Source organism: Rhinolophus sinicus, chromosome 1 (assembly GCF_057876585.1).
Source record: "Rhinolophus sinicus isolate RSI-liver-muscle chromosome 1, RSI-T2T, whole genome shotgun sequence".
Lineage (NCBI taxonomy): Eukaryota > Metazoa > Chordata > Mammalia > Chiroptera > Rhinolophidae > Rhinolophus > Rhinolophus sinicus.
The window spans coordinates 214,786,036-214,837,085 of record NC_142501.1 but is presented as its reverse complement, the minus strand read 5'-3'; the positions used below and the strand labels follow the sequence as shown (position 1 = coordinate 214,837,085).

The following is a 51,050-nucleotide window of genomic DNA, read 5'->3' as shown; positions in this document are numbered from 1 at the left end:
GCAGGTGGTCTCCATGCCTCACTTGGGAGCACCTTCTGGTTCCTTTGCTCCAGCTTCCGGCCCCGCCCTCGCCCTCGCCCTCGGCCCCGCCCCGCCCTGCACGCTGGAGGTTGCGCGCTGCCTGATGGTCCAGCGTTCCTCTGCTCCCCAACCCACCTGGGATCCACGTCCCAAAGAGACCATGCCCTCTGGGCTATCGCCGTGCTCTGCCGGTGCCGTCTGGGTGACACTGAAAACGGACTCGCGCAACGCGGCAACCTAGTCGTGTGAACGCCTTGCCAGACATGACCTGGGGCTGCCGTGAGCTCGCTCAGCACTGGGCTAACCTGGCTGCTCACTGATGGCCCCCACTCACACCGGCCCCTTCTTTTCTTCCTTTCCTGTCAAAGCCACTCCAGCGAGGGCACTCTCTGTGTCACAGGCGGACAGCCACCATAGGCCTCCTTAGTCCCAAGGCTGCCCACAGGGCCTTTCCCACAGTGATGGGTCATTGCCAGTCCTGAGCTGCGGGACATGGAATGGCAGGGTGGCTCCATCGTACCCGTCCCCTACAGTGTTCCACCCGGTGACACAGCACGCGTGTACCCCGTCCCCACACGGTGGCTGTGACTTACTTGTGGCTGCTAGGCGCATCCATCTGTGGGAAGGTGCTGAGGCGAGCAGTCACTGGGTAACATGTTAAACTTGAGTGGACACGGCGGTTGGCCAGGGTGGCGGTGCCTGTGACCCGTCCTCAGGCTGGGCCCTGGAGTCTGTGTGTGGATGCTGTGCGGGGTGGCAGCTCGCTGCGGGTTTTCATAATTGAGGTGAAGAAAGATTGCACATGCGTAAGTACACAGATCTAAAGTAGACATCTGGGTGGTTCTAATCGGTGTGGACACACGTGGAAGCCCAAGCCCGGGGGTACAGCATTCCCAGACCAGGGAGTTACTGTGCGTCTCCCAGACCGGCCTCAGCCCCACACACAGTAGGCCATCACTCTCTCTCTCAGCAGCAGGGGTGAGCTCTGGCCCCTGGGCGTCCATCGCAGACTGTGCCCACTGGTGCCACCAGCTCAGCCAGCAAGTCCTGAGGCCCCCGGTGGCGCATGTGCCTGGGTCCCCTTGCACACTGCTGAGCAGCGACCGGTCCCCAGTGCAGCACACGTTGTTTGTCGGTCTGTTCCCGATGGGCACCAGTGTGCTGCCGGGTTCTAGCGGCTAGACGGTGGTGTGCACGTCTTTGTGGACAGCGTTTCCTCTTTCTCGGGTAGTACCGGAAGTGGAATTATGGGTCATACTGCTGCTGTGTGTTTAACCTCACTAGGGCCATCTTGTCCCGAGTGACACTGGCTCACACCCACATCAGCAGGGCCGAGGGTTCCAGCTGCTCCATGCCTTCCTCCTGTCCCCTAGCAATCCAGGTGGGTGCGTGGGCCCCACAGTGGGGCAGCCTTTTTGTCCCTGGCCATTCGAGTGCCTGCCACGTGCTCACTGTCTCATCATATATCTGCCTACTTTTTAAGGGATTATATGCTTTTTCTTGATTTGTAGGAATTCTTTAAATATTCTGGATACAGATCGTTAGTCAGATGTTTTTACACTTTATTGACAGTTCATTTGATCTGCAGATGCTTTCATTTTCTTAAAACTTTATCAAGTTTTTCTTTTATGGTTAATACCTTTTTTGTTTTAGAAATACTTGCCCATCCCAGGGTCACAATGACATCGCCTTGTATCTTCTAGAAGATTTAGTTTTAGCTTTTACTTTTAGGTCTGTAACACATTGTAGGTTACCTTCAGTGTGTGTGAGAGAGAGAAGTCAACGTCATCTGTTGAAAAGATTTTTCTCCCCATTGAATAATATGGCTTCTTTGTAAAAAAAAAAAAAATCCCCTGACTGTACTACTGGGTCTATTTCTGGATGCTCTGTTCTGTGTAACCTCGTAGGGCTGTCCCCACATCAACACCCCGGCTCTCGGCCATTGTAGCTTTACTATATATATATATATATATATATATATATATATATATATATATGTATGTAATATATGAAACATTTACATATATATAAAACATTGAATCTATACATCAGTGTGGGGATGCCTTCGTCTGTTCAGGCGGCCATAACAATGCCATAGACTGGGGTCCTTGATAACAGAAAACTATTTTCTCAGTTCCAGAGGCCAGAAGTCCAAGATCAAAGTGCCAACAGGGCTAGTTCCTGCTGAGGCCCCTCTTCCCGGGAGGGAGAAAGAGAACACTAGCTCTTCCTCTTCTTAGAAGGACACCAATCCTATGGGATCAGGGCCCCACCCTTACAACCTCATTTAAGCTTAGCTACCTCCAAATGCAATCACATGGGGGGGTCAGGGTTTCAACATAAGTTTGGGGACGGGGGCACAACTGAGTCCCTAACAGGGACTTTAAAATCTCGACAGCATGAGTCCTCCCGTCTGTGAGCATGAGCGTGTCTCCATGCCTAGACCCCCTTCACTGCTATCATCTACACTTTGTATTTTTCAGGGTAGTTTGTTTGCACATATTTTGTTAATTTAACCTTAAGTATGTCATGATTTTTAATGCTATTGTAAATGTAATTTTAAAATTCAACTTTCCAATTGTCCCATATGGTAACATATAGACATATCATTGATTTTGTGTATTGATCTTGTATCCAGTGACCTTACTGAACTCGCTGATTAGTTCTAGTTCTTGGTAAATTTTAAAGCACTTTCTATGGACAGACTGCAGATAGAGTCTTGCTTCTCCTACTCTCTCTGCCATCCATCTCCTTCTCTTCCCTTGTAACAGCAGGAGCCTCCAGCGCTGCTCAGTAGACAGGTGAGGGCCATCCTGGTCAGAACGATCTCAGGTGGACCACCACCCTTCACTGTGAAGGATGAATCGCTGCAGGTTTTCGTAGCTTGTTGGTCATCAGGTTGAGGAAGTTCACTTCTTTCCTGAGTTATTATCCTGAATGGATGCTGCACTTTGTCAAATGTGCTTTCTGTTCTTCAGCTAATGAAACTCCCCTATGTTTTTACTGCTTTATTCTGTTGATTTGCAGAATTGCGCCGATTGATTTGAATTGTAAACAAAGCTCTCACCCTGAGACGAGCCCACTGGCACAGCTGTGTCACAGGTCGCATGGCACTGGGTGTGCTCGACTTTGCTAGCGGAGTTCTCCTTGCTGCACTCTATTATTTTTAATGTCTGCAGGACACATAGTGATGTCCCTGTCACCCTGACACTGGGCATCTGCTTCTTCTTGTGTTATTGATCAGTCCAGTGAGAGGCTTATCAATTTTATCGATCCTTTCAAAGACCACCTTTGGGGTCAGGAAGGCCCTGTGGGGTGTGGAAGGCTCTGTTTTCTCTGGGATGGGAGCCCATGAAGCGGTGAAAGGGTAAAGTAATCTGACTTTAGGCTCCAAGGACCCTTGGCGCCTGCAGGTGAATGAACTCCAGGGGCACAGGGCAGAGCTGGGGACTTGCTGAGGGGATGGCGGCAGTGGGGTGCTGGGACGTGCTCATATTCTGAGCACTTTCTGAAAGCGGGGCTGTCTGCATGGAACGGAGGTTGGGTGAGAGGAAGCTGGGTCCGGGGGACTCCAAGATTATTGGCCCGACTGGAAGGAGGGATATCTGCTCATCAGCTGAGATGCTGGCAGTGGGCAGTTCGTTCAGGCGGTGTGATACAGGAGACAGAGAGCCGCGCATGCGTCCGGGAGCCCAGCAGCTGCAGGTGTGGAGACAGCGCGGCCCGAGCGAATGAACGGGTTTGCTGCAAGAGCGAGCCAAATGCAACAGGCTGGGGAGGGAACTCGGACAAAGAGAAGGGCTCCGTGAGGATGGAACAGCATCAGCGTCTGCGTTGCAGGAGAGGTCGCCTGGAGCTGGGCGCACAGCGCTGGTGCAGGCAGCACTAACCCACCTTCCTCTTTTTTATAACAGCTTTATTGAGACGCAATTCACCATAAAAGCCGCCCTTGTACGAGGACGTCTCGGTGTCTCCGTACAGGGAGGTTATGCTACCACTTACCTGTAACTCCAGGTCTCGTCGTCACTCCCCCCCCCCCCCCCCCAAGAACCCCAGGCCATCAGCAGCCACTCCCACCACACCCTCTGCCCAGGAACCGCGCGTGCGCTTTCCGCGTCTATGGATTTGCCTTTCCTGGACATTTCATAGAAGGGAAACCACCATTATCTGGCCTTTTTCTCGGGCTACTTTCACTTCCTGTAACGTTCTCAAGGTTGCCACGTGCGGCGTGTGTCAGTGCTTGGCTCCTGGAGGCTGAAGGACACATTTTGTTCATCCACCACCTGTTGATGGATATTTGGGCTGCTCCCACTTGGGCTACTACGAACAGTGCTGCAGTGGACGTGGGTGTCCACACTTTCGTGTGGGCCCACGTCCGCAGCGCTTTCATCCCATTCCGCCGCCACCCCAGGTCCTAACCACACGCAGTTTGCCCCCCAGCAGGCCTTCCTCAGGAACAGCAGCACAGAGTCTGAAAGGGGTCTTGCTGAGGCGGGTGACAGTGCAGCCTGGGGGCACTACACTGGCCGGGTGGCACGTGGCACACCCAGGGGCTGTGGGGCCCAGTACATAGTGCGAGGGGAGGTAGGGTGGGGGTTCTAAGTGGGGGTGAGGCCACCCACCTCTGAGATGACCGCTTGGGGATTGGGGGGACCTGAGAGGTGAGCGGTGAGCATCTCCCTAGAGCCTGGCTGTGAGTGCTGTGACAGCGACCCCCAGGTCCCCTCTGGGCTGCTGGCCAGGAGCCCTAGTGAGCAGGTCATGGCCAGGCTGAGGTGCCTGGGTGCACATGTCTGGCTGGACCACAGGTCCGGACCTCGGGCTATCATCTGGGCACCCTAGTTCCCAGGCTGCAGGAGGAGGAGCGCAAACTCCCCAAGTTTACACCCCTCGGCCTCCCAGGACTGGGCGCGTGTGGGGTGCGGCGGGGACGCGCCCTGAGAGGCTGGCGGCTCAGCCGGCGGGACCTGGGCAGGGCGTCCTGGGGAAAGATGACGCTCAGGACGGGCGCAGGCCACTGGACTAGGCCGGCTTTTTGACCTGAGGAAGTTGGGCCCGGCAGAGACACCTGCAGCGTGGGTTCAATCAAACCCTGAAGGAAGCGGTGGGGGCGCCTGCGGGGCGTCCGTGCGGGATTCGGGAGGGTGGGGGCTGGCGGCGCCCGCGGAAACCTGCGTGAGAAAGGCCTCGGGACAGACTGCAGCGCCTCCTCCCCAGGCCGCCTCCCGAGCCGCCCCTTTCACTCCGCTGACGCGCATCCTAGGCCCACGCCTACGCCTCAGGTCCCAAGGGAGGAGCCCCCCCAACCCACCCGGGAGGTCCCCACCCTCTCCTGGTTCCTCGGAGAATCGGTGGGCCGCGCGTATGGGCGGAGGCACTGGCGCCCACCTGGCCTGTCCCGGCTGGCCCGTCGCAGGGGCAAGGCCTGGGGACCGCGAGCCTCCTGGCGGGCGCAGCACGGACACCAAGTTTGGAACCCTCGGACCGGCCCCTTTAAGGACTTGCTGCGCCCTCCCGCCTCTTTTTTCGTGCGCTTATCCTAACCCGGAGGTTCCACCTAGCCCCGCCCCCGCCGGGACTGCGTCTGCAACACCACGCAGATCTTGGCCCCGCCCCCGTCTCCAGGGTCGGGGCGAGAGGAGGCGGGGCCTCCGCCGGAATCAGCGGGGCTGAGGTGAAAGTGACCGCGTCGCGCGGGCGGTGCAGTCGTCGGCGCACTGACCTGCGAGCCAATGACTGTAGCGACCTGGGGCACGTGGCAGGAGGCGGGTCCTTCGCCGGAAGGGGCGGGGCGAGGCGGGCGGCCTGGTCGCGCGGTAGGTGTTCTGACTGCACTGCCGGTCAGGGGGCTCGGTGGCAGCAGCCGAGTGGGGAGCGGCGCTGCGGGGGCGGGGGCCGGGGGGCGGGCCCGGTTCCCGGGATGTCCTCTCCGCGGGACACCGCCCCGCTCCTGTTTTCTCCGGGATGCGGTCCCCTCCTTCCCGGGGCCTCCCGTCGCTGCTCCCCAGGACCCGCCGCCCCGGGACACCGCCCCGCTCCTCTCGTTCCTGGGACAGCCCTCCCCCGCCCCCCGCACACCTGCCCGGCCGGGCCCTCCTTCCACCGAGTAAAGCGGAGCCCGGCAGCCACGCCGGCCGTCCCTCCCTCGGAGAACGGCCAGTGCCTTGCCTTCTGCGCCACTGCCGTGAGCTGCCCGGGCTCCTGGCCACCCGGCCTCCGCTAGTCCCTCACCTGGCCTCCAGGTGGCTCCCCAGGCGCAAGTCGGGGCTCAGGAAAGTCAGCCGCGACTCCCACAGAGGCCCAGCCTGGGGGTTTGGAGCGCAGTGTGGGCGGGGGCGGGGAGGGTGCCCTGGCCCCCTCGGGAAAGCTGACTGAGCCAGACAGTAGGGCTTCCCTCAGCGCAGTCACAGCCAAGCACTGATTGCAGGGTTCCCGAGTTCACGGCGGCTTGTTGCCCTTTTCGCAATTACCACCAAAAAGGCCTTGTTGACCCTGCCAGGACCCGCACCTTGAATTGTTAGATCTTGGCGTCCAGGAGGTCATCTGAGGGGCAGGGCACGGAGACCCCAGCCTCCCCGCACCCCCAGGCCCAGCGCGCAGTGGAGCTTAGTAAATGTGTGTTGACAGGATCGAGAACTGGGAAGCCCTAGCTGGTCCTTAGTGGCTTTGGTTACATGTTTCTAGATATGGATCAAAGACTTTCAGAGTTGGTAGAAGACCTCACAACTTCCGGAGAACCCCAGCTGAATCCTGAGAAAATGAAGGAGCTGAAGAAAATCTGCAAGTATGTCTTAAGGGTCAGCATTTCATGGTGTCCGCCTGGCCCAGCGCGTCCGTGACACCCCTAGGACGTTGTGGGGCCTCCCGTGGGGCCAGGCCTTCCACCACCTGTGTATGTCTCAGCCGGCCCCGGTCGGCCCCCACGACCATCTCTCTGCTGGGAAAGAACCCCCAAAGGAGCACACCCAGGACGTTGCCACGGCCCTGCAGTGCTCGGGCAGGTGGTCGTGTTGTGGGGCCCCAGGGTGGGGGTATGCGGTGCTGGGGGAACACGTGAGGACTGGGTGTGCCCACACCCCTGTGTGTGTGATACAGCACATCCCTTGAGTGCACACGTGACTTAAAGATAGTGGACATCTCTTGTTTTACTGTTGGCATATGCGATGGGAAGAAAGTTAGATGTCACAGGGGGGCGGGTTGCCCCTTGGCGCAGCAGGGCCTGTGTTCCACCCAGCCCTTCTGTCTTGCCGCAGACCGGTCAGCTGGGATCTCCTGACAGGCCTCAGACCCTGGAAATAGAACCCAGGGTTTTCCTGTGTTTACAAAACAAGAAACGCAGGCGTTGCTTACTAAGTGATGAATAACTTACGTTTCAGTTACAAGATTTCAGCTCAGGGCAGGTTTCGCTATATGCCCCAGAAAACCCCAAACAGCAGTGCTTACAGGGTGGGGGTGGTGGCATTTCAGCCTTTGCCACAGCTGCTCAGCTGAGGAAAAGAGCCATGGGGACATGAGTGGCCAGGCGTGGCTGTGTCCCAGTAAAACCGTACAGGCACTGACACCGAAATCTCATAATTTTTGTTTGTCATGAAGTATTTTCTCGTGATTTGTGTCAACTATTTAAATTCATATGTCGTGAAGCATTTTCTCGCGATTTGTGTTAACCATTTAAAAATGTAAAAACTGTCCTTGGCTTGTGGGTTTTAAGAAACAGGCAGAGGCCGATTTGGCCGAGGGCAGTGGTTTGTCCACTCTGCTCAGGACGAAGGAGAATGAGGGTTGGGAGAGGGCACAGGTCCCTGCCACTTGTGAATGCAGTCCCCACACAGAGCGTTTAACTTGCTTGTCCTCTGGCGTCGGGCGCTTGGTAAGGACAGCTGGCATCCCCAGGGCTTCAGAGGAGCAGCTGAGCCACGCCTACCGCCTCCTGATGGCCCAGCTGAGCCGGGAGCATGCCGAGATCCGCCTCTCTGCCTTCCAGATCGTGGACGAGCTCTTCACCCGGTCTCACCAGTTCAGGGTACTGGTTGTTTCTGACCTCCAGGAGTTCCTGGAACTCACGCTGGGCACCGACCACAGGCGGCCCCTGCCGCCCCCCAGGGAGGTGGCCCAGAGGCTGAGGCAGGCCGCCACCCGGGCCGTCCAAGGCTGGCATGAGAGGTTCGGCGCAGCCTACAAGAAACTCGCCTTGGGCCACCACTTCTTGAGACACACCCAACAGGTGCGTGGGCCTTGGCATGCTGTCTTATGGGCAGCCTAGGTTGGCACCTTGGCTGCTGGGCCAGGGTTGTGGGTTACCAGCAGGCGGAGGTCTGAGGGCTTCCGAAATGGGAGGGCAGCTTTGGGAGGAAGAGCGTAAACGCACACCTGGGTGTGGGTGGGGCTGAGCCTGTGGGCCTGGTTTCCACGGTGTATAAATGAGACGGAAGTGATACTCCACTTCTGCAATGCAGCCCTTCTGTGTGGCAGGGGTCCCTCCCACCCTGGAGCTTTGTGCTCGCCTGGGTCCGCATGGATGAAGGCTAGCAGGGCCGGCTGCGGCCACCCTCCCCTACTTGTGGCAGCCCAGGCCCTACCTGGTGCTTGTGGCTTGTGGGCGCCAGCTCTCTCCCCACAGATCTGGGGCCCATGCGCAGGTGGTGGTCTCAGGCTCCTGGATCCGCCAGCAGCCTCCCTCCGGTGCTGAAGGGAGTGGACACGCTGCCCTCCCACCCGCACTGTTTTTCATATTGTGGGGAAATGCTGCTGGCTCTGTTCTTTCCAGGGATTAAACATATAGTTCAGTGTCTCCTTGTGTTTTGAACACTGAGCGGAAGAGATCCACAGATCTGGCCGTGTGCTGGTGCGTCTTCTCTGGGGGCCCTGCCGTTTTTTCTCTTTCTAATTTTTATTGGGGAATGTTGGGGAACAGTGTGTTTTTCCAGGACCCATTGGCTCCAAGTCAAGTCGTTGTTTTTCAGTCTAGTTGTGGAGGGCACAGCTCACTGTTCCAGGTGGGGATTGAACCTGCGACCTGGGTGTTATGAGTATCGTGCTCCAAGCACTGAGCAAACCGGCCGCCCTCTGGGGCCCCTTTTGACTCCTGTTTATCTTGTGTTCTTTTCAGTCGGGTCTCACCTTGAGCTCAATCTTTCAGGTGGATTTTCAAGATGTAAATGTGAGGACTCCGGCGGAAAGAAAGCGAGAAGAGGAGAAGCAGAAGCGCTTGGACAGGATCTACCGGGAAAGGGCCGAGCGGGCTGTACGGGAGCTGGAGGGTGAGTTACCAGGACCCTGATGCCGCCGCACCTTCCAGGCCGTACTCCTGGGCTTTAGGGCTTGCCGCGTGGGGAGGGGGTGCAGCAGGTGGGCAGACAACTGGGCAGACACGTACGTTCCCGCCCCCCACCTCCCACCCCCTGCCAGGAACCTCCTGCATTTGGCAGCTGGGTGGGACCCTGCGCCCCCTGGTGGTCATACTGGCCAACAACCTCCCTGTGTCCAGGGGTTGGTGGGGAAGGAGGGAGAAATGAGGTTCCCGCAGCAGGCGGTGGTCTGACCTTGCTCTTGCCAGCCCCTCCCATGAACCCCAACATTTGCTTTCTGACCGCCAGTGTGTGAGGCACATGGGAGGTAGCCAGGTTTAAGGCACTTCCAGGGAGCCCAGGCCGGGGAGAAGACCACAAAGCCGGCCCTGCACCCTGGTGGGGAGCCGTGGTACAGCTGCACTCAGGCTGGGGGCTGGAGCATGGCTTGTGTCCTCATGGCTCTCACCTTTCCATTCCTTCTGGAAGTTCTGCCTGTGTCACCCAGAACATGGGAGGACAGCTGCAGCACTGAGCTGGACGGTTTCTGCAGCAGTTGGGGCTTCTGCTGACCCTCCCAGCCAGGGTGCTGGTCTCTGCCTGAGGGGAGAGGCTGGTGTGCAGGCTGCCCGCTTGCTGCAGGGACAGGCCTCCCTTGGACAGAGGGCTCTGCCCTGGCGCGGGTGCTGCTGTCCTAGGACGTGACCACCAAGCAGCGTGTTGGTCTTTGCAGAAATGTCCGAAGAAATCCGGGGCTGCCTCGTGGAGGTGGAGAGCTGCTTCCAGCTCCTGGTGCCCTTTGACTTGGGGCCGAGCCTGGGGCCCGGCTCACCCACTGTGGCCTCTGGTGCATCTGAGGAGGGTGCCCCTTACCGAGCTGGTGTCCCCGACCTTGAGGATGAGGAGCAGCCATGCTGCAGCAAGGCCCTGCCTGCCTCTGCATGGCGTCCGGCAGCCATTGATGGGGAGGGGCTGTCCCAGGCCGCCCCAGGGAGCCCCTCCGAAGAGGACGAGGACAGCGACCAGGAAGAGTTTGTGCGCTGCCATGGGCTGGGCTCCCATAAGTACACACTGGACGTGGCGCTCTCCTCAGGTAACGGGGCTGCCGGCCGCTGCTCTGCGCCTGTCCCCCGCTCTTTACACTGGTTGGGGCTCCCCAGGCTGCCCCCCGCACCAGGCCTCCTGGGCCACTTCTGAGGGCTCAGACTTCCTGGGGTTTTGAGTGGGGAGGGACCCCCAAGGTTGGGGTGAGGGGTTACTTGAGGCTGTGGATCCCACGGCCCTCGTGATGTGCAGGCGGGTGGCAAGGGTGGGCTTGGAGGAGCTGCAGGCGTGCTCCCCAGTCCATTGGGGTCAGAAGGTGGCCGTCGGGTCAGCAAGGCCCTCTCCTTCCTGGGAGAAAAGTGAGAGGGAGAAACAGCTGCTCGCGTGTCTGTAACGATGCAGATAGTGAGATGCAGAGCCCCACATGGCCCCGCTTTCTAGCTGTGAGATGTCACCCCATGTGGCCCGGCTCTCAACAGGCGCCCTGACCTCCGTGTTAGGTGTGGGTGGGGTTGGGTATGTTCTTGGTGGGGGGAACAGCAGGCTCTGTAGCTGCAGGAAGACCTGGCCACCCCCAGCCACCGTGAGCCCTGGGAGCCCCAAGGAGCTGCCTGCCATTTGGCGTGGGGCCAGGAGCCCGCGGTGCAGGAGGTGGAGTGCCTGGCATGGTGGGGCAGAGGGAAGACCCGGGGCCTCCGTCTTGGGGGCAGGAGTTCTGGGGCCACTGCGGGCTCGTGGACAGCCGGGGTCTGTGTCGGTGAGACCCGTGGAGGGAGGTTGGGGTCAGGCTGAAGCGGTCTTTGCCAAAATCACGAAGTGGCAAATTTCTGTAGGTTTGGGGTCACGGGTGGCATAGGGCAGCGATGGCTGGAAGGGGAAGGCGACCTGCCCTGGGCCCCTGGTGACCCGTGTGCCTTGTTGCAGACAGCCTGAGGGTGCGGGAGGACGAGGACAACTGTGCCGTCGTCCAGTCAGCCCGGGACGCGCTGAAGCTCATCCAGAACAAGTATCTGCCGGCCGTGTGCGCCTGGGTCCAGGTGAGCAACTGCCCGTCAGGCCCGCAGGTGGGCATGCTGGGCATGGGGGTGCCCGGCCTGCACTGTGACACGCCCCTCGTGGCAGCTGTTCACCCGCGCAGGGCTGCACGGCGGGCACTTAGAAGCCACCATCAACCTGAAGGCAGAGCTGGAAAGCGCCCTGAAGAGATGTGGGGAGCTGGGCATCGAGCCCGAGGGCGCACGCAGGCAGGAGGTGAGTGCGGTGGCCCCAGTCCGAGCTCAGCCCTCTCAGCAGGACCCACTGGGCTCCAGAATGTTCCTGTTCCTTCCTCACTCAGCCCTGGCCATCCCTGCAGATGGAGGGTCTGGGACAGGGTCCAGGAGGGAGGGCGTGGGGGTTCCTGGTTAGACAGGGGGCCCCTGGGTCATGCAGGAGGCGGCAGCCATGGGTCTGGCTGAGGCCCCACTGCACCTGGCACGTCTGAGCATTGCGTGCAGCCTCCCATGAGCTCCGCACCAACTCCAGGCCTCGGGTCTCGTCCCCTCGTCCACATCGTAGCCAAGGATGTGGGAGCCAGTGTGCCTGCAGGGCACAGGGATAGGACGTCTCCCTCAAGGCTTATGCAGAGGGCAGTGCCCCCACCGGGGGAGGTGGGCACCTCAGCCGTCCCGAGCAGGCTGAGGAGCTCCCAGGTGGCTGAGCGGCGTGAATGTGGGGACCGGTGCCACTTGGGGAGGACACTCTAGGCAGCGTCTGCTGGGCATGTGACACCCACAGGCCTTGTAGGTTGTGCTTCTCGAGGGAGGAGCTGGTTCTGAGTGCTAGTCCCTTAGCAGGGCAGGCCTGAGGGGGCACTTGGTGATGGCGTGAGAGTGAAGCCCACCACTCCCAGGGCACCAGGCACCAAGCAGCGACTTCGAGCCTCAGAGATGTGGCCCCCGGCCCCTCCGTCCGGCCTGCATCCTGACCTAGCCCTTAATGCCAAAAGGGCCTGGGAGCTGGGTCCTCCCAGGGGTCCGTTGGCATTACCAACCAGGAGGGGACCTCCGGGGCTGGATGCAGTCCTAGTCCGTTTCTGGTGACACCAGAGTGTGTCCCTCCCCCGGGCCCTGGGCCCCGGGCCGCAGCTTCCCATCCCTGGGGACCCTGCAGAGCAGGGGGCTGTGTGAATTAGGGGGTGGAAAGAACACTTCCTTGCCGAGGAGAGGATCAAGTTCGAAGCCACTGAGACCGAGAAGGAGAGTGGCTGACCCCTCGGTCTTGACGCCCACCAGCAGGTGAGCTGAGCAGTGCCCCGCTGCCTGCTGTGGGCGCCTGTGCACCCCCTGGGGACCGGCAGAGGGCGATCTTGTCCTCGGAAACCTGGCGACGTTTGCTGCTGTGGCCACATTTCCACAGGCTCGTTAAGGCCTGACAGCTGTGCTCCAGGGTGTAACTCAACCACGAAATAAGTCAGCTCTGTGAACTCTGACCAAGATACTGCTTTCTCAGTGGAAAGAGGTCTTTCTGGTCACGGGAGGGTGGTGATTGATCTGGTCAGTGTGTCCTAGCGCATGGGGGGAGTTTATCTCTCATTATCTCTCAGTTTCAGCAGACACGGGGTCATGGGCTAGACGGCTGGGCCTGAGCACGGTGGGTGTGGGCACTCGGGCGTCTTCCCTGCACCGAAGTCCACCTCCCCGTGGCTGTGTCTATGAGCTGGCTGTTGGCTCTGGCTTGAGTGTCACTGCATCACTGGAAGCTGCACCTGGCAGCCAGGAGGCACAAGGCACCCGAAGCCCCGCTGGGTGCGGGTGGGTGACAACCAGGATGTGTCCTCTTTTGAGCGCATGGCTGCCCAGAGACAGAAGGGGCTCAGGCTTTCTGTGGAGGGGGGCCCACCCTGGGTTCCGTGTCTAGGCCTGGTCACCTCGGGGTGGCACCTGTCTGTGCTTTGGCGGCTGCTCCCCCACATAGACCTGGGGCCCCTGTCAGCCTCTTGGCCACCTCCGAGCTCACGTGGGACTGGGACCTTCACTAGTAGAAACGCGCACTCGCCCCCGCCCCAGCATCTGTGGGACGACACACAGGCTTCCTGTACACTGCTGCAGGACGCATGCAGTGTTCAGGGCTGGGCTCTCAGTGGCGGCGGCGGGCTTGGTGGGGGGGGTTCAGGAGATGCACTGTCCATTCTGAAGGCTGGAGGGACTGGCCAGCTTGACTGGCTGACCTGGGGGCCGTATCTGTCCATTGCCATGGGGACGACAGGGTAAACCGAGGCAGGCACCGAGGCGTGCCCTCCCTGCTCTGGGCAGTGGAGGGCCCCTCGCCCCCTCTGGCCACGCTGTCTGATAGGTGCAGGGAGGGCAGGCCGGGAGCTGATGGGTGCCTGATACTGGTGGGCGGAGCCGCTGCAGGGCCGAGGCTTCAGAGGGAAGCGCGTCTCCGCCTCTGTCAGCCGACGGACACTTTGCAGACGCTGCTCCGAAATCCTTGGAGACTCTGCTCGTTCAGCGCTGGGCTGTAGATGAAGCGATTGGGGCTGCCTGGCTGAGTGGCAGTGCCCCGCTCTGGCAAGGCCCGCTTCCCAGAATAGACGCGCTGCCGCCGTATCTGCACATCTGCTCCCGCTCTGCGCAGGGCGGCCGGCCGCCAGCCATTGAGCGGCATGGTGACTGGAAAGTAGGAAGGAGTTGTTGTCCCCACGTCCACATAAATGCTGGGGTGAGTCCTGGCCACGGTGTCCTGAGTGCACGGAGGACAGGTTGAGCCAGACGCTGGCTCTGAGAGCTTCTCACGAACGTGTGCCTGAGACCCACGCAGACCAGGAGCTCCGGGTACCAAGGCAGAGCAAGAGGTGCGGGTGTGGGGTGCGGGAGCTGGCCTCTGAGGCTCCACTAGGCGCCGTGACTTTTATTTCCTGTTTCTGCCCCTGTTGCCAGTGGTGTCTTCGTTTTCCTCTTGACGTAGATGCCTGTCTTTAAAAAATATTTAAGCCGGTTTAAGTAGGTTTAACTGTTTGTTTTATAGAGTGTCTCTGTCTCGGTTCCGTCTGGAAGCCGGCTGGGATAAATCTTAAACAGATCAATACTGAGCGTCATTGGGTAGATTTAGTTCTAGCCTTGCCGTTCTCAGTGACGGGTGATAGTCCCCAGCTGCTACATCCGTTACACTGATAAAAATCCTTTGGAAACTTCCAAATTGCCTGCCATTTAATTAGGTAGCTAAGATCACCAATTATTTTGTGTTGTGTAATTAAGAAAATAATAATTTCCCACCAACCACTAAGTCAGAAAAAAACCACCTTAAGCATCAGCCTGTCTAATCCGTCCGCGTCATGGGGTTGTAGGTGTTGGGGACGTGCTGAAACGTCTGAAGCGCCACAGCTGCCATAGTCCTCTCCCGTCCACGGTCCGGTGCGGCAGTCACGTGGTCTTAACTGTGACCCCTCCCCACTCACCCACCCCACCCTACCTGAGCTTTTCTGAATGTGTGGGGCACCTGCTGCCGCCCCTCCCTTGGGGGCCACCGTGCGAGGAGGCCATGGCTGCTCTGTGCTGGAGTGTGAGTGCTGGCTTCTTGTAGGCGAAAGGGCAGAGCCGGAGACCCAAGGAATGAAATGTTGGATGCGTCAGGCACCCCTGGAGGCAGGGAAACTAAATCAGCAGCATGGGGACCTTGTACTCGGCAGGGCCAGTAAACAACCTTCCCGGGGACGCTGCCCCTCCATCACACTGAAGGCCACACCACTGCTGCATCGTGGGGCCGAGAGCAGGGGAGGGGTCTGCACGCCGATCTCGCGAGGCCTGGCAGAGCATCTCAGCCCCGGCCTCTCTCTGCCCTGCTGTGCAAACACCTGCCTCACCAGGCCTCACCAACAGCCCTGCTCTCTGAACCCCTGCACGTGTCATCCCTCTAATTCCAAAAGCAGCCCCATGAGTGGGTTAGGCTATGACTCCCCATTTTACAGGTGAGGAGACTGAGTCTGGGGGCAGTTGTGTGAGCTCTGGCCTCCTCCCAAGGCCAATTCACCCAAGGAGGGTGCCACCCGCAGCAACATGGCTGGAGTCCTACCTCCCGAGCACCCAGGAGGCTGGGCAGGGCTGGAGAGCATGTGGGCACCATCAGCCTGAGCTTCCTGTCCAGGCTTGGAGCGGCCGCTGCTCCAGCCAAGGAGCACTTGTGCTCCATCGGGGTGTGATAACAGCCTCCGAGGAGTGCAGGGAGCCCAGGTGAGGACGTGGTTACCCCTCAGCACACGCTCCGTGTGGTCACCAGGAGGAGAGGGCCGTCCATCTGGACTGCAGCACAGACTCTGACGCCCGGCCTGCGTCTCTGGCGTCTGCCTTGGGTTGATGGACGTGCCCTTACCTGTCTGCCCGGCTGCCTGCCCAGACCCAGCAGAGCTCCAGACCGCAGCCTCCCCCTGGAAGTGGACCTGCAAGTGTCCCCTTGACCTGTGGTGGCGGCGCCTTCCCCCACCCCCAGCAGACCGACGGGAGCACTGGAGTGGCTCCGATGTGAGGCCTGTTCAGAGCTTCAGTCCTTCGCTAATTCAGTCAGACGAGAGCTGGAGGTGACAGCCTGTCGAGAGCAGGGCGGCTTGTGTGGCCGTAGTCTCAGGTTTTTCGTCAGGAGTTTCAGGAGGGGATGTCATGCTCTAGGGCTCGGCGGCACCCTGGCAGGCGGTGCTTGGCCTACAAGGCTTGCCCTGCCTTGCCCAAGGGGCCGCATGCTGGCTGTGGTCAGCCCACGCCTCACCATCGTCCTCTGCCCTCTGCCGTCCCAGCAGCTAGAGATGCACATGAGATACTGGCAGGCTGGGCAATTTGCAGGGCCTTCAGGGAGGGCATTAGCATATAAATAGCAGCCACGATGACGACCATCACAGCTGAGCACGTTTAATTTTTAGTTTATAAGACAGAATGGGGTTTTAAATGCATAGCCATCAAGCGCTGGGAGACAAATGCAGGTGGGAGCTCACTTGTCTGACGAGGGCCTTACATCATTTTTTTTTAAAAGGGAAACACACATAAACTGAACAAAAGTGATTTCTTGGATGAAAAGTAATTGAGATTGTGCACCAAGTTAATTAGATCGTACAAAATTTATTTAATGGTCCCAGCTGTATCTTGGGCACGTGGTGGCAGGCATGTTGCTCCCGGGCGAGGTCGCTCTGCCTGTCCCTTCTCAAATAATTAGTGCCTCGCTGCCCTACTTCTGTAAACTGATTGCGTTGTATATTTTGGCCGCTTTATTGCTTGTTTAATTATGATCACGGAGGCTCATTTTTCTAAATCCTTTTAACTGTGGGTGAGAATCAGGTTGTATAAAACCAGCAGAAGGCTGAGGCCACCCTCTGTGCCTCCCTGGGCCATGGGCGGTCTGCAGTCCAGAGGCCTGGATGCTCCCAAAGCCTCCATAAAGCAGAGGAGGTGTCCGATTGGCTGCAGGGCGCTGACCACCTGCCCAGGCCGTCACCTGTTCGTGGAGGTGGGCCCATGCCCCAGGAAGGGTGGCCTGGTGCGATCTCGTGTCCCCCAGACGAGGGACCGGGTCTGGTTTCATCGCCATCAGAAAACTCTGAGGCCAGCAAAGTGCTCTTGAGACCAGTTTACGAGTCGGACACATTTTGAAGATGGCCCACCTCCAGCTGGTGCCCCCAGGATGTGACCTCGGGTGTCCCTGCACCCCTGCTCTGCCCCCTCCCTCCCCAGTGCCTCCCCCGCCTGGCTCCTTGCTGACTGCTGACCCCATCTGTGACCTTTGACCTCAAGGGGAAGTCGCCATCACTGGTACCTGGAACCGCAGGACAGGCCCCTGGGCAGCGTAGGAGCCTGTCTCCCAACCACGCTGCATTTCTGATGTTTCGCCTGGCAGGTGGTGGTGCTTTTCTCTGAACTGGCACTGAATGCGAGGCCCATGAGCAGGTCACACAGCTGTCACAGCTCCATGACGCGGAGCTTTCTCTGCCTATGGATGTCCGCTGTCACAGCCCTTCCCTGATGTACAGTCCGCCTGGAGCCGGACGCAGGTCACTGTGCTCTGGGATCTGATGTGGCAGTGGGAGCGCTCGAGCCTGAGTTCAGTGTCGGTGCTGCAGTGAGTGGGTACCCAGGGGCCATGCAGTCCCCGTGCACAGGTCGGGGTGCCCTGGTCTGCGGGAGAGCCCCGGTCCTTGGCAGCAGCTCTGGCTGGATGCCTGTCCGTGGGACCTTAAAGAGGGCGCTCCTACAGGCTCGGGGGGCCCCTCCGCTGGCATTTACAGAGGACGTGTGTGTCCCGGACATGGGCGCTACCCGGCCGGCTTTGCCTGTGCTGATTTAAGAACAAAGGAGCCTAGGGCTCCATGTTTAATCACAGGAGTAAACACAGTTGGGAAGAAAGAAAGCATAATTCCTAATAGTTAGCTAAGCTGCTAAATATTTTTTAGGAAATGAAAATTTAATAAAAGTCCCCTGTGAAATTCAGTGGTGGGAGCAATAAGCATAATACTTTATGAAAATGACCCCCATATTTAAACTCTGGCACTGTGTGTTATGCATTGTAGCCCCAGTCCACATCTACCTTTTAGAAAATTAAAACACATAAATTCTGTTTAGTGTTTGATACGCACTGCACAGGCCGGGAACCATAATGCCCTAAAACCTTGGGCTGCTTTCCACCTTTCATAAATTCCTGGGTAGATTCTATACAAAAATAATTTTCAGGTCCGTGGCTCATTGTTATTCAAACGTGATTGATTGTCGTCATTTGCTCAGCCCGGGAGTTAAGTGCCCCTGTCATTTCCAAAGAGTATAATTGGGACGTTTCACAGGTCAGCGGTGGAGACAGGCTTCCCTTTTGATCAGTGTTAGACTGATAACAAAAATTACAGTTTCCAGTGATTAATGTCCCCTGCGCCTTCGGATGCAAGGCGGTGGGTTGTACCTAAACAGAGCATTAGCATCTGATTGTGCCTCTGGCTGTGGGCTCCTCCCACAGGTACCTCCTGATGCCGTCTTGGTGCCCTGGACGCAGGGGCCGTGGGACTGCTTCCCGGCGATGGGCAGCTCAGGGCTGCCGTTGGCCTGGTGGCCGGGCTGGTGTGGCATGAACATGTGGCCGCCCGCCGTGTGGTCAGCGGGCTGGGCCTCGGGGGCATTGTGTCCCTCTGGGGCATCACTGTCGAGGATGATTTCAGAAGCGAGGGCCTGTGTCAGATGGTTATGTTTTCAGAGTTTACCTGTGTGACAGCGTTAAACCATGCCCCAAGGCCGGTATTTGTGTGACAGGATCTCCCAGACCTTTCCTTCTGTGGCCTGCAATTGGCCGTGGCAGCAATGCGGGCATTGCCATTTTGGGAGCAGCACCCTCTCTTGGCCTGAGGGCTGGAGGCAAGAAACAGCGCCCTGGTTGGGCTGAGCCAGCCCCCTGGGTGTTCCATGGTGGTGTTGGCAGTGGGCAGGGGGCTTTGGGATGCCTTCCCGCCATGACTGTCTCAGGAAGGACAGGTGCCCTGGGTGTGTGGGTGTCACTGAGAACATGGGATGAGGGTGAGGTGAAGGCTGAGCCGACCCTGGAGGGTTTTCTGAGCAGGGCACCCAATGGCCGCAGTGTGTGCGTGGCCGTCGGTCATCCAGTAGGGAAGCCCCCCTCCTGTGGAGCCTTGCCTCTTGAGATGAGTCCTCTGCATGTGGAGGCCCTGCTGCTCCCACTCAGCCGGGTGCTGCCCAGGAGGGGGCGGGGGGCAGAGGGCGGAGGTGCCCCAGCCCTTCTGGTGGCTCTGGACTGACCCCCACCTGCACTGCAGCTTCAGTGACCCCATCACACTCACCTGGACGAGGGAGGTTGCCTCGTCCACAGGAAATTGGTGGCTTTTTAACATCACTGTTAGGGACAGAATATTCCAGAAGTGCTGTGATCACATTGGCACCACTGGAGGCCCGAGTGGGGAGCTGGCCCAAGAGCAGGGATGGTGCTAAAGCTGGATGGGGCCTGCGTCTCAGCCTGGAAGGGAGGGGCTGTCACCTCACCGGTACCCAAGGGCCTTGCCTCTGGAGGGGTGAAATGTACCATGTCATCTGCTCTGGGAGACTTTGAAGTGGTGCCTGTCCCACACATTTTGGAGGCCACTGGGCAGCTGGGCAGGTCCACCCATCCCATGGACGCAGAGGGAGGGCGTTGCAGAGCTGCGTGACGTGGGGGACCAACAGGACAGGTGCGGAGGCCATTCAGTGTGTCCAGCCCCGCTGACGCTTGACTCCCCACCCCCCCGCCTGCACAGAGAGCTCCACAGAGGGGTCAGGGACCCCTGGGCCTCAGCCTAATGTCTCTATCCACATACAGATCTGGGGGGGTGTCTCCACAGACAGCAGCCCTGGGCGACCCGGACGAGGACGATGAGGAGGACGACGAGGGCTTTGTGGAGGTTCCGGAGAAGGAGGGGTATGAGGCCTGCGTCCCCGACCACCTGTGGCCCAAGGACGGTGAGTGGCGGGTGGGGGCGCTCAGGACACTGCCCTCGCCTGTGACCTCACAGCCAGAGTCAGTCGTGTGATGCTCTTCCTGTGCCCTGGGTGCTCTCTGCCAGGCCCCCAAGGCCCGCCCTGCGTGGACTCTCGTCATCCCCGGCTGGGCAGGCCCTGCTTCCCCTTCCTGTGAGCACTACCAGACCGCCCACACACAGCAGGACCTCGGAGGGCCCCCAGCTTGGCACACAGGCCTGCGCTGACCTCCCCACTGTGGCGAGGGGCAGCCTCGCTGGGGAACTAAAGGTCTCAGCCCGCGGGAGTCGTTGTGGGGTGGGACAGATGCTCCCCGAGCAGACAGACGCAGGAGTCCTGCCCTCAGGAGGGACCTAGTGGGCCTGCCGTGTGGGTGGGAGGGAGGCAGCCTCTGCCTTGGTGTGGGGCGGCCGCGCATGTTCTCCAGGCTCCCTTGCTCCCCAGTCCCCATGTCTCGAGCGTGTCATAAGGCAGCGTCCGTCCCTGTGGTTTATGGAGTCACAGACCCGCGTCTGGCCCAGATCACTATTACTTTGACAGGGAGTGACGTCAGCTTCCGGAAGTGCAAACCCACTTGCCTCAGGTCTTTCCTGTCTGGAAGTTTCTTTTTTCAAAAAAATCCTCTAAAAACCACACCACTTGCACCCCAGGATTGTGGCTCTCCAGGGAAAAGGAGTGTGGGCCCACGTTAGGGCTGCCTCTGACTCACCCTGGCCACAAAGGACATCGAACATCCAGAGGAAGCAACAAAAACAAGACCTACGGCTTTTGTGGTGAAACAGACAAGTCGATTTGAATGGGAGTGTGTAGGATGAAATGTAAATTTGTTAAAAGAATTTAGACAGTTAGACAACTAGAGTGTGAAGATGTGACCCTTTAGGGTGTCATGCCAAGTTAACACAACCAGACTTAACGACCCTCCATTTGTATAGTCTGTGTTTACTCTCATGGTTGCCATCTGCCGACGGAGTGACCTGTACCTGGGTGCTTCCTGCCCTGACAAGCCTGTGAAAGGGTACAGTCGGCAGTTGGGGCAGACCCCCCCACACACACACCCACTGGGGCAGGTCCCCCCACATACACACCCACTGGGGCAGGTCCCCCCACATACACACCCACTGGGGCAGGTCCCCCCCCACACACACCCACTGGGGCAGGTCCCCCCACACACACACACACTGGGGCAGGGCCACACCCCTACACCCGCCCTCTGTTCTGTGTTCTTTCGCCCTTGCAGCCAGAGGCCTCGCCCCACACCCACCACGTACCTGGGAGGTACTTAAGCCACATGCTAGGTGCAGTGACTGCTTCCTGTGCCCAGGTCGACAGAGGGCAGAGGACAGCTGCAGGGAGCAGCCTGCTGAGCCCCTGGCTGCTGCTCCAGGTGTCTGCAGCCGGGGGCCCTACCTCAGGGCCACATCTCAGCACTTGGCGGTCTCGTCTGCCCAGACCGCCTCAGGCCTGCGTGCCACCCTCTTTCTCTGCAGGGGCCAGGGGTCTGCAAGTGGGCGCCAACCCTCCACTTGTCATCTGGCCAAGAATTTCTGGCCATTGGCACTTTGCGGTGCCCTCTTATGTCCCCACTTTGAGGGCTTTGTGTCCTTTGAGCAGAAGCCAGGAGGCTCCCCCTGGCCTGTGGCTTGTGATAGGTGCCAGTAATGACCACGATGGCCACCCTCCGTGCAATGCTCAGGCTGCACCACCTCCTCTTGCCACCTAGGAAGAAATGAGTGCAAGATGGTGAAGCCTTTGCCCCCCCAGTGGGCGGTGGCAGGGCTGCCCCACTGCCCCTGGGGAGGTTGTGGACGGCGACATGTCCCATGGCTTCCTGGAGCTGGGTCCTGCCCTGCAGTGGCTTGGCCTGCAGGGCGCCCTCCGCTCCTGCCGCTCAGCTCTCGGCTGTGCCTCGGCCCGTCTCCTTCTGGGGCTGCAGGCCAGCAAGGCCGTGTCTGAAGTGCCCGTGGCAGTCGCCTTACAAGGGAGGTAGAGGCCCTCTTTTGCTGCCCCTTTTCTGGATGGCTCACGACATTCTGTGTGTAACCTTCAAGATGACAATGGTTGGTGCGGGTCCGGGCCAGGTGCTGTTAATTGATGTTCTCTAAACGGTCGCAAACAGCTGGGCGGTGAGGCACACGGGCAGCCAAGGGCCAGGGTTGCCTGGTGAGTTCAGCCACCGTCCAGCCCAGCCACGGAGGGCTGCAAAGGGGGTCCCAGGGCCAGTGGCACGGAGGGCAGGGTGGGAGGCCATGATCCGGGGTCAGACTCCATCCCGTGACCCCTGGCCCTGGGTGTCACTCGCAAGTCCTGGTCTCAGTGAGGGACACCCACCCATCTTGCGTCTGGGAGCACAGCGGCGGGTGGGAACCTTGGAGTCAGTTCCTATCCCGGTCTGTATCCTGCTTCCTACCCTGGGTCTCTACCCGAGGTCTGCATTCCAGGTCTATATCCCGCCAGGAGTTCTGCAGTTATATGCAGTGGGGTCTGCAGTGGGTTGTCGGAATCTACAGCCCAGGGAACTCGCTTTCTCTCATTTCCTCTGAATTTTCACAGAGGGGCTTTTATCTTCCCCTAATCCTGCCGGTTCTGTCAGGACATAATCTCTTTCTCACATTTACATTTTAATTACAAGGCCAGCTGAACGAGGTGGAATCGATACTGTCAGGCGGGAGCCTAAGTTTGCGGGAAGCCCAGCCTCCATTTCCTGCCATCGATCTGTCTCCCGCCCTGTCTGCTTCAGGCAAATAGGTGCCACTGGCCAATTTAAACAGAAAGGGGATTTGGACATTTTCATGATTCTAAGAGCCGTGGGAGTGAGTTTGTGCAAAGACCCTACACTTGAGTCAGACCCCTGGTGGTGCAGTGGGCAGGTGGTGAGGGTCGGGCCCCTCCCACAGTCACAGCTGCACCACCCCTGGACACGTGGCCGAGGAGTGCCGTCTGCTTTTTGGGTTTTCTCTCTGAAAGTACGTCAGCAAGATTGATTTTCTACAGCAATGTGAAGATGGTAGTGTGTTTTAGTGCCCTGAGTATTTACCCCGCTCTAACACGCTTACCCATCTTTTTAATAGTTTAAAACAACAAATCAATGAAAAATATATTTCATTCTTGTAACTCTTAAGAATCCTCATATTGACCCTTTGGCTGTGACTGTATCCATCTAAATGCCACAGTGTCCACGTACCAGCCTCGCCACCCTCCTGTCGTGTGGCACGTGCGAGTGCAGGGTGGTGAGACTTCCCGACGAGGCGTGGCCAGAGCCCCGAGTGGGCGTTTGGGCACTTCTGTGAGCTGGGGCTGCGATGATGTGTTGATGACGGAGCCGGGTTGGCACCCCAGCCACCTGAGTGCGCCCAGGGCTTCAAAGCTCATGCGTTCAGGTAGACCCGGTCACCTCTGGCTCTGTCCTGTGTCCTCCACTCAGCTCAGGACCACAAGAAATGGGGTGGTCCCCGCCCTCATGCGGAAGCACTCAGTGCTGTGTCTGTTCCCTACTGACTTCTGTCTCAGTTGAGTGTTATTGGTGAGTCTGCAGGTAGATGGTGGACAGCGGGACGCAGTCACTGAGACCACAGCCTGTGTGTGCACACAGAGTGTAGGAGAGTGTGTGTGCGAAGCGCGTCGCGTCCGTCAGGTCCCCACGCCTGGGATCTCCACCGGGCGCCCTTCACTCTGCCCTTGACCACCCATGGCCCAAGGACACAGTCTGGGCGATGCTGGGTCTTCGGAAGGCCTTGATCTCAGGGCTCGCCACCTTTTTACCTGGCAGCTTAGTGTGCGCTCGGAAAGGGCTCCTCAGACATGCAGCCCGTGTGCTGTTGGAGTGTTGTTCTGACCTGCCCTGTCTGAGCCCTGCTGACGAGTGGTGCGTGGTAAGCGCACCGTGTGCTCCCGCAGTGCTGAGCGAGGCCTGGGGTCCCAGGCGTGAGCGTCTCCTTCGCCTCTTTCACGACGACCTCCCAAGGCCTCAGCTTCCATTGCTGTTGGAATTTCCGCCCCACCGCGTGCTGGTCGGAAAGTTGGCCTCCTCTCTCAGGAGGCTTTTCAGGTCTTTCTGTCCGTCTTTACTGTTCATTTTCTGCGATGCCAGTGGGTGGCCCTGCTTTCTTTAAGGTTTCTCTCCTGGGCCTGCAGTGAGCATGTGCTCCCAGCATCCCCCCTCCCGCCTCCATCCCAGCAGTGTGGGCCCTGTGCTTCGTTCCCAGAGCAGTGTGGCGCGTGCCACGTCCCCCGGTCCTGTCCCCTGCTTGCCCATCATCTCCCAGACGTCTTCACCACCATGTGCTCCTGCGAATTCCTGTTGGCATGTCTCCTGCACAGACCTGCGTCTCCACTGGCGCTCAGACAGCATGTCCGTCCGAGTGTGTCCTCTCGTTCCCTGGCACCTGCTCACTTTGTGGTCTTCCCTTCATGGTAGCTCTCGGATCTCGCTTTCTCTCCATTCATGTTCTCCCAGCTCTGAGTGCACAGCAGGCTTTGGTGGTGCCAGATGCGGCCCTCATCCTGCCCCAGGAACCTGGGGGCAGACACTGGCCTACAGAGATCTGTGGCGCAGTGGCCTCGTCTCTGGCCATTTTCCTGTGGGTGTCAGTGAAGGGCCAGTATTGGGGCTTTGGCTGGCTGGTGGCAGGCAGGGGTTCTGTCCAGGCTCAGGAGTAGATAAACCTCTGTTTCAGGGCTGCAGGGAGACCCGGCTGCACAGGGTGTGCAGGCGAGGACGAGGAAGGATGAGGAGGCGTGTGACCCCACCTCCACTGCTGCCCAGCTCCAATGGCTCCGGAGCCACTTCCCCCCGTGTCCCAGGTGACTCCCAAACGCCTGCCTCTGCCCAGAGCCCGGCCTGCTCCTCAGCTTCCAAGGCTGCCCCAGCGGTGCGTCGGCCAGGAGAGCACCTGCACCCTCTGCCTACGGCAGGCTGGGGGTCCTCGAGCGCTGCATATTGCCCAGGGCACGGGCCCGAGGCTCTGGGGTTCGAGGGGCAGATGTCAGGGCACCCCTGGCCCAGGGTGAGGACCACAGATCCAAGGGCAGCTCCCTGGGGACAGTGGGGCTGGGCCTCCCCCAGGGCCTTGGCGGCTGTCACTGCTGAAGTGTGCTGACCCCAGCCTGTGCACGGGCAGAGGGAGGGGCGGGGTGCTGCAGCTGGCTGAGACCTGCACGGTCAGTGTGTCCTGCTGTTCTGTGGCCCCTCCAGGGCACCCCTGGAACCAGAGGAGGCTGGGAAGCTGGCAGCAGAGCGGGCCCGGGCTCCCATCGTGCCCTTCGGGGTGGACCTGTGTTACTGGGGCCAGGAGCAGCCGACAGGCGGGCGGGTCCTCAAGTGAGTACAGATCCCCAAGGCGCCACCCAGCATGTGGTGTGGTGTGGGCTGTAGAGCCTTCTGGGCCTTTTCTGACCTCGTTGCTCCCTGGGGATACGTCCCTTGTCCTCCCATTGGTCAGGCATCATAAGGCATGAACTCAGGGCTGCCCTCACGGACCTGGGTCTCCGCAAGGAGTTTCCTGGAAGCCACCCTCCCTGCACTGCCTCCACTGTGTATCTGTGCTGTGGCACCCCGGCGGAGGTGGGGGTGTGCGCTTATTGTCACCGTCCGTCAAGGAGCATGTTCCAGGAGCCCCCGTGAGAGCCTGTGCGTCCTGCCCGGTCCAGGTCCAGGTCCAGGCTGGGCTGCTGGTCCCGGAGGCGGGTGGGGGTGCCTTGTGCTGTCACCACCCGGGCACCTTCCCATCTTACTCTGAGGCCTGTAACAAGGCCCCAAAGTCCTTGGGACCTGTCTCTTAGGCTGCTGGCCCTGCCCCACAGTGGCCCCGATGGCTCCCACACTGTCTGTTCGAGTTGCAGGACTGAGTCTCAGCACCGCTTCTGGAAGCCGAGCGAGGTGGACACGGAGCTGGATGGCGCTCTTGTGTCCCAGGTGCCCCCAAGCCGCCTCATCACCTTTGCGGGGACGTTCGAGCCTGTGCAGCACCAGTGCCGAGCCCCAAGGCCCGATGGCCAGCTCTGCAAGCGCCAGGACCGGCTGAAGGTGAGGTGGCAGCCGGGGCCTGTGGGCCAGGACCTGGTGGCCTGAGGGAAGGCTGAGCTCCAGCCCCCTGTGCCACTGCCGCTACGCTGGGCTTGTCTGTGGCTGTGTGCTGTGCGTGTCCCCTCTCTCCACAGCGTGTCCTCACCTGCTCTGTGCTGGGCCTGCGGAGTGAAGGGAGGCGCTTAGGCCAGTGACTCAGGTGAGACGCGGGACGGCTGAGAGCTGCTCTGTCTTTTGCCGCAGTGCCCATTCCATGGGAAGATCATCCCTAGAGACGATGCTGGGCAGCCGCTCCACCCGGAGGACAGGGCCCGGGAGCAGAGGCAGCAGCTGCAGAAACAGGCGGAGCGCCCAGGTAGCTGGGGCGGGGCGGGCAGGCAGACACTGCGCTGGGGCAGCCCGGTGCTATCTGCCCGTGGTCCCCTGCCACCTCCAGCTTGGTTGTGTGCCCACGGAGGGCTCATAGGGTGCTCAGGCTTCTAGGGGGCCAGGTCTCCATGCAGCTCCTGACGGGAGATGGGGGCACACCCATACCAGAAACTGCCTGTTGTCCCTTGTTAGGGTTCTGGGCGCTCGGTCGTCTGTTAAACAGATGAAGAAACTGAGGCAAGGAGAGGAAACCGGCTCATTTCCGTTCTCTCCAAGCCTCGGGGGGGCCCCCTCCCCTCCGCAGGGGGCCGTCAGGTGGGCTGCTGGGCAGGGCTGGCTGTGGGCGCATGTGCACGTGGGCTACATGTACATGGCGTGTGCATGGTGTGTGCACACATGCATTTGTGCTGCGAGTGTGTTGGATATGTGGTGTATGCATGTCTCGGCAGATGGCAGGTGGATGCTGGGCCTCCACAGAACACGCTTTCGGGGTCCCCATCAAGGCTCCCCATTTTGTGGCCAGTGCCATTTCAGGTCAGACGATCAGTGGGCTTCAGCCACCTAAACGTCCTTCTCGGGACAGTCTAGGGAGCTGTGTCGTCGTGGTGTGTGTCAGCACTGTGTTGGGGCATTGCTGCAGGCGGGCCACTGCCCAGCCCCCAGGGGGCCCCAAACAGCAGGGCCAGGAGGTGACATGCAGAAGTGGCCATGGGCACACTCAGTGGATTGGAGTCTGCAGGCCCTGGCCATCTCGGCCGCCCTCTCTCCCCAGAGTCCCGAGGACGGCCGAAGGTGGCTGTGTCCATGGGGGCAGTGCTGGCACCGTGTGAGGGTCCCAGCTGGGCCATGTTTGTCATCATTAGGATTTTTCCTTTTGTCATAAGAGACAAATACTAGATTTCAGCCTGGCACCCAGGGTGGACACCTGGGCCCCAGGCCCTGGATGGTGGCCGGAGGGAGCGAGGGAGAGAGGGAGGGGCTCCCGACCTGCTCATCCCCCAGGCGGGCGGGCGAGGCCTTCCCTGGGGGCTCACACTGGAGCCAATGAAGGGCCTATTTGTGTGTCCACCCTGCAGAGTATCTGGTTCTCCAGCCTGCGGCGACTTGTTAACAACAGGTATGGCCGCGGCCGCACGGCGAGGGCCAGTCAGATGTGAAATAGCGTCTCTTCACTAACTGCAGTTATTGATCCGCCTCCCTCGCACGCGGGCAATTTTCTTTTCCCGGCGCGAACCTCAGTGACAATGCGCGCGGAGCTCCAGGGCCGTCAGCGCAGGAAGGCCTCGTGCCCCGGCATCTATTGATTTTCCTCAAAGGCTTTTAAATTGCTCCTTCATTTTACTGAGATGCTCATTCCATCTAGAGCGGGCGCCGCGTTTTCCCGTTGTGTTTAAACAATTGCTCCATTCACCGGGTTCCTAAACTGTGACGCCTTCTTATTACTGGGAGATAAACTGTTTAGACAGTTTTCCTTAATCTTGGATTAATCGTCTCTGTATCTGAGCTGTGCAGCCCCGTCCTTCACTTCAAAAAATCAACTTGGGGAGGCCTTGCCATCTGTCTGTCTGAGCTGCGTGGCTTCTTCCCACGCTGCACGTGCCATGCTCACATGCCATCCCTCAAGGTTCCTGTTTGTGTGGGGGCACCATTGTGTGTGCCATGTCCAGCGAGCCAGGACCACCATCTGTGGATCTGGGCGCGTGGGGGACACTGTGCCATCATTCCTGAGCTGCGCGGCCTTCCCAAACTGGCCAGGCGGGGCCGACCCCATGTTTGCTGGGCCCTGAGTGGCCTCACAGGCAGACTGGCCCCCCCGGGGGTGCTGAAGCAGAGGCACAGGCGGGAAGTTGCACCAAAGCGGGGCTCTGGCGGGGCAGGGTTGGACCCTTGGCCTCTGACCCCGATGCCTGCCTCCTGCCTCCGGCCTGGAGGCCCCCACACACACACAGTTAATGTGTTTGGCAGCCTGCACATGAGCATGTTGGCCTGGCCTGGGGCAGCCTGGGGTAGCCAGGGGCTGGGTGCCACGTTTCCCCAAGGGGTACTTCTGCTGCCCCACAGGGTCTGGCTGGGAGGGACACCGGCGGGAGGAGCAGGGCTGTTGGGGTGAACACGCTTGTTCTGACACCTGTGGCCAAGTTCCCTGTGGACCAGTGCACAGAAAGCCCAGCCAGGGCCTGGTGGGGCACAGGCTGCAGATGGCACTGTCCCCCAGCGACTGGCCTCAGCTGCTGCCCTGTCTGAAGGGTCAGAGGATGCACCAGGAGTGGCTTCTGGGGTCCATCCAGCTCCTCTCTGGCCTGTGCGGGCGCAGGGGGTGGGAGGACGTCTGCCCTGCCCTTTCTGTCACGGGCGAACCAAGTGGCCCTGTCAGGGAAGGTTGGGGCTCTGGTTGGTACCATGTGTTTCCTGAGATCTTGGGATGTGCTTGCAGACTGGCAGGACCCCGAGTTTATGAGAGACGTGGAGATGGCCACGGGTGTGGATCTCGGCTCGTCCAGGGCTGGCAGGAGAGGCCGAGGCCAGAGGAGGCGGCACCCCGGCCTCACTGACCTGAAGCACCGGGCAGATACCTCCCGCACACGCCTTGCCAAGAAAGTCTTCGCTAAGTAAGAGCTCCTCGCCAGGCCCCTGGCTTTGGGGGTGCTGGAGGGGAGCCAGCCCAGCTGCAAGATGTTCCCGAGGCCTCCCTGGTGTGCCCTGTCTTCCACAAGTTCTTCCTGTGACCAGCAGGCTCCCAGCCATGCCGTCCGTCAGGAGTGAGGCGTGGGGCTGCTCACCCCGAGGGGACAGACAGCATCCTCCCTTGCCTGGCTGACCTGGAAGGCTGGGTGCGGCCTGGCTAGCCCCTCATGCTCAGTGCCCAGATGCCCACATGGTGACGTCAGGGAGGCCAGTTACCGCCAAGCCTGGCAGGACAGAGGTCACTTCACGAGTTTCAGCCCCAACAGAGCTCTGCCGGGGTCACCAGCATGCTGCTCTCACCTCCAGCTCGGGGGGGTGGGTCAGGGCATGTCTCCAGCCCAGCTGGACCAGCCTGGCTGCTGGGGGCTCTGCAGGACCAGAGTGGACAGGCCACCAGCCCAGTAGCCCCATTGCCCATCCCACGGCCATGGTCAGCCAGAGGCTCCCACCGTGTTTAAGTTGTTGCCAGAAAGCATTTAGGGCGTCTGTTTAGAAAAGCACACGAGGCTTTTCCCCACTTCTCAGATTCATGGCGAGACCTTGCTGGTGCCAGCCCGTTAGGCAGCCCCCTCTCTCGGCCCCGGAAGGTGCAGAGCTCAGCATCCCAGGCAGAGGAGGCCCTTCCTGCCCTCCTGGCCCGAGTGGGGATGGACACGAGGGCAGTTTCCCTGGTGCCCACATAGAGCCCCACGGGCTTCTCACTGCTGGTTCATCCTAGCCTTCAGGGTCCAGAGGAAGGTTTGGCCCCCAGGCTCTGGGCACGAGGCTGGTTTCCCGTGGACTCGCCAGGAGTAAAGGGTACCCTGGGTGCTGACCCAGAGGAATGTCCTGTCTGTGTGCTCTGTGGGACCTAGAGCTGGAGCTGTCCCTACGGGAGGGCCGGGGTGACCGAGACCCTCGCAGGGCATCAGGGCCCCTAGAGCAGCGCCCAGCACTCATGGTTTCCTCCCGGGCACAGGCCCTGCCAAGTCCAGACCCCACCGTCCCAGCAGCCAGGCTCAGCGTCACAGCGGTCCCCTGGGCAGAGGTGCCCTTGATCTCCTCGTCCGCGTCTTCTTCCTGCGCATTCTTAAGTATCCCCCATGACTCTGGACACGGATGGGTTGTCTGAGCCTCGCGTGTCCTAGCTTTACATCCTGCACACTGCTACCCACCCGTGCTGGCCATGGGCCCTCATCCTGGGGCAGGGCCTGGCACCGGTAAGGCCACCTTTGGACTCGGAGCTTCTGAGCTGCGTTGCTCATCAGCTGGGAGTCTGCAAGTGGTCCGAGTGTGGCAGCCACCCCAGGACATGTGCCCGGTCCCAGGCAGGCTGTGGTCAGAGCCCTGGGCCTACCTGGTCATGTCTTGCTTTGCTTCCCCCACAGGGCGGCCATGCAGAGGGTGGTCACAGCCATGAACCAGATGGACCAGAAGAAGCACGAGAAGTTCGCAAACCAGTTTAACTATGCTCTGAATTAGAGGGCGAGGCCAGGTGTGCTGTGGTCCCCTCTGGTCATCAGCTCTTCTTCCTCTGGCAGTGCACTAGGATGGGAGAGCAGACACCGGTCTGGGCAGCAACCACGGCCACCATTACTGTGTGTGTGAAATGTGAGGAGATGACGCATGTCCTGATGAAAATGCCCGAGTGTGGACGTCCCCCTGCTGTGGGGGCTCCTGCAGTTGGGTTGCTGGTCTAGCGGCCTAACAGGCCCTTGGAGCGCGGAGGGTGAACTCGGGTCGCCGCATCCCAGGGGGCGTCCTGCAGAGCCTGTGCCTCTGTGAAGTGGTTCAGAGCGATAGAATGGCCCCTGAGCTCAGCATTCAGGGACCCCGACCCCCGTTTTCCAGCCTGCTCAGAGGAACTCGGGACAACCCCCACTTTTATATAAATGCTGCTTTTAACACAAACAAAGGGAAGTGAGCCATTTGTACTGTCACACCTGTGTTTTCAACTCAGGACAGCTTGGTGATGGTTCTGCAGGATGCGGAGAACTACCTCACTGTCTTTTTAAAAACCGTTACTGAACTACTACTCACACCGTAACATGCATCCTTGTAAAGCGTACGACTCAGTGGCATTGAGTACGTCACAGAGTTGTGCAGCCCCCACCCGGCCTAGTTCCAGAATTTCTCATCACCCTAAAAGGAAGCCCCATCCCTGCGAGCGGTCCCGCTCCCCCAGCTCCTGGCACCCTCTGATCCACTGTTTGTGGATTTCCCTGTTCCGAGCACTTGGTGGGATTCGAGGCATAACAGGCGGCCTTTTGTGTCCGGCTTCTTCACAGCACAGTGGTTTCGAGGTTCTTCCACGTTGTGTGTCGCAGGTCAGAACTTCATTCCTCTTCCCACTAACACTCCATTGAATGTCCATTCATCGCTAACATTGGGGTTTCGCACACGGTTCGGCTGTTACGCATAATGCTGCTGTGAGCATGTGTACAAGCTTTTGTGTGGACATGTATTTGTATTTCTCTTGGGTGTAAACCTAGGAGTGGGATTGCTGGGTCCCATGCCAGCTCTGGGTTTAACTTTGTGCTGAACTGCTGTCCACAGCGGCCGCACCGTGCACCCCACCCGCAGTGCACGAGGGCTCCTGCTTCTCCATGTGCTTCCCAGCGCTTGTTCTCGCTCAGTTTTAGCCGTCTGAGTGGGTGTGAGGTGGTATGTGGCTTTCATTTGCATTTCCCTGATGAGTGACGTTGGGCGCCTTATCATGTGCTTACTGACCATCTGTGTGTCCTCTTTGGAGAAGTGTCTGTTCAGGTCCTCTGCCCATTTTAATTGATTTGTTTTGAGTTGTAAGAGTTCCTTATGTATTCTGGATAGACCCTTGTATGGTTTGTGAATATATTCTCCCACTTTGTCTTTTCACTTTTTTAATAGTGCCCTTTGAATCATAAAAGTTGTTTATTTTGATGTCCAATATAGCTACTTTTTTTTTGTCCCTTATGCTTTTGGTGTCATATCTAAGCAGCCATCGCCTAATCCAAGGTCATGAAGGTATACCCCCCTATGTTTGCTTTTAAAATTTTACAGTGTCAGCTTTTCTTTCCCCAAGTACAGTTGGCATTCAGTATTATTTTGTGTTACTTTCAGATGTACAGCATCGTGGTTAGGTATTTATTTAATTTATGAAGTCATCTCCCTGATGAGACTAATCCCCGTTTGGCACCAGACACAGTTATGACAGTGTTATTGACTGTGTTCTCTATGCTGTACTTCATATACCTACACAGTTTCAGCTCTTAAATTTAGGTCTTTGATTCATTTTGAGTTAATTTTTGCATATGGTGTGAGATAGGCTTCCAACTTTATTCTTTTGAGTGTGGATATCCAGTTATTTGAGCACCATTTGTTGAAAAGATTATTCTTTTCCCCCATTGAATTATCTTGACAACTTGACTGCTCATCAGTTGACCATAAACGTATGAGCTTCTTCCTGGACTTTTATTTCTGTTCCATTGACTGTCCCTGTGCCAGTGCTGTAATGTCTCTGTTAATGGAGCTTCGTGGTCATTTGGAAATTGGAGAGACTGAGTCCTCCAACTTTGCTCTTTTTCAAGATTGTTTTTGCTATTCTGGGTCTCTTACATTTCCAAGTGAATTTTAGGATCAGTTTATCAATTTCTGCACACACAAAAAAAGGCAGCGGAGATTTTGCTAGGATTCACATTGAATCTGTAAATCACTTTGGAAAATGTGGTCATCTTAACATTACGTTTTCTGACTCAGAAACTTGGGCCATCCTTCCATTTATTTAGATCTTCTCTATTTCAACAGTGTTTTATAGTTTTCAGTGTACAGGTTTTGCACTTATTTTGTTAAATTTATTCCTAAGTATTCTTCTTGATGCTAATGTAAATATAATTATTCTCTGAATTTCATTTTTGGATTGCTCGTTGCTAATATATAGCAATACAACTGATTTTTGTATGTTGGTCTTATAGCTGCAACCTTGCTGAACTCATTTATTAGGTGTGTGTGTGTGTGTTCCTTAGGGTTTTCAGTGCACACAAGCACGACATCTCCAAATAGAAATGTTTTATTTCCTTTCCAATTTGAAGTCCTTCAGTTGCTTTCCCTTGCCTAGTTGCCCTGGCTGGAGCCCACAGCAGAGAATCAGGTAGCAGTGGTGAGAACAGACCTTCTCATCTGGTGCCTGATCTTAGCGGAAAAGCTTCCAGTCTTGCACCATCAACTGTGATGTCTGCTGCAGGTTTTCCATATGTGACTTATTATGAGGTAGTTTCCTTCTATTCCTAGTTGAGTGTTTCTGTCATGAAGGGATGTTAAATTTTGTCACATGCGCTTTCCACATTTATTGTAACGATCACTGGTCTCCGTCCTTTATTCTATTGACGTGTGTATCACATTAATTAGTTTTCATGTGTCGAGCCATTCTTACATCCATGGGATAAATCCCACTTGTTCATGATGTATAATCCTTTTTATGTGTTTTCTGTATTTGGTTTGCTAGTATTTTGCTGTTCCATTGACCTAGTTTGCTAGTATTCTGTTGAGGATTTTTGCATTTATATTCATACATATAATATTAGTGTGTGGTTTTCTCCTGGAGATGTCTTTGTCTGGCTTTGGTATCAGAGCACTACTGGCTTTGTAGATTGAGTTGGGAAGTGTTACCTCCTCTTCTGTTTTTTGGAAGAGGTTATGAAGGGTTGATGGTGGTTCTTTAACCATTTGGTGGAATTCACCAGTGAAGCCATTTGGCCCTGGGTTTTCCTCTGTGGGAGGTTTTTGTTTTTGCTTTATTACTAATTCAGTGTCATACGTCTGTTTAGATTTTCTGTGTTCCTCTTTTAGTCAGTTTCAGTAGTTTGCATATTTCTGGGAATTTATTTCATCTAGGTTGTTATAATCTGTTGGCATACAGTTGTTCACAGAATTCCTTTATAGTCCTTTTCCTTTCTGTATTGTTGGTAGAAGTGGTTTTGGAAATGTGAGTCCTCTCTCTCTTTGTATTTTCTTGACCTGCTAGCTAAAGGCTTACCAATTTTATACATCTATTCAAAGCTCAGCTTCTGGTTTTGTTGATTCCTTTATTTTTCCATTCTTTATTTCATTCATTTCCATTCTAGTCTTTATTATTTCCTCGATGGTGCTTTGGCTTTAGTTTTCTAGTTTCTTAAGGTGGAAGATTAGCTTATTAGTTTGAAATCTATCTTCTTTTTAATACAGTACGTACAGCTATAAGTTTCCATCTAGCACTGCTTTAGCTTCATCCCATAAGTTTTGGTTTGTTGTGTTTTCATCTTTTTTTTTAATCTCAAAGTATTTTTTAATTTCTCTGGTGACTTCTTCTTTTACTCATTGGTATTTGGGAATTTGTTGTTTAATTTCTATATAGTTGTGAATTTCCTAAATTTCCTTTTGTTACTTGATTTCTAATTTTGTTCCATGGGACCAAAGAATGTGTTTTTCTGTGACTTCGATCCTTTGAAATGAGAGACGTATTTTATGTCCTAACATATGTCCTGTCCTGGAGAATTTTCCATGTGCACTTAAGAAAATGTGTGTTGTGTGGCTGGGTGTTCTGTAGATGCTGTTAGGTCCGGATGGTTCATAGTGTGTTGAAGTCTTCTTTTTCCTTATTGGTTTTCAGTTCGGTTGTTCTCACCATTATGGAAAGTGAGGTAGTGACATCTCCAACTGTTACTGTTGAGTTGTCTGTTCCTTCCTTCATTTCTGTCAGGTTTTGCCTCCTGTATTTTTGGGCTCTGTTGTGCACGTCCAGGCAGACCTCGGATGTATTCTGGGTTCGGTGCCAGGCCTCTGCGGTAATGCGAGTCCCAGTACAGCAAGTTGTAATCTCTTTGTTGGTGGAGGGTCTTGCCTCAATTTGTAAAAAAACACATCTGTGAAGCGCAGTGAAACGAGGTGTGTCATATGTGTTTATACTTGTTATTTCTTCCTGATGGGTTGGTCCTTTTATCTTATACCAGGTCTAGGTCTAGGTCTAGGTCTCTAGGAACAATTGTTGTCTTCAAGTCTCTTTTGTCTGATATTAGTATAGCTTTTGGTTGTTGTTTGCATAGTATATCTTTTTTATGCTTTTACTTTTCATTTTATCTCTGAATCTAAAGAGTTTCTTATAGACAGCGTGTAGTGATTGTGTTTTTTAATCTAGTCTGCCATTCTCTGCTGCTTGAGCGGAGTGTTTAGTCCACTTACCCTTAACGTAATTACTGATAAGGTAAGATTTATGTCTGCCACTTTTCTTTTTTTTTCCCTCTTTCTTTCTGTTACTTTTTTCTTGTGTGTTAAATGGATATTTATAATACAATCTAGTTTAAATTACTACCAAGTTGACCTCAGTGGTGCACAGAAACTTCGCTCCAGTGTAGCCCTGACCCCTCTCAGCTCCTTTGCCCTATTTTTGTCATGCCAATTAAAGCTTTATAGATTGTCAGCCCATCATTATAGTTTTATAATTAATTGTTTTATGTAGTTGTCTTTTAAATCAGATAGGAAAAGACAAGATTTACAAACAAATGCATTTGTACTGTCTTTGATGTGGCTCTGTGGGTTGCCTTTGCCAGCGCTCTGTTTCTTCTGGCGATTTGAGTCGAGTGCCTTTCACGTTGTCCTGAAAGATACCCTTTAGTATTTCTTGTAGGGAAGGTCTGCTAGCAATGACTTCCCTCCATTTTTGTTTATCTGGGACTGTTTTCATTTCTTCTTCACTTTTGAAGAAGTTTCACTGAATATAGAACTCTTGTTTTCTTCCAGCACTTTGAATGTGTCATCCCACCGCCTCTGACCTCCACGGTTTCTGACGAGAAGCCAGCTGTTACTCTAATGGAAAATGCCTTGTACACAATGAGTTAAGGTTTTTCCTTGCTGCTTTGTCTTTTGACAGTTTAACTATGAAGTGTCTGGGTATGGACCTTTTTGCGTGTGTCCTACTTGGAACTTGTTGAGCTTTTTCAATGAGTGATTGTTTTTCATCAAATTCAGAAGGTTTTGGGCCATTTTTTCTTTTTTTTTCTTTTTTCTTTTAGATTTTTTATTGGGGAAGGGGACCAGGACTTTATTGGGGAACAGTGTGTACTTCCAGGACTTTTTCCCAAGGCAAGTTGTTGTCCTTTCAGTCTTAGTTGTGGAGGGTGCCATTCAGCTTCAAGTTGTTGTCCTTTCAATCTTAGTTGTGGAGGGCACAGCTCAGCTCCAGGTCCAGTTGCCGTTACTAGTTGCAGGGGGCGCAGCCCACCATCCCTTGCGGGGAGTCGAACCAGCAACCCTGTGGTTGAGAGCCCGCGCTCCAACCAACTGAGCCATCTGGGAGCTCAGCGGCAGCTCAGCTCAAGGTGCCATGTTCAATCTTAGTTGCAGGGTGCGCTGCCCACCATCCCTTGTGGGACTCGGGGAATTGAACTGGCAACCTTGTGGTTGAGAGGATGCGCTCCAACCAACTGAGCCATTTGGGAGGCAGCTCAGCTCAAGGTGCCGTGTTCAATCTTAGTTGCAGGGGGCGCCACCCACCATCCCTTGCGGGACTCGAGGAATTGAACTGGCAACCTTGTGGTTGAGAGCCCACTGGCCCATGTGGGAATCGAACCGGCAGCCTTCGGAGTTAGGAGCACGGAGCTCTAACCGCCTGAGCCACCGGGCCGGCCCCGGCCATTATTTCTTTAGAGAGTCTCCCTGCCCCTTTCTCCTCTCCTGGGACTCCTGTCCTGTGCACATTAGCGTGGCCGATGGTGGCCCACTGGTTTCTGAGACACTGCTCGTTTCTCTTCATCCTTTTTTCTGTTCCTCAGTGACCTGTCTTCAAGGTCCAGATTCTTTCTTTTGCCAACTAAAGTCTGATGAGCCCTTCTGGTGAATTTCTGTTTCAGTTCTTACACTTTTCAACTCCAGACTTTCTACTTGGTTCTCTTCTATAATTTTTGTTATTTGACTGATAGTCTCTATTGAGTGAAACACCATTTTCATACTCTAATTCTTCAGATGTGGTTTCCTTTAGTTGTTGGACCATATTTGTAGTAGCTGATTTAAAGTATTTGTCTAGAAGTTCGACAGCCAGGCTCACTTGGGGGCAGTTTCTGTTGATGGGCCATACTTTCTTTGTGTGTCTCATAATTTTTTTGTTGTTGAAAATTGGACCTTTTAAATAATATGATGTGAAAACTCTGGAAATCAGATCTACCCCTCCCCAGAATTTGTTGTTGCTACTTGTTTGTTGCTACTGGATGAATTCTGTCAAGTCTATCTTTGTCATGCTTGGCCGCTAAAGTCTCTGCTTGGTTAGCTTAATTACCAGCTAATGATTGGACAGAGATTTCCTGAAATGCTTTCATCCAATAAGACCTGAAATTTTTTGCCAACATGCTTTGTGTTTGGGGTGGCAGTGGGTATACCTTCAATGCTCAACCAGGCAGTTGCCAACTCTGCCTTAGCACTCCCTTTCTGCTTGTGTAGAACTCAAGGTCAGCCAGAGGTGAGAACCCAGGGCCTTCTCAGGGCTTTTGAGATTTTGGGCCAGCCTCTTGTTTGCCCCAACTGGTTATCACCACGACAGGCAGCTGCACTGTTAAATAATACCACTGGTTGTTTTTGACAAACCCACACTGAGCGCATTGAGTCAGGACAAATAAAGACAAGCCCTGTGAAAGGGGTTTTTCCAGGTAGCAGCCAGACAAGGCAAATAGTGACAGTTTTCTGAGGATGAGGCTTTGGGGGTGCCCACAGATGTTCTTCCCCTTCCAGCTGCTGATTTGCTGTGGCTGTAAGGCTGCTGGTTTTACAGAGCTGGTGAGGGGGCTGGGAACGGCACACATTCATAGCCACACAGCTCGCTCTTATTATTGAGATTCAGCTGCTTTTCTTGAATAAACCCTCCAAGATTGTTACAAGTCTTGGGTTAATTCCCAGAGTTTTGAAACAGTGATCTTGTCAAGTTTTCCAGTGTTCTGTGGCACTCCAGGCGAATGGACTCGCAGGGCCCTTCCTCTGCCTCCTGGAAGTGCTGCTCTTTTTGTGGCTGCCTGAGGGGCCCTTTTGTGGGCGGTGCCGTCATTTGTGTGAGTGGTTCCTGTTCGGCATGGAGGCTCTTCCTAGTCTCACCATTCCCAGCAGCTATGCAACAGGTATCCGTGCACATACATCTTTTCACGCATAAACGTTCATCTGTGGCTGAGTTCCTGCTCATAGGACTCCCGAGTCAGCGAGTGTGTGAGCTCCTCTTAGGAACTGTGTCAGTCTCCTTTCCCACCAGCAAAGGGATGGAGTGCTTGCTTCCCCGAGCCCTCCCACTCAGTCTGTCCGCGGGCATCTCCAGCTCTGCCAGCGGCATGAGGAAGTGGCATCTCGCCTTTCACTGAGACCTCTCTTAGGAGTGAGATATGGAGCCTTTTTTTCTTATGGTGAAACATTTGCCGTTTTCCTCTTCTATAGATGGTGTGTTCTGATCCTGTCGTCATGCCCTGTTGGCTTATTGGTTTATTTCTTATTAAATTGGAGGTGCTCTTTATTCATTAAGAAAACTAGCCCTATGTGGTGAGTTGCAAATATTTCCTCAGTTTGTCTTCTGATTTTGCTTTTGATGTTTTTTTTGCCATGTAGATTTTTTTTATGTTCTTGAATTTAATCAACCTTTCATGGCTTCTGAGTTTTGTGTCTCTTCCCCATAGATGATATTTAAAAAATCCCTCCATGTTTTCTTCTAGTACTTTTGTGGGTTTCATCTTTACATTTAAATCACTGAGCTACTTACCATTTATGTTCATGTAAAACATGACGTAGGAAGTCTACGTTTTTATTTCAGAATGCTGTCCAGTTTCGCAGCCGTTTATTAATGAAGCCGCGTGTTCGCAGACCTGGAGCAGCACTTGATCACGCCCCGATGTGCCCTGTGTAGCTGTTCTGCTCTGTTCCTGTTCTGTTCCATCAGCTTGTTCCGTACACATTCTCACACTGTGCTAATTACCACAGTTTTGTAATAGTTTCTCTGGCAGCAAAGACCTATGTTTCTGTCCCTCTGGAGGTATAGTTAGAAACCTAGTAGGTAGGAGAGGACAGCGTATTTATATAAAATTTAATTCAGGAGTAATTTGTTGCTGATGCTCTTTGTATCAGATCTTTCAGTGAATTTCCACGAGTGTTTCTTAAAAGACACACCTGCAGGTCAGTGTGTTTCTGGCCACTGGGGGAGAGGGCAGTGCCGCAGTGGGGGCTCAGTGCAGACTCTACCACTCGGAGTCCAGGGTGTCAAGTGACTGGGTGCTGGGAGTCCTGGGGGAGGGCCCCACTTTCCGCAGGCCCCAGTGATGTCCTCAGCAGCCCCCTTTCCCACCTGTACTTGTCACACTGGTTGGGTCCCTGTTAATCAGGAAGGGGCAGGGGCCTGGCCAGCCTGGCCAGCAGGTGCCTTTGGAGCCAGCGGCGTGAGCCCACCTGTGGGAGAAGTGCCCCCTAATGGGGTGGTCGCAGACGGCCTGGAGGCTGTGGGCCCCGTGCCAGCAGGGCTCCAGAGCAGCTGTCTGGTGAAGCAGCCATCTGGGCCGGCTAACCCGCGGCTCAGCCTGCTCCCAGCACCCCAGCAGGCTGCTCCACAGGGGCCACTACAGGGGACTGCGTAAGATGGGGTGGGCCATGGGACATGGCTTCCTGGAGTTGGCACCTGCCTGTGGAGGATGGTGCCCTGGAGTGGACGAGACCCCCTCGTGGGCCTGTGGGCCTCAGCCCCATGGCCTTCCTCGTGACACACCCTGCATCCCTAAGGATGACCTGCTTCACCCCACTCCCAGCCCGGTTACTCCCGCCTTCCCACCCCTCAGAAGGCCTCTCCTGCTCCCCCATGGGGCTGGGGAAGGTCCCTCTGAGCTGAGTGACACTTCATGCTGCCACAGGACAGAGACCTAGGGATTCTGCTCTGGGTCCTGGGTGCTACCCTAGGATGGTGGACGTGTCATTTCAGGCCAGCTGACCAGGAGCAAGGGGTACGCAACAAGTGACAAAGGGGGCGGGTGAGGGAGGAGAGACAGGAGGGGCACCAATGAGTGGGGGATGCTGGGCAGCCTGAACAGGCACCCACAGAAGAGCCCTCTGCTCCCGTGTGAGCAGGGCACTCTGGGGACGTGGCACGATGGCCTAGGCTGGCAGGGAGGGAGGTGAGCAAGGACACACCAGGCCTCCAGGAATTGCTGTGAGGTGAAGCGGGGCTGGGGCTGTGGTCCCAGATGGGAAGGAGCCGGGCCTGGCCCTCCAGGCCCTCGGGGCTCATCTTGCCTCTGCAGGACAGCAGGTGGGCGCGATGGGTCCGCGATCCCTGGGTTCCCCATGGTTTTGAGAAGGAACCCAGCATCAGCATGTAGGGAGCCACCGAGGATCCCTGCAAAGGAGCAGGGTGACAGAAGTGGAGACGCGGTGCAGAGAAGAGTATAGGCAGCTATTTTGGTAACTTTGGCTCTGAAAGGGGCTGAGCCAGGGCAGCTGGGAGCCATACAGGTTGGGTCAAGGCTGAGAGCCCAGCAGAGAGTTGTGGGTGATGAGAGGGTGTGGGGTGGTGCATGTGGGCGGGAGGGCACGTGGCAGGACCCTGCTGTGGGAGGGGTGGGGGTGGGGGTCCTGAGAGGGGTAAGTGAACACAGTGGCACGGGGAGCAGGCCACTGGCCAGGTGAGTGCCCACTCAAGGGTGTGGCCATGGCTGGATGAGACCCACAGTCCCCAACATGCCCAGCAACAAGGGGTTTCCAGGGGCGGAACAAAGCTGGTTAAACTTAAGCTGGCCAGGGAAATGGGCAAGGGTTCTTTGCAAAGGTGGCAGGTCTGCTATCTGCCCCCAGACCCATTCTCCCCTTATTACAGGAAATATTAATAACAGCATCAGCCTAAAAAAAACTACATTTTCCAGCCTCCTTTGGCCAGGAGTGGTCACATGAGCAAGCTCTGGCCAATAAGATGTGAGCAGCTATTCACATGGGGTTCTGGGAAAGCTTAAAAGGAAAAGGGTGTGCCCTTCTCCCTTCCTGTTTGCTTACAGGAATGGGGATGTGATGGCTGGAGCCTTGCCCTTCACCTGGGTCCTTGAGGATGAGGGTCCAGCCCAAGGATTGTGTAGTAGGCGGCTGGACCGAGTAGGGTCTCCAAGGACTCTGTGAAGGTGTCATAGCTGTCGAGGGCCAAAATTCCCTCACATAAAAGAAAAACAATCTTCTTTCAACTTCTGTTCATTCAGATTTTCTCCTTTCTGCAGCCAAAGCCAATCCTAACGCACAGCAAGGGACCCCAGCATGCTGGCTGTGGGCTGTGGGCTGTGCACAGAGGGGGCAGAGCCCCAGGAGGCCTTCGGCTGGGCCTGCACATATCTGGGCTGGCACCGACGGAGGCTGTGCCTCGTTTATTGACAGGAGGCTCCTTCCATGTGAGTGGCTTTGTTGTGGAAACCACATGGGTACAGTTCTGGGATTGTGGGCTTGATGCTGTCTGGGCCAGGACTGGTCCTAGCAACTTTAGGAGGACCCGTCCCAGGGTTCAGTCAGATCCGGGGGCTGAGACAGCCCCTCAAGACACAGACCAAAGTGGGACCACGGGAGAGGGGAGGACACATGACAGGGATGAGGGAACAGCAAGGTCAGCGCTCACCTCTGCCTCCAGCTCAGGGCCCAGGAAGCTGGAACCCTGAGTCAGACGCAGGAACCCTGGGCTGGAAACTGGGCAGGCAGACGGGCCTCCAAACCTAGTGGGAGCAGGAATGGTGGGGCCAGCCTGGGTTTCCCGGGAAAGCAGCCAAAGGAGCCTGTACCCCCCAGCTCCCCAGGTGCACAGTGGATTCTGGGGACCCGATGAGACAGTGAGGTGGAGAGCTGGTGCTGGAGCCGGGCCTGACCTGGGCTTCCCCAGGACAGAGCAGGAGCCCCCAGGCTGGGGCCAGTGTGAGGGCCACCCCCAGCAAGCCCCATAATCTCCCAGGCCTCAGTTTGCGCCCCTGTAATGTGCAGATAACCACAGCTCGGATGGGCTGATATAGGCCAGTCCCCGCTAAGGTCGGCACACGCTGGGTCTGCACCACGGAGACAGAAGGGATGTGCCAGGGGCAGCCACACACACACAGCAGGACCTGCCCAGGTGCCAGCAGTGTGGCCAAGTCGGGAGCATGAAGGTGGAAGAGAGGGCACGGACCTGGGGCTGTTGCTCTCCTGGCTTCATGGCCTCTAACCCACCCTGCACCCCTGCTCCACAGCCAGGGTTGGTGTTTCAGGGTCCACATGTGTGGCCGCTGTGCTTTTGGGTGAACTTCGAAGATTGGTCAGCCTCGGTGGGTGAAGACAGGATGTGGGGTGAGGAGAGGGAGGAGGCCAGAGCAGGCGGGTCTCTGTCCGAAACTCCCTCTGTCCTTCTTCCCCTATCTGCCTCTGGTACAGGATGGGGAAGGGCCAGGCTGAGTGGAGGTGGGTGCAGCTTGGCAGGTAGAGGTCAGGCAGTGACAGTGGGCCGAGGGCTGAGCACCACCCAGGGGCTGGGGCTGGGATCGCCATGTGTCCGTGTCTAGTCTTCCAAGCCCAACTGAGCTCAGCAAGGAGTCCTTGGGGGCAGACCCGGCTCCTTCCAGGCCCTGGTGGGTGCACCCAGCCCTGGCCTCTCCCCCAGCTGCTGGAGGTGGAGGCTGTGACTCCTGCTCTGCAGCCTCTCACGCCCAGCTCAGGCTAAGAGCTCAGTACTGCTGATGATTTCATGTGAGGCCAGGAGCCTCTTGGGGCTCCTCAGTCAGCTGCCTACACCCTGGAGGCCGCACCCTCCTGTGCCCTTCCTGTTACTCCCAGGCAGTGTGATGCTCTGGGAAACAGGGAGTCACGCCTCGGGGCTCATGACCCTTCTGGCTGTGCCAGAAAGGACAGCAAAGGAAGAGGGTGCCACATGGGTGGAACCTGGGGATCTGAGGGTGAAGGGCACCCTAAGCCATGGGAGTGTCAACACGAGCAGGTCAGTCCCAGCTGCCCCACGGGCCAGGGCTTCCTCACCCGCCCTTTGCCCTCTGCTGATGGAGAAGCCACTGTGGGGTGCTCTCTGGCATTCCTGCCTGGGGTGAGGTAGGGTCGCTGCCACTCCCCCGCACCCCCCCACCCCCGCAGGGTCATCTTGCTCCCCAACCCCATTATCAGCTCACAGCCCTGTAGCAGTGGTGGCAATGGGCTTACTGGTGCAGGGACAGCCCCTCAGAGAGCTCAGTTGGCTCAGTGGGGATGCCTGGAGGACGCGGGCCCAGTGAGGCCCTATCCCTCGGACGGCACAGGGTTCGTGCCTGGGGACCAGCCACATGGCGAGGCACGCCGCCCCACCAAGCCCAGCATTCTGTGACCCCTATGAGTCCTTTCTGAGTCCTGGGCGGTGCTGCTGTGGGGACCCCTTGTCACCGAACAGTGATGCCCACAGCCACCTGGCTCAGGGCTTCAGAATCCTGTGTGGGGACTGCGCCCAGAAGGGACCCCGCAGGTCACTGAGAGGTGGCCGTGCCGGCCAGAGCACTGGATTCCTGTGGGTGGGAGTCCTCAGGTCGGTCGCTCAACACCCCCCCCACCCCCGCCCCGCGCGCCCTGGTTTTCCTCTCCTCTTCCTCCCCCCCCCCCCCCGCAGGAGCTCGGTCCTAGCCGGCCAGCAGGCGGGTGCGCCCCACGCGGGCTGCCCTGGCCTGGTGCTTAGCGGCGGAGGGGCTGAGGGGGAGAGCGCTGCGCCCAGCCAGACCCTGCGCCGCTCTGTCCCACGCGGCATCCCTGCTCCCCAAGACCCGCCTGAGGTTACAGGAGGGAGCGCGGGGACGTTCCGAGATTACCGGGGTCGGGGTCCAGGAGAGGGAAGGCGTAGAGAGGGGCGTCTCGGACCGGACCCTCAGCTCGCACAGCCCCGAGCTCGTTGGGGGACCCAGGCAACATCGTAACGGGCGACTTTGGCTGCGGGACGCTGAGGCCGCGAGGAAACTGGGGCCCGAGCCCCGCGCCGGATCGAACACCCCCAGGGCGCCTGGGTCGCGCCAACGTCCCCACCGAATGGAGGCGAGGAGGGCCGGGCGCGGGCGGTGCAGGAGCCTGAGCAACGCGGGCACGGCCTCCTGCGGTTTATTGATTGAGGCAAGTTCGGCAAAGTGCTTGCAAGCGGCCGAGCCCGGCCCCGACGCGGACAGTCATTTACAAATTTAAAACTCTTCCGTAGCAACGGCTATGTACAGAATCCACCACCGGGCCTCACAAAAGAGCCGGCCGGCGGGTGCCGGCGGGTCCGGGCCGCGCGTCTCGGTGCTCAGAGATGCGGCGCGTAGAAGGCCGGCGCGCCGTAGGTCTGCGAGCCCAGAACGAAGGGCGAGAGCACGGCCGGGCTCGGCAGGAAGGGCAGCTGCGCGGCGCACACGAGGCCGCCGGGGCCGTGCGCCGGGTACCCGGCCGGGCCGTGCATGGCGAGCGGCGCGCCCATGGGCGGCGACGGGCTGAGCGGGCTGAGGCCGCCGGGCAGCCCTGCGCCCGGCCCCGCGCCCGGCCCCGGTCCCCCGCCGCCGCCGGTCGGTGCGCTCGTGTCGGCGCCCGGGTTCTGCTTCTTCCACTTGGTGCGGCGGTTCTGGAACCAGATCTTGACCTGTGTCTCGGTGAGGCTCAGCGACAGCGCCAGGTTGAGGCGCTCGCACACCGACAGGTAGCGCGTCGCCTTGAACTTGTTCTCCAGCGCCACGAGCTGCTCGTAGGTGAAGGCGGTGCGCGCGCGCCGCGGCTTGCCGGACTTGGAGTCGGAGCCCGTGCGCTTCCGCTTGGGCTTGGTCGCCGTCGCCGCGCCCTGCGGGGTCGTCCCCGCGCTTCCCGGCGCCGCCACGGCCCCGGGCGGGCCAGGGACCCCGGGCGAGTTCCCGCGGGGACCGGGGACCGCGGCCTCGTCGACGGTGCCGGGGGCCGCTTCGGCCTCGGCCGCGCCGGAGCAGCCCGACCCGCGGGCCGCGAGGCCGCTGCCACCTCCCCGCGCCTCCTCCGCGCTGCGCGACGCCCCCGCCTCCGGCGCCTCGTCCTCGTCGTCGTCGTCGGGCGCCTCGTCCCCGCTGTCCGCGCTCGGGCTGCGGCCCCCGCCGCCGCCGCTGCTGTAGCCGTTGGCCTCGGCTTCCTCCGCCTGATAGGGGTCGCCGGCGTCTGCGGGCGGGGACGGGACAGGGAGGGAGGATAGGACAGTTAGGACCCGCTCCCTCTCTCCACGCTCGCTCGCTCCCTCCGGCCATTCCCGCTTCCCCCCGCAATGACTCCCTTTTCCCCGTTTCGTCGCTTCTCTTCGTTTATCTGCCTCCTTCTGTTTTCTCCTCGACCCTTTCACTCTCCTTTCCTCTCCCCTTCGCTCGTCTCACCCGCCCGCGCGCCTCCCTTCGTCCGGCCTCCTTTCCTGCTGTCCCGCGGTCTCCGAGCCCCGCGCTTTTGCACGAGCGGGACCCGCCGCTGCCGTGGAGTTTCCAGCGGAGCGAAAACTCAGATCGATCCGCGGTGCAGATACAAACTTAATTAAACTCATTTTGTGTAATGTACAAACTAGTTAAGGGCCATTTAATTTATTTCGGCGTATATTACCCTCCAATTACGGCAAGGCGCGGGGCCAGCCAATTACGGGGCATATAAGAGCCGCGGGGCCACAGGCCTGGGGTGGGTTGCCGCAGGCCACCGGAAAGGGACTTCTGGGCACCAAAATCGGCTGCGCCGGCCCCGTCTCTACCTCAAGGCTCCGGCCCTGGAACTTGTCCTCCCGCTGAGGCCCCTGCGGATCTGGCCTTGTCCAGAGTTCCTGGCCTGGGAGGTGGGGATCCTGAGCAGTGCTGGGACCGTGCGGGGTGGGAGTCCCCGATAGACACACAGACCAACTTCAAGTAGAGGCCCAGCGGTGGCTGAATGTTGAGTCTCGGAAATTTGGAAGAAAGTGTCCTGGGCAGGGCTTGAGGGGCATCTATGCAGCTCCCAGCCCCACCAATGGTTGTACCACCATGAGAGGCGATAGGCCAGGGCAGGCACCCTACACCACGCTGCTCAGTCGGGCACCAAGGCCCCACTGTGGGGTCAGGTTGGCACCGAGAAACCAGGAAATAAAGCACAAATTTGGTCCTGGCCGATTCCTCCAGGCAACAGCAGAAGTTTGGCAGCCCACAGAGCAGGAGTCCTGGCCTCCAAACCCACACCCCATAGCAGGAGCGGCGACCCGGACAGCACCTTGCCATCCAGCCCCTGCCCAGTCCAGGGGGGGTCTGCAGACGGAGGAGTCTTGGCCCAGCTTCCACCCTGAACCAGCAAGAGACTGGGCCTTCCTCCTGGCACGGGTTCCCCATGCGGGTGGAGGCTCCGCGTGGAGACTGCCAGAGCCCCGGCCAGGCAGAAAGCACCAAGGGTCCTTTGCGGCTGCCTGGGCTGCTCTTCCTTCCTCTCAGCCCCACCCGAAGAAGAGGAGTGCAGGTACCCAGGCCCCAGTCCTGCCCGCCCTGCGCTCCCGGTCCCTCCAGCGAGGGGCCGAGAAGTTGGAGGGAGGAAGGGCTGGGGGGGGGGTACCAAAAGCAATCAAGAGCCGGTCGAATGCAATTCTCGATCAATAGCGGCCCCTAATAAGTGTAATAGGTTTTAATCGAGTAATTATCCGAATTTTGACCCTATAATTTAGATGTTCGGGGGGAGTTTGCAAGGTGCTTGAAAGAGATATGCATGCTGCCGTAATGGGATATCGACCGCGCCGGGGCGCGGGCCGCCCCATTACCGGCCGCTTTCCTCCGCTAAGCACATTTCCCCTTAACTGTAATCGAAGGGATTTAATTGTTTTTCCAGAGATAACCAGCATTTTGTCACAATTAGTCTGATTTGTCCAAAAAAAAAAAAAAAAAAAAAAAAAAGAACAGGAAAGGAGGCCTCAGGCGGCTGCGGTGGAGGTGGGGAGGTCACGGGCCAGCCGCTGCGCACGTCTCCTTCTCTGGCACCTACTACCCTCCAACACTGGAGACGCGCGGTGTCCAAACCTGGGCCGGCCTTGCAGTCCTGCGGCCCTGGGTCCGCCCGGCAGAGCCATCGCGAGGCGCGGTGCAGTGTGGGCCCCAGAGTCCGGGTGGGACGGAGGCCGCGGGCGGGCTGCTACGGACCCCGCGCGCTGCGAACTTTCCACCGAGCCTTGGTCCCCAGCCCTCTAGGCTCGCCGAGGGGTCCCGGGAGCGTAAGCGCTTAGACACGGCCCGGCCCCGGCCCCCGCGATCCGGCGCCAGCGGTGTCCTACTCACGCGGGGGCTCAGCTCCAGTGGCGGCTCCAGCTTCTCTGGCGGCGGCGAGGGCGCGGCGCTCCAGCTCTTCTGCGCGCGGTGGGCGCCCGGGGGCGGCGGCGACGGGGGCGCACGGGGCCGGGGCGCACGCGGCGGGCGCCACAGGGCCCAGCAGCACACAGCGGCGTCGTCTGCTATTGAACTTGTTGGGGTCCAGGATGTCCAGCACCGAGAAGGAAGTGGGGCGCGGCGGCGGGGCGGGACGGGCCGCCCCGGCCCCCTCGGGCACCGCGGGCACCGTGTCGCTGGCAGCTAGCGGCGGGGCCCCAGCCCGGGGGAAGGCAGGCAGCTCAGCGTGCCCGTCCATGGCGTCGCGGGCGGGAGCGGCGGGAGCGGGGCCGTCCCCGGGAGCTGCCGGGCCGCTGGCGCTCATGCCGGCCTCCAGCCAATCCGGCCGCTCGGGCCCCGCTGGCTACTGGGCTCCCATCCCCGGCGGCCGCGGCTCAGCTCGTTCCCCGCGCCGCGCCCCGCACTCGGCCAGTGCTGCCTGGCGCTGCCTCTAACGCCGCCTCAGGCGCCCGCCGCGCCCGGCCCGCGCATTTATGGCGACCCCGCCAGCGGCGCCCACGAGCCCACACGCCGCACACACGTGCGCCCGCAGGCGGCCGCGGGGCTCCGCCGCCCTCGTTAGCGCGCGCGCCTAATTGGCTGCGAACGATCCCGGGCGAAGGAGGCGGGCCCCGCGCGGGACACACGGACGGACCCGGGCCGGACCTACAGACGCGCAGCCGGGAGCCGGCGTGTAGTCCGCGAGCCGGCTTCGCGGTCAGCGGCGTGTCGCTGCGCCTCCGCTCGTCCGGAAACGGCGCTCCCGCCTCCTGGGCGAAAGGGGAGGAGACAGTCCGGCTTTTAAATAATTGCGGGATCAATCGGCTGAGGGCCTGCGGAGGCCCCGGGGCGCACGGGCGGGCGAGCGCTCGGAGTTGGCTGGGACATCCTGGCGCGGGACGCGGCGCCCGCCGGGCTCTCCTCTCCCACTGGGCCCCGGCGCTCAGTCCGCTCGGGAGGCGCCGGCGCCCCTCGGCGGCTGGGGCAGGGGGTGGGGTCCTCAGGGGCCGACTCTTGGTGTCTTCGCCGCGTCTTCAGCCCCCTCCCACACGTTCCGTAGAGCTCGCTCCCGCCTCTCTTGGTCGCTCGGCTCGGAGTCTCCGCTCGCATCTCGGGGTCTCCTTGCCCAGGGTCTCTGCCCCTCCATCCCCTCCGGCGCCCACCCCCTTCGCTTCGTCAAATTAGGGCCCCGCCTGGTTTCTCCGCGGGGGGCGGGGCCGGCGGCCCCTCGGGTCGCTCCTTAGGAGCCGAATGGAAAAGGGTGACGGCTGGATGGCCCTCCTGCCCCCTCCCCGCCCCCAAAATGGGGACCGAAGAATCGTACCCACGGCAGGCGACCTGCACAAAAATCGATACTCTTCAAGTAAGGGGAAACATGAAGGCAAGCTCTCCCTTCCCCACGCCGGGACGACCAGGACGCCCTCGGTCCAGGGCTCTATTTGTGCACATTTATCTACAGCGGAGAGCTTCGCACCGCAGACCCTGCTGCCCTCGGAGGGACCGCTGCGGCTGGTGTCCGGGGGCGGGAGCACGGCTCCTCCGCCCGCGCCCTCCTCCCACCACACCTGCTCACGCCCACGAGCGCACCGGCCGCCGGTGGGACCCAGCTGGGAGACTCGTGCGAGTGTCTTCAGGGCGTGCGGCTGTGTGTGACGGGGGTGAGTGTGCGCGCGTGTGCACGAGCGATGTGCGCGTCGCCTCACACTGCGGTCCCCGGAGCCTGCTCCGCGCAGAAGGACGGGTCCTTCGCAATTACCGCGGGCAATGATCCTTTGGAAGCAGAAATTAAAAGTTGGGAGAAATAATGGGGGACCGATCGGCTGTAATTTGGGCCAAGCTCGGACATGCTGAGCCTCAGGGAGGCTGGGACTGGGGGAGTAAAGGCCTCCCCTCTGCCAGCCCGCGCCCTCCCCCGCGTGCCGGTCCGTCCGGAGATTCTAATCAGGCCCACAACGCTGTGTCCTTCCTTGGCAGCACTTGATTATTCTTTATCTTTAAATTATAAATCACCGCTGGGGGAAGGAGGGCGGATAATCTCTCATCTCAGGGAGGTAATTATCTCCTTCCCGCCCCCACCTTCCTGGAGGGACTCTTAGGCTCTTTTCACCCCTCCCCCCAGCTAAGTTTGAATATAGATGTGCACACACATTCACACACACACACAACACACACACACTCATTCACCAGCACGCACCATACATGTGCGCAAATTCATTCATGAGCACCCAGGCACGCCACCTGGGGCACATGACCCACGACGACGGCACTCATCCCTGCAGCCAGCCTCCCCCAGGCGCTGGCCTTCGCGCCGCCCCCCATTCCTGGCCCTGAGCAGCCACGCTGTAACCCCATGAAGCAGACGTGCTGGGCACCTGGGAGGCAGGTCCCAGTGCAGACCTCTGACCTGGCTCCCGGTGGTCTCAGTGTGACACAGAGCCTCACAGTCCCCTCAAGCACTCACACTCCATGCCACAGCGTCTGTCGTCGGTCCTTACCGCAGGTCACCAGGGGAGGGGCAAACACGCCAGCCATGGCGCCCACACCCTGCTGGCTCTGCTCTCACTCCCAACATACACTTTAGACGCTGGCAGGTAAGAAGTGTGAGCTCTCATGGCACAACTTTCATTCAACACGAACACAAACACGTGTAAAATGATGTTTTGTATGATGCAGGTAGCCTAATGCACGGTGGGCATCATTAAAACACAGTCAATAGGATACAGCATATTAACTATGATATGTAATAAGCACCATGAAATAATAAGTCGTAATATGCAACCACACGGTGTTCTCCCCCAAACGCGCACATGCTAAGCAACCGGAATTCTGTCCCTGCTGGGAGGTGGGAGCTGGTTCAGGGCTGTGCCACTTGGAAGAAAGCGCTGTGACTGTCCTGGAGTTTGGAGCTGCCAAGGTTCCCCTCCTTGGTCGTGCCCTCCCCTCGCTTCCCTCCCTGCAACTTTCTAATAGGAGCTGCAGCTGTCAGGGAAATGGCGGCCCAGGGGAGCAGGCCTGGGGCAACAGGATGTGAGAACAGACCTCCAGAGCCGCATCGGGGACGTCAAGTCGCTTTCCCATGGGAAGGGGGGGTGCTGTGTATGGACAAGCCTCAGGGAGATCCTCACACCCTCCCCTGCCCGTCTGTATCCCAACCTCTAAGGGACAGCCCAAGTCAGACAGGTGGGCAACGTCCCTCCTGTTCTCCCAGATACCCTAAACCACCTTCCCTCCCCCAACTTCAACCAGAGCGTCTGGTGCTATAAAGACATTCTTTTGCTCCTAATCACAATTGATTGTCAATTAGACCCTCATTTGTGCAATCTTTGCCCATCTGCCATATCGGGTTATCTCCAAGCCACCAGCTTCACTTGCGGGGCCCCAGGTGGGCACTGACAGGTGAAAATCAGGGCCGGCCCGGTGGCTCGGGCAGTTGGTACTCCATGCTCCTAACTCTGAAGGCTGCCGGTTCGATTCCCACATGGGCCAGTGGGTTCTCGACCACGGGGTTGCCGGTTTAACTCCACGAGTCCTGCAGGTGATGGTGGGCTCCGCCCCCCGCAACTGGGATTGAGCACGGCACCTTGAGTTGAGCTGCCGCTGAGCTCCCAGATGGCTCAGTTGGTTGCAGCGCAGGCTCTCAACCAAAAGGTTGCCAGTTCGATTCCTCGACTCCCGCGAGGGATGGTGGGCTGCGCCCCCTGCAGCTAGTGATGGCGGCTGGACCTGGAGCTGAGCTGCGCCCTCCACAACTAAGCCTGAAAGAACAACAACTTGAAGCTGAACGGCACCCTCCACAGCTAGGATTGAAAGGACAACAACTTGACTTGGAAAAAAGTCCTAGAAGTACACACTGTTCCCCAATAAAAGT

At 58.0% G+C, this 51,050-nt stretch overlaps 2 protein-coding genes across 13 annotated transcripts; one reads left to right on the top strand and one right to left on the bottom strand.

Moving 5' to 3' along the window:
- The first annotated feature begins 5,719 nt into the window (after window positions 1-5,719).
- Window positions 5,720-38,940, top strand: UVSSA (UV stimulated scaffold protein A). 12 transcript variants are annotated; one of them, XR_012492229.2, is made up of 16 exons: window positions 5,720-5,837; window positions 6,706-6,805; window positions 7,912-8,242; window positions 9,158-9,278; window positions 10,039-10,398; window positions 11,274-11,386; window positions 11,472-11,600; window positions 19,678-19,795; window positions 24,487-24,613; window positions 25,005-25,130; window positions 25,652-25,835; window positions 26,079-26,190; window positions 28,639-28,813; window positions 30,257-31,195; window positions 38,286-38,387; window positions 38,656-38,940. XR_012492229.2 is itself a non-coding variant. In XM_074320116.2 (14 exons), the coding sequence occupies exons 2-14, from the start codon at window positions 6,708-6,710 to the stop codon at window positions 30,348-30,350; spliced, it is 2,088 nt and encodes a 695-aa protein (XP_074176217.1). In that variant the 5' UTR covers window positions 5,720-5,837; window positions 6,706-6,707; the 3' UTR covers window positions 30,351-38,377. The 12 variants fall into 12 exon arrangements, 7 of the variants coding, with proteins under 7 accessions (XP_074176217.1, XP_074176195.1, XP_074176207.1 ...); XR_012492224.2 differs by lacking the exon at window positions 5,720-5,837 and adding an exon at window positions 5,844-6,205; XR_012492230.2 differs by lacking the exon at window positions 38,286-38,387.
- A 4,747-nt stretch (window positions 38,941-43,687) lies between these two features.
- NKX1-1 (NK1 homeobox 1) lies at window positions 43,688-47,465 on the bottom strand. Its single transcript, XM_074317747.2, has 2 exons — window positions 47,096-47,465; window positions 43,688-44,993 (listed from the first exon to the last, which is right to left on the bottom strand). The coding sequence occupies exons 1-2, from the start codon at window positions 47,439-47,441 to the stop codon at window positions 44,125-44,127; spliced, it is 1,215 nt and encodes a 404-aa protein (XP_074173848.1). The 5' UTR covers window positions 47,442-47,465; the 3' UTR covers window positions 43,688-44,124.
- Window positions 47,466-51,050: the final 3,585 nt, after the last annotated feature.

What these genes read in the sequence shown, in the direction of transcription:
- UVSSA (XM_074320094.2), top strand. Translation starts at nt 5,986, where the DNA reads ATGCGGTCCCCTCCTTCCCGGGGCCTCCCGTCGCTGCTCCCCAGGACC. An exon ending in GAGCTGAAGAAAATCTGCAA is followed by an intron (nt 6,806 to 7,911) that starts GTATGTCTTAAG and finishes TGGCATCCCCAG; the next exon opens with GGCTTCAGAGGAGCAGCTGA. An exon ending in AGCGCCAGGACCGGCTGAAG is followed by an intron (nt 25,836 to 26,078) that starts GTGAGGTGGCAG and finishes CTTTTGCCGCAG; the next exon opens with TGCCCATTCCATGGGAAGAT.
- NKX1-1 (XM_074317747.2), bottom strand. Translation starts at nt 47,441, where the DNA reads ATGGACGGGCACGCTGAGCTGCCTGCCTTCCCCCGGGCTGGGGCCCCG. An exon ending in CACTGGAGCTGAGCCCCCGC is followed by an intron (nt 44,994 to 47,095) that starts GTGAGTAGGACA and finishes CCCCGCCCGCAG; the next exon opens with ACGCCGGCGACCCCTATCAG.